General features: G+C 35.8%; 4 protein-coding genes across 5 annotated transcripts; 3 read left to right on the forward strand and 1 right to left on the reverse strand.

Moving 5' to 3' along the window:
* The first annotated feature begins 15,433 nt into the window (after nt 1–15,433).
* On the forward strand, nt 15,434–19,607 carry LOC139840011 (CDP-diacylglycerol--serine O-phosphatidyltransferase 1-like). 2 transcript variants are annotated; one of them, XM_071830232.1, is made up of 13 exons: nt 15,434–15,615; nt 16,296–16,489; nt 16,718–16,783; nt 16,879–16,938; nt 17,126–17,216; nt 17,308–17,362; nt 17,663–17,742; nt 17,932–18,048; nt 18,177–18,261; nt 18,412–18,503; nt 18,599–18,852; nt 19,118–19,206; nt 19,329–19,607. In XM_071830232.1, exons 2-13 carry the CDS (start codon nt 16,326–16,328, stop codon nt 19,454–19,456), a joined length of 1,281 nt encoding a protein of 426 aa, XP_071686333.1. In that variant the 5' UTR covers nt 15,434–15,615; nt 16,296–16,325; the 3' UTR covers nt 19,457–19,607. The 2 variants fall into 2 exon arrangements, with proteins under 2 accessions (XP_071686333.1, XP_071686332.1); XM_071830231.1 differs by having other exon boundaries at nt 15,434–15,610.
* Nucleotides 19,608–34,003: 14,396 nt separating this feature from the next.
* Nucleotides 34,004–34,447, forward strand: LOC139840877 (uncharacterized). The gene has a single exon (XM_071831120.1). It carries the CDS (start codon nt 34,004–34,006, stop codon nt 34,445–34,447), a length of 444 nt encoding a protein of 147 aa, XP_071687221.1.
* A 1,088-nt stretch (nt 34,448–35,535) lies between these two features.
* On the forward strand, nt 35,536–36,328 carry LOC139840265 (calcium-binding allergen Ole e 8-like). Its single transcript, XM_071830521.1, has one exon. The coding sequence runs from the start codon at nt 35,676–35,678 to the stop codon at nt 36,150–36,152; it is 477 nt and encodes a 158-aa protein (XP_071686622.1). The 5' UTR covers nt 35,536–35,675; the 3' UTR covers nt 36,153–36,328.
* A 416-nt stretch (nt 36,329–36,744) lies between these two features.
* Nucleotides 36,745–44,680, reverse strand: LOC139844739 (nuclear-pore anchor). The gene is made up of 4 exons (XM_071834962.1): nt 44,292–44,680; nt 37,787–43,316; nt 37,442–37,504; nt 36,745–37,278 (listed from the first exon to the last, which is right to left on the reverse strand). Exons 1-3 carry the CDS (start codon nt 44,595–44,597, stop codon nt 37,497–37,499), a joined length of 5,844 nt encoding a protein of 1,947 aa, XP_071691063.1. The 5' UTR covers nt 44,598–44,680; the 3' UTR covers nt 36,745–37,278; nt 37,442–37,496.
* Nucleotides 44,681–72,089: the final 27,409 nt, after the last annotated feature.

A 72,089-nucleotide genomic window follows, 5' to 3' on the forward strand; every position in this document is an offset into this window, starting at 1 on the left:
CTCACGGCTTTAGATGCTGGAAAGAATTGTTTAAGAAATTTTTCAACTAAAACATCCCATGTACCAATCACCCCTTCAGGTAACGATTCTAACCAATCTTTGGCTTCTCCCTTTAAAGTCCAGGGAAATAACATGAGATAGATCTGTTCATCCTCCACTTCTCGGATTTTAAATAGAGTACAAATCCTATTAAAGGTACGAAGATGTTAGTTTGGATCTTCCTTCGGCGCACCACTAAATTGGCATTGATTAGTTACCATGTGTAAGATTTGTCCTTTGATTTCATAATCTGGCGCATTAATATCTGGTTGAGTAATTGTGTGACCTTGGCCAGTGCGTTTAGCCCTCATTCGGTATTCCATACTTAGAGGTTCCAGATTTTCCATGATTGAGTTTGTTGAATCTGAATCACTAGAGGATTCTGACTTAATGGTTTCTTCCTCGACAATCTCTGGATGAGTGATTTGTGATTCAGGAGAAATGATTAGTGGTTCAGGATCTCTGAATTGTCCCTGAATATTCTCCGGATTCTAAATTGTGAGTTCGGGTTCAAAAAATGGATTATCGAAAATTTGAATTGGAGTACTTGGTCGACTAGATGATGATTCTAAAGAAAAATCAACGGCGACAATGTTGGCTAGATGTCTTGATCGAGTTACAAGTGGTGAACGTATGAAAGGTGGTGAACGTTTTGCTCGGTGCATTCACTGAATATCCTATTAGTTATAAAAGATAAAAATTATATAAGTTATCAAAATAATAGACTTTCCTGATTTTGCCCACGTTTCGAATAGTCAATAGATGCAGCAGGTAGCCAGGACCCTTTAAATCGGAAGCCCACAACTCGCCACTAACAAATCCAACTATTACTACGAACCATAAAATTTTGGATGTCTATCAATTTAACCGCTTAAAATAATTTTTCGTTTTGAAATTTTAGAGAAGAAATAGAAAATTCTATTTCCTAAAAACTAGAGCGTCGAGAAATAAGAATGCAAAAGAGCGCGTCGAAAAAGGTCAAAAAATGAGCGTCGAAAAATAAAAATAAGAAAATAAGCGTCGAAACTTAGAATTCTAAAAACTAAAAATTAAAACTTACGTCTAAAGGTATTAAAGCTTAAAAGGAATTCTATATCCAAAACGGCAATTACTTAAAAAAAAAAAGGCACTAAAGTTTATTGAACTAAAGCGATAAGCGACGTCGTAAATTCTAAAGCGTCTAAGTCTTAGTCTAAAGAAAAAGCACTAAAGGGATTCTACGACAAAGCTTTAGAAATCTAGAAATAAAAATAAACTACGGCAAAAACTAATCTTAAAACTAATTACGAACGATAAATATACAAATATTATGAATAAACGATAAAAATATACAAAATATAAAAATAAGCTTAAAGTTATAAAAATACAAAAAAATATTATAAAAATATTATTTTTATATTATTTATTTTATAAAAGTATTAATTTTAAAACTAATTAAAACTTAAAATACAAATAAATTAAAACTAAAACTAATTAATATTAAATTAAAACCCTAATTAATTAATTAATTAATTAATTAATTAATAATAATTATTATTAAACAAAAACCCTAATCGACAGTCAAAGGTTTCAGACCTGTCACCTCACTCAATGCGATCGCATGGAGTGCAGGTTATATTATCATGCGATCGCATGACTCCGGCTACCAGGCCTGATTAGTTGGGCTGCTACAGTGTTGGGCCCGAATACATAATTATTATATTTTTTTTCTGTTTTTAACTTATAAAATATTTATATAAAATAAATAAAAACTTATACTTTAAAAACTAAAATAAAAAATAGAAATACTTTATAATTTTATATATTTTAAACAAACTCTTAAAAATATATATATTTTGTTTTTCTTTTTATATTTTTGTATTTTTAACAAAATATTTTTACAAAATGAGAAATATTATATTTTTGCAAAAATATCTTAAAAACTAATATATTTTTTTATATATAGCGTTCGCTTCGGCGTTGTTGATTGTCCCCGGCAGCGATGCCAAAAATACTTGATGTGTGCGAGGTATAGTACGTAATACTATTAATTTTACTACGAAATATTATTAAATACGATATAATTTTACACAAGTTATTTATTTATTTATAAAATGGAAATACCTAAACCTTGCTACAATACTATAGGCAGTGTACCTAATCGTAAAGTAGTGTAGCTTTTAGTAAGTCCGGTTCATTCCACAGGGAGCTAGCCAAGTTTAACGCTATATTTTTAAAACTAAATTATATATATATATATATATATATATATATATATATATATATATATATATATATATATAAGTAATATTATTATAAAAAGGGGGTTTTACCGTTTAATGATCGGTTTGTCAATTTTATGTCTTAAGTCTCAATTAAAACCTAATGTAAAATAATAAATATATAAATGACTTAATTTAAAGCATAAAGTAAATAACAATAATAAAAGTGCGATAATTTAAAGTGCGATAAATAAAATGACGATAAATAAAATTGCGATAATTAAAAAGTACGATAATTAAAAATGCAATAAGATATAAAATAAAGGAATTATGCTTATTTAAACTTCCGTAATCATGATGTTCGACGTGTTGATTTTAGTTTATTACCATGGGTTAATTGTCCTTTGTCCTGGATTATTCGATATGTCCATACGGTTTTGTCCATAATAGTCCATCAGTCATAAATATAAAGTGCGAGAATCTTCGTCAAATTATCCTTATACTCGAAGTCAAATATTCTAACTAATTGGGGATTCGAACTGTAACAAGGTCTTAATACTTTGTTTAATGAATACACCAGGTTATCGACTGCGTGTAATCCAAGGTTTTACTACTTTGTTAACAATTACACCAGTTACCCTTGAATGTAATCCACCCCTGTTTTAATGAGTCCATTAACCATTAATCCATTCCCGTGTCCGGTAAAATGAACAATAATTCTAATTTATAGATATCCCGCCCACCGTACCCGATTAAGCGTATGTGGTTATATATAGATACGTCAAATTGTAACCTTTATATTAAATTAACGAGGTATCATTTAGTTAATATAAAGCCCATTAATAACTCATAGTCCAATTTCCACAAGTGTCGTTCTTTTGCCCAAACCCCAATTATGGTACAAAGCCCAATTACCCCGTCTTTAATATTTAGCCCAACATCACGATTATTTCGGCTTAAATAAGCATGATAATAACTTAGCTACGAGACATTAATTTAAAAAAGTTGAACATAACTTACAATGATTAATAATAGCATAGCGTTACACGGACAGAATTTCGACTTACACACTTACAACATTCGCTAACATAACCTTATTATTATTAATCTTAAATTAAAATTAAAATTATAATATATATATATATATATATATATATATATATATATATATATATATATATATATATATATATATATATATATATATCGTAGAGAGTGAGAGAGATTGAATATTTTGTGTATCATTCGTCCGAAAAACGCTACAATTTATAGATGTGGCCAACATTCTCCTACCATGCGATCGCATGGATTTAACACTGCCTGGCCATGCGATCGCATGGCCCCCTGGGACAGCTCACATTCGCTTGTTTGCTAGTTTACCGACGGTTTTTAATATATAATATAATATATATATATATATATATATATATATATATATATATATATATATATATATATATATATATATATATATATATATATAATTTTAAGAATTATTTATATATTATATTATATTTACGTGCATAGTTGACTTGTAATTTTAGCTCCGTTGCATTGTGCGTTGATAGTTGGTTCATGTCCCGGTTCTGGATTTTCGAACGTCCTTGCGTACAATTTAATATCTTGTATTTTGCGTTTTGCGGCTCGTACTCTTGTAATTTTGAGACGTTTCTTATCAATAAATTGAACCACTTGGCTTGTACTTTGTACTTTTTAGCATTTTGGTCGTTTGCATCTTCAATTCATCGAATCTGTCTTTTGTCTTTACCTTTTATTATTTAAACGAATATCACTTGTAAATAGAACAATTGCAACTAAAAGCTTGTCTTTCTTGAGGGATAATGCTATGAAATATATGTTTGTTTTTAGCATTATCAACAATCTCACCGATGGTAGCTAATACGATCTTTATAGAAATCGAACCATTGAATCCAAATAATTCTATCATAGAATGTAGTTCATGTACTTGTGTCTGTTTTGTCAAACATTTATAAAAGCGCATGTATTCTTAGTCCCAAAAATATATATTGCAAAAGCATTTAAAAAGGGAGTAATGAAACTCACAATACTGTATTTCGTAGTAAAAATACATATGACGTCATAGAACAAGTGTAGGGTTGGCCTCGGATTCACGAACCTATATTAAGTATATATATATATATATATATATATATATATATATATATATTTATATAATGGTCAATATTTGTCTAACAATTAAGGTCGAGTCATAGTGTACCACAATCCTAATGCTCGAGACCGATATGCAAAAGTTAACAAAAATCAGTTTGACCCAAAATGACTTCCAAAATCTATACATGTTTATTATATACACAAATATAGTCATTTTATATAATTAAATATATTTATTAGATTTTATTAGAGTAAATAATACAAGTCATATATTAATAAATAAAAATTTATATTAAAATTTATATATGATAAAAAATATACTTTTATATATCTCGAGTAATGAAATTTATATGGTTCACTCAAAATTAAAAAAAATTTAGTGGTATGTATTATTAATGTAATTATATTACGTGTGGTAAAAAATATCTTTGTATCACCTATTTATTTGATAAAATAATATATTGATAATAATAATAATAAGTAAAAGTTATATTATTTTGTAATAATAATAATGATAATAATCATAACGATAATGTTATTAAAAGTACTTTAATATAAATAATAATGGTAATAATAATGATGATATTAATAATACTAATAAAATTGATAGTAACGATAATTTTAAATAAAACGATAGTTTTAAATTCTATACTTTTTAATGATATTATATTCTAATAAAAATGATAATTTTTAATAATAATAATAATTTTTAATAGAATGATAGTTTTAATAACAATGATAAATGATAATTGATAGTATCGATACTTTAATATAATTTATCTTAATAATAATATTTACTATATATAATAATTATCATAATAAGAATAGTAATAATAATATTCCTATCAAAAATGATAATTTTTAATAATATTAATCCTAATATGATAATAATGATAATATTTTGTAGCAAAAATGATATTTCCATTAAAAATGATAATTTTAATAAAAGTGCTAATTTTAATATTAATGATACTTTTAATAGTAACAATAATGATAAAAATAATAAAATGATAGTTTTTATACAATGTTAATTTTTAATAATAACGATAATTTCAGTCATAAAAACAATGTTAATAATTAATATTAATAATAATCTTTAGTGATAATAACGATAGTATTAACAATAACAATTTTAATGATAATACTTATATTGATAATGATAATGATAATAACAATAATAACTATTAGATAATAATAATAACGACGATAATAATAACGACGATAATAATAATAATAATAATAATAATAATAATAATAATAATAATAATAATAATAATAATAATAATAATAATAATATTAGAATTAATAATAATTCAGTTGGTTATATCTTTTAATCCGTCCATCGAAATCACACGACTTCTAAATGAAAAGTTATTAATTTTTCGACAGCTTTCCAACGACATGCATATCATATACCTTATATTAGTAATATATGTAATAAACTCGTGATTCAACATACACTATATAACGACAAAATTAAATATACAACCATGCATAATCATATATACTCGAGCACTAGTCAGGGATACACTATTAATATATAAAAGATAAGATATGAGTGCTCACGTATCAATATTGAAATTCAATATTGCAGGAAAGTACGTAGACGCAACGGAGATGATAAATACTAGATTTGACTCACGAGCATATCCCCGAATCATACCCATAACCTCCATAGCTATAACCCATAATTTTCTTAGCTCTGCCCCGCTCGTAAAACCCGTTTTGAAATAACTCGCTCATAACCTCGTCGTAGTATTTTATGTATACTAATACTAATATTAATATGATTAATAATAATATTAATCTTAATAATAATAATAATAATAATAATAATAATAATAATAATAATAATAATAATAATAATAATAATAATAATAATAATAATATTATTAATATTAATATGAATATAAAGAGTGTGAGAGAGATAGAATGAATCGGAAATGAGAAAACGTTCGAGCTTTAAAGACTTGGCTTGGTTTCCCCTGCCATGCGATCGCATGGGTCAGAGGTGCAATGGCCATGCGATCGCATGGCCTAGCTGGACTGCACTCATACGTTTTTGACTTCTTGTGCCGACAGTATTATTATATATATATTTATATATTTAATTTAATTTATATATATATATATATATATATATATATATATTTACAAGCATAGATAACTTGTAACTTTAGTTTTGAAAACTTGTACCTTATCGCTCGACTTGTGTCTCGGTTCCGGTTTCTCGAACGTTACATCGTACGCTTTAAAATCTTGTCAAAATATAGCCTTAAATCATTAATAAACTATATCATATGAAGTGTAACTTATACATTTGAGTGTTTTGGTCATTTGATTTTGTAATTCAACTTCTCATTGTTTATTAAAATATATTTAATAATATATTTAAAATATTACTTAAATCAAAACGTTTTATAACTATATTAATATTACATTGTAAATGTGTATATATATATATATATATATATATATATATATATATATATATATATATATATATCTTCATTTTGGAATATAATTTATATATATAATTGAAATATTTATTTAATATAATATTTAGTTTTGCAAAACTAATTATATTTCAAAGTCCATTTTATATAACTTAAACTCGTTTAAATAATAGAAGTTATTATATCAAATAAAGTTTCTAATAATATGAAAATTAAATAATTAATTTACCAAGGGACACGAGGCAATCACCGTAAAATATGCTTTTGAAAATTAAACGGGAATCTCCATTAACTTTTGACTAACTTTCGTTAATGACACTTTTGTTCTTACTTGTAAACCACTTTACCAAATATTCCGAATATCGTTAAAAAGAATAGATTTCTCAAATCGCAGTGGACCTCACAACAGAGACCTTAATCATATCATAATGTATCTGTTAATTCAATCATTTGATATTGTCTTTTAATTCCATCGATAAACATATTGTAACAAATACGTTCATGTAAAGTATTATACATTTAATACTCTGTTAACATCTTCAAGTTATAATATGTACACATATATATACATATATAATCATATTAATTTATATAATGGTTCGTGAATCGTCTGAAATTGGTCGAAAAATGAATGTATGAACACATTTTAAAAATTTTGAGATTCAAATTAACAAACTTTGCTTATCGTGTCGGAATAATATAAAGATAAAGTTTAAATTTGGTAGGAAATTTCCGGGTTATCACTCCAATTTGGGTGACAAACAACACCCTTCTTCATTAATTTGAGCTTTCTCCCTCTAAGCTCTTTCTCACTCTAGAATTGGGGTTTTTATGAAGATGGAAATGAAGAAAAATGTGCTACCATAGCAGTTTTGAGGGTTAAAACCCGACACATGTAAAACTGCATTCAAATCCCAAAGTTCACAATATTTGCAAAACAGTCCCTGCACCTTTCCAGGCACAGGTGTGGCGCACCCATAAGTTGGTGCGATGCACCACACTGCTTAAAATATGGGTCGGTACAATTCGAAAGGGGAAAAAGGTTTTGAAGAAGCAGAGAAAAAGAAATGGGGAAACTGATAATGATGAAATGGTGATAGAGATTGATAAAGAAAGAATAGATGATTTAGCTCTAATTTTGAATGTGATTTCGTTAATGTTTAGATCTAATTTTGAATATGAAATTCTACGGTTCTTAATTTTAGATGATTTATATTTGAGAAAGTAGATGATGTTTAGAATTGGGGAAGGAATAAAATAAAATGATGAAAACTAACAGTCGTTATGTCAAGGAACAAACTGCGTCAAAAAATTAACGTTAGTAACCCGATACCTGTTGTATAAGTCATGGTTTGCATACAATAGTACATGTTTAAAAGTTGAATGCGTACAATGGAAGATCTACAAGTTGAATACATACAGTAGAATTTTGGTGAAAGTTCAGTGCGTTTTGAAACAATTTTCCCAAATCATTATTCACCAGAAGGCCTTTGGCTTAGCGGTATTGAGGTGGCCCATTGATCGTAAAGTCATGGGTCGAGTCCTAGTGAAGACATTATATTCATATTGGATGTGTGACTTTTATGTTTCAAAAAACATCATTATTCAAGTCCTTATTTCATCTCGCAGCGAAAATTAAGGCTAGTTAAAAGGCTAAAATGGTTTGTCCTCGCTTTACTAAGTGAAGTTTCTAACACAAAGTTAAATAATGAAAAATAAAATTAGATACATATACGGACCCTCGTCAATGACTCCTAAACGTCGTTAAAAAAAACAATACAAAAAAGGTTATTATCGTATAAATAAAACCTAGTGTACCAAAGTGACTGTGAAATGAAGGCAACTAGTTTTTATCCTCAAAAATACATTGTAAACTACATAAACGGATAGATGAATAAAGTTTTCTCTGTTTAAATTATCCGGGGAAATAAATTATTTTACATAAATATATGTGGTCTTAGTTGTTTATTTCGTGATCATTTCTTATATTTTTCCATTTTTCTGAACGGCCAAAATTTTATAAATCAATGACCCTCTAGCAAGCTACTAGATGGCAATAAATCACGTTTTTTTTTTTTTTACCAGCAAAAAATAAATCACGGTTAACCCAGCTTTACAACCTACTCGTTTCAACTTACATCAACTTTTTCACTACTATTAAACCATAAAAATTACAAATTACAAATTACAAATGGAATCAAACAAATGATCCATTTTCATCTTTTCACCGGGACCTTGCTTGTTCAACATACCAAACAGGATGTTTGGTCTGAACCAAAGATTAATACTTGGTTTTTGAATGCTTTCTGTTGAAAATTCTTACGGGTTTAGTTAAATAGACTCATTGTTCTAAGTTTGGTTATACTACATGTATGGTAAATTATATTTAGAAAGATGTAATTAATTTGGCTTTACATGACAGCTTGCTCAGCTAAGTTAACGTAGAGTCGTGATATTGGTACATTAACGAACTGAACCCTCCTAGTGTATTCAGTATGGGTAGGTGGTACCGTCGGATTAAGTACCGTAGTATAATCATATGTAACATTAATGGCACTTAAGTGACTAGTTAAGTAACTTTGAGAGTAGTAGGTGTGGTCGCCCTCTATTCGCGTACAACACTTAAATTCAGTCGAATATATATACTTAATTTATAATCTGATTACATATAAAATCTCCGACCGGACCATCATCATTCCTTGTATTATTATTATCTTTAATCAATTCAATCGATATTGCTCCTGCGATAACAAAACTCCCAATTATTATTATAAAATATAAAAAAGAATATAAAGGAATAAAACTCACTGACTCTTTAACTACCTCTCTTGGGATGATCATGTACTTTCAGTATTCCACTGCATCGATCGAGACTCTGCTCGTTAGTGCTAAGGTCGTATTAGTACAGGTTTATAAGTTTAAATTAGTTGATTCTGCACAAGATTGCACGCACATCAATAGTTTAGTTGTTTCTTGTCTTAATATTTTGGTATTTGTTTGTAGGCTTATGTTGACCTAGTGTTCGATGGATTATGTTGTTTGGCCACTGTTATATGTGTTTTCAGTTCTTTCATCGATTGTCGAAAGAATCCTAGTTATATATATTTCTATGATTTTCGCAAAAAGGGGAAAATTTTGAATAGATAGAAGTAGATTAATTGAAAATTTAGGTCGCTGAAAAAAAAAAGATGAAATATTTTATCAAATTCACTAGTTTAGCTCTTTTCATGATCTTTTTTATTGTAAAATCCTCTACTTATCCTTGATAAAATTAAATTTTAGTGGTTCGGGTTTGAGGCGAGAATTGTTTTCCGTGACTCCTTAAACTAAAATCTCTTAAACCTACCCTTGATATATGAAGGTTCCAAATTGTGTGTCTTGGCCATCATTCACACCCTAATTGTGTTTGTGAATTACTAATTAGACTTCCCCTTTGTGGCCAAGTTTTATGATTCACAAACATGATTAGGGTGTGAATCTTATAATTTCCAAATTACAGTTGGTTATTGCGATTTTTATAAAACATTTGGTTTTCAGTCATCTGATACCCATATCGCAGTATATGGCGATTTTAGTTTGACCTTAAGCTTTGTGGATTTTACCCTATCCCTTTTGGTCGGTTTTCAATATACATATGAAATCTAGAGTGAATAGGGTTTGTGGTGATAGACGTCAACCTGTTACCTTTAGTGATATCATTGTTGGTAGCCGTACTGTATGATTGCCATCGTCCGCTGTTGCCACCTCTCTACCGTCCCAAGTACTCCAAGGTATGTTTCTATTGTGTGCTTCAAATTCTCATTGTATGTATACTTTGATTTTGAAGTATTTACCTCAATTGGTGGTTGTGGGTTGCGGTGGTTTATATGTTGCGTTTTAAGGTAAGTTTAAGTTATTCTACTGACTGAGTTTGGTTGGGTTTTGAAGCTATTGACTGAACTACATCACTTGACATGGAAACTCGGTTTGGTAAACGATTGAAGCTTGAAAACGCTTGCTTTGAACTTAGATCAGCAAACACAAACTCTGATACCATTTTATAAATTTAAAATTATATTATTTCAAAAAAAATAATTTAAAAAATTCTCTCTTTGTAAGTTTCATTTTATCCAACCTAAACAACAGAAACCTTAGTAATTTCACATTGCAGCTGCCACCACCGGAGTTCGGCTACTCACTGGAGGTTCAGATACCTGGTCTCCTTTCTATTTGTTTTTTCTATACCCTTATCTCATGTCACCTTCTTTTGCTTCGTTTTTTAGGTATCTTGCTTCATCATGAGCATTCTAATGGTTTCGATTGGTATGAATCTCCATTCCATTCCTCCCCTCACTTCCCATCTCTTCATCTTCGTCGTCGGAGTTCCTTTTTCCGGTATTTTTTTCCTTCACCTGTGACAGACCTTGATGATTGTAACATCCTCAGATCCGGCCTAGACGTAAGATGACATTTTTTCCCTTAGGCATAATTGTGTGGTTAATTATGCTTTTATTTTAATAAAATATTTATTGTTATTTTATTATTTGGTTAAGACCAGTTTGTGACAAGGATCACAGAACAGGTTCGTTTATTTAATTTGGACTCTGTTAGGGCAGTCAAATTAAGTACGAAAGTTTTCAGATAACTAGTAAATACTCGTGTGTGATGGGGTATTGTGTTTAACACAAATATATAAGCAACACATCAGCTCATTTTATGAAGTTTCTGGAAATCTCAATTCACACACACACTTACCTAATTCATCTTCTAAGAACCCTAATCTCTTAAATCTCATTTTTGTATTGAATCCTTGTGTGTAATCAGTTGCTTGTGATTTCAGTGTTTTAATCAAGGTAAATCTCAACTGATTTCGTGTTCAAATCAGTGAATTTTTTGGTTTTAAGTTAGGTTTTTGTCAAAAGTAGATTTTGAGTCAAATCTAGTTAAATTAGTGTTGTTAATGCTTAAAACTAGAGGGTTTAAGTCCCTAAATGTTTTCCTAACATGTTGTGTATGGATTTTGGGTCAAAAACATGCCTGGAAACGAGATTGAGCGATTTTGTTCGAAACCCGTCGGTTTCTGCTGCCGCTGCACGAAGAACACAACTGTACGGTTGCAGCCTGCAACCGCACGGGTACATTGTGCAACCGTACGGGTGCATATACAACCGTACGGATGCAGTGGTGTTGGTGCAACCGGGCAGTGAGTGTGCAACCGTACGGATACATGATGTAACCGTACGGATGGACTTGCAACCGTACGAATGCATGTGCAACCGTACGGATGTAGATCAGTATTGCATTGTTGTTTAATTTGGCTGTTTTCTAGTCGTTATGCTGTCCGCGTGACTTATGATAATCAGAGTGTAAATTCTGAAAATGCATAAGTGTCAGGTGGACTTTTAGTGGCACTTTTGATACTGATTTGTTGTATTGTGTTGTCTTGTGCTAACGGACAGAAACTAACTTGATTTGTCTTATATTCTAGTGATAAGGATAAGGAAGCAGCTCAGTGATAGATTATCTGAGCTAGTTGCTGGTATTCGATGAGTGAGTCTATCTCCGCATATCTGTGACCCTTGCATGTTCAGTTGCTTATGCTTGGTCTGTTAGATAGTATCCATTCACTTAGCAGTTGTGCTAATTCCCCCACATTTTCACCCATTACAGGTTTAGGTACTGTTGGTTACAAGGGTGTTGCGGATGGGTTGAAGACATGTTTGATTACTAGCTTACTCTGATGTTTTCTATGTTAATGATGTTTTCACGTAACACTGTTGTTGTATAAAGTTAGTTTGTGAACAATGTTATGTAAACATTAACTAAGGTAATTAAGTATTTACTTCCGTTGTGTTTAAAAAAAATCAGGGTGTTACAATGATCGTCATTCTTGTATCTTACTTTGTAGTTGGCAGGCCGACGTGAATGTGTAAGTTTTTCCACCTTACTCTATCAACGATGTGTAGGGTGTGACTGTGGGTGACTTCTTTGTCTCTCCTTGGATGTATGGTTGTTGAGTTTATTTCCCGTCGTGGGTATGGTTACCGGAGCTTCGTGTCTGGATCCCTATTCTGACAAGATTAATTTGGCGAGTTTTTTGTTTCGAATGTCATCGGAGAACATACAACTCAAGGTTGGGGTGGTTCAAAAGTTGATGGTTGGTTTGTTTCAAAGGATATTAGTTGGTGTTTACTTTTATTTGGTATCAAAAAAGGTTTGAGTTGGTTGGTGTTTTTGTAGGCTCCTCCTAGACCTATCGCTTTTAACTTAAACCTCAGTGTTTCTCGTCTTTTTTGTTGAATTTCCTTCTCCGGAGGTCTACTTATGGTGGTAGTTTCGTTGTGTCGTTGCCCGACCTCTTTGGCTCTACCCTTGTCCTGGTCGTTTTCATGCTTTCTTACTTCTTTTGATGCCGCCTTTACTGTGGTTCAAGGATGGTGTTCATCGGGTGTGTTGTGGGTTTTTCATTTTTCAGTGTCAGTTACCTTCATTCCGGTCAGAATCTCACAGTTGTCTCAGCCGACAGATGTTGACAGGCATGTGTGGGTGGTTTGGTGTTATTTCGGTGTAGATTGTGTGATTTTTCGTCAGAGTTTTTTTTTTTTTTTTTTTTTTTTGGAAAGTTGGGTCTGGAATAACTGGCGGAGATAGAAACCACTCACCCGATCATTTTTCACGCGCACACACGTTTTTAGGTGGAAACTCGAACCGCATACAAGGAACCTGATCCATCAATCAATACGAGCATGTTGATCTGGTCGAACTCCTGCGTACGAGACAATAAAAGCTCTCATGGACTTTTTTTCGGAGCCAGGGATCGAACTCTTGACCTCCAACTGTGCCTTCCTCTTCAGAGTTTTGATTGTGCTTTGTGGAGGCTTCTTGTGGTGCCCAACCATCTTTCGGTGTTTTCAAGTATACCACAATCAGATCTTATGATTTTTTCAATTTTAATTTTTGTTTTTATATATCTTTTACAAAAAACATAAACTTGCTTATTCTTTGTGCCCTTCATTATAAAGTCAAAATTCACAACGGGTCTTCCATCATTTTTTCCTGATCCAATCTTTTTTTCTTTCTTTGGCTCTAAAGTGAAGTCAGAAATATTTATAAAAGCTTAGCACAAAGAAAGAAATACAAGATAAAAAGAGGGCAAAGGAATAAAGCAAAGTAAGAATAGCATCATCATTACTATCCGAATATACCATGGAAACATCAAACATGAATATTGTAACTTAACACTTTGCTCGCGGTTATATACTCCGTACCACATACGAGTATAAAATACGGAGTATTTCATGTGTTTGACAGTTACGCCACCTTGCTATTCGTCACAAACAAAAATTGAACCATTTTATACTTAGGATCATTGTTGAAAAAAACTCGATTACTCTTCGATTAATCTCCGATTACTCATTTTTAAAAGCAATCCATTTCGATTTTTCAAAATCTGTTTAATTAATCGGTCAACGTCAATTGATGAGTTAAAATCGAATTTGATAATCAAAGTCAAAATTGATCTACATTTTAACATGAATTTAAACTAGACTTTTAGAGTTTTTTTTTAACAAAATAAATAATTTTATACAATAATATAAAGTTTATGTTTATCTCTATGATTTTCTTCTATATTTACACATATTATTTTAGAAAATTAATCTTTAAAAGTATACAGTACAATCCGATTAATCCCCAATTAAATTCTAATTAATTCCTGACTACTCATTCTAAATTCTTGTCCAATTAATCACCAGATAGCGAATTTTGCAACCTTCCTTCGGAGCAAGTAAAAGGGTGAGTTATATATTAGGTCTTTAATAACTAAAGGATAAGGATATATTAGGTCTTTTATAACTAAGGGTGCGTTTGTTTACCTCTTAATAGAATGATTCAGCACTGAATGTTGAATTATTAATCATTCAGTGCGTTTGTTTCTGACATCTGAATGACATATGGTACTGAATGACCGATGAAACACTCTCTTAACCATTAAGAGGCTAAATTTAATGCAATTTTCTTAAATCATATCCAGAACACTTATCAAATAAGTATATTGAAGTTTTTTGGCAATGTTAAACGATAACAAGTTGATTAAACTCATTCATATTGATTATTCAAAATGATTATCAAATAGTTTATTGTCATTCAGAACTAAGTTCATTCAGAACCTCTGAATTATTCAGATTATGAATCATTCAGTGTTTAATTATTCAAATTTATCAAACGCACCCTAACCAACCAACCACCCTCAAACCAAAAACTCACCAAAACTAAAAAAAGATTTTGAGAAATCAAGACCATATGAACCGATTCCAAACCATCTAACAAATAATTTCGAACAAAACACGACTAAAACACGACTAACAAACAATTTCGAACGCTAACACAACAAACTAACCACTCTACAAATTCGGATACGGTGGATTTATAAAAACTTTGTTACTCCGTATGATTTAATTATCATTATCACTCCATGTCCAATATATGTTTACGGCGCTTTTAATTCGTCTTGCTTTCACTTGTCTCTCTGGACCATTGTACTTTTTTCTTCTCAAAATCACTGTTTTTCTCTCTCTCTCTCCTACCAATATATAAATACGCAACTTGTATCTATATCCATCTATATGAAAACTTAATTAATCAAGAAACCATTTTTACAAGTCGAAATTGATTGGGAGAAAAAACCCAAATAGGTTTTAGAAATTCAAACCCCGATTAATCAGCTTTTCACAATTTCAATTCAAATATTCAGGTTTTTATAATCAAGAGATCGAACCAAGGCTTTGTTTCTTCAAATTTGCGGTTAGGTCTTAATCTTTATCTTTATGTAATAAAGTACTCACTTTTCTCTCTCTTTATAATTTAATTCTGAAGTGTACATATATGTTTGTTTGTATGTATCTATATGCTTTTAATAAGTATGTGTACCTTATTTTCCATTTTCATGCACTCTGTTTTTTTATTATCTATTCATTAATTTGTGATATGGGTTTTCAATGTTTGATTGAATTTGTTAGTGGGGTTTGTCTATTATGCATCACATTTTGCCTTTTTAGTGATTGATTTGAGATGCATTGGGTATATGATTGGTGGGTATTTGAAAAATTCTCAATAACTGATGAAAGAAAAGAAAAAGGTATTTGGTTTGTTCAAAATCGTTGCATAGTTAATTGAATTCAATTGTTAGATATACAAAGATTGTATCTTTTTTCATAATTTCAACCAAAATTTTACCCTGTGATGAAGTACCTTTTGGTTGTATATGAATTGTTATTAATAAAATTGATAACTTCTTTTAAGATTTCTTTGAAACACATGAATCATTAATAGTTTGAAATATGTATGATTAAATATAGTTAAAAGACAACTGATTGAAATATGTATGATTAAATATAGTTAACTCTCACTGCTAGCTGATTTATATAGTGATGATGTATGATTTTGGAATATTTTTTTCTTGTGCTTATGTTCATGTTATGATTTGTAGAGATCAAGATTCGTTAAAGAAAAAAGGTTTATGGAGGCGAATGGTTATATGAGAGGAAGGAGAAGAGGTCATGTTGCTCAATATAGTGATGAAGTGAGCACATCAACTAATGATGATGAATTCGACCCATGGACCGCTTGGGCTTATAAGCCTCGAACCATTTCATTGTTATTCATTGGTGCATGTTTTCTTATGTAAGTTTCTTGTAATTTTTCAAAACAAGGTAGTTTTGATTATTAAATTAATTGTTATCCTTTGATGTTTCAAACGGGACGCCGTAGATTTGGTTGATCATTACAATTTCAAGTCAACGAAATGATGAACTTATTTCATATCTTACAAAGGAACTTAGTTTTTTCTTACATGATTAATTTATTTAATAGTTATTTATTTATAAATTTGGTCTTGGTATGTGTTTTAAGTTGGGCGAGTGGAGCTCTGGATCCTGAAAGTAGTTCATCGACTGATCTTATTACATCAGTCAAAAGGTGAAGTTTCGATCTTTATATATCGACCTCTTATTTTCTTGAATTTAATCATCCATGAAATTGGCATTATGACATTTATTTATTTCTTATTCAAGGGGCATATGGGCAATGATTGCAGTTTTCCTGACTTATTGCTTGTTGCAAGCTCCTTCTACGTAAGTTTCCATTATGTTATACTCTCAATCACTTTATTTATCTCACTTTCAATAATTAATGAGAGCTTCTTTTTTTTTTTAAACTTATTCTAGCCGAATGTCGTTTATTCAATCTTATAAACTTGCAGTTGTATTTTGACATTTTGAATTTCATAAATGTCGTTTATTCAATCTTATAAACTTGCAGATTACTAATTAGGCCACATCCAGCAATTTGGCGCCTTGTTCATGGGTTAGCTGTTGTTTACCTCGTTGCGCTAACTTTTTTGCTTTTCCAGGTTGGTTTTTTCATATGTTTATAATGTTTTTTTTTCATGTTTATCACCCTATACGTTCTTATGAAACTTGCTTTGTTAACTTTTCTTGCAGACACGTGACAATGCTCGGCAGTTTATGAAGTATTTACACCCCGATCTTGGTGTTGGTAACATGGTTTTCGTTATTTACAAATTACATCTGCTTTCTTAATATTAATCCATTTACAAATCGAATGTATACAAAATTCGGTATTTACATGTGACAATTTTATTATTTTTATATTCTGTAACGGACAAAAGGTGTTTCCGATCAACACAATTAGGCTCGACCATACAAAATGATTATCCTTTTTGACCCGTTACCGAATATACTTGACTAGCCCGTTTTGTCACAATTAGGTTTTTTCATATGAAGTTGTTTATTTGATGGCTTGACATTTTCTTGATTTTATTTATATAATTTTCAGAACTTCCCGAAAAATCATATGGTGCCGATTGTCGAATTTATGTACCTGATCATCCAACTAACAGGTTTATAAATGTTTATGTATGATTTCTTCTTTCTTAATCTCTGCATTTCTTTCTTGTTTTTTGTTCTTAAAAAAGATTTAATTTTTATGTACCTAGCAATTCCCTTTATCAACTACGATTATAAAAACAATTTCCTCCAGTCAAAAGTGTCGTTTTTTTAGTACAGAACTGTTTAAAGAGCACTAAATTGTGTCGGGTTTTGCAGGAGACACTTTTTGATGAATTTGTTCCTGCTCATATTTTTGGATGGTGGGGCAAAGCAATAATGATTCGTAATCAACCCCTTTTATGGGTATTATCAATCGGGTTTGAGTTCATGGAGGTTAGAGAATTACAATTTAAACTTTATCCATACGTTTTAAAGAAATTTTGTTGTTGTTGAACTATTATTATATACTAAAATCTTTAAACTAGTCTGATATGATTTGATTCATCGGTTTCATTTTTCAGCTAACTTTTCGCCACATTTTACCAAATTTCAATGAGTGTTGGTGGGACAGCATCGTTCTTGACATATTAATCTGCAATTGGTTTGGTGAGTAACCACAAAACCTAATTTGTTATGTGTTTGAGAAACATGTGAATGTGATAAAAAAAAATCCTAGCTTTTGCTCAAATTAACTCTTAATCTCTGTGTTCTTGTGTTTGACCTTGGTCAACATTTGTAACTTTGTTTACATTGTAGGTATTTGGGCAGGAATGCAAACTGTTCGCTATTTTGATGGTAAGACGTACGAGTGGGTTGGAATAAGCCGTCAACCGAATATATTAGGCAAAGTATGTTTTGTTTTCCTTGCATCTGATTATAATAAACTAAAGTCAAAAGTCAACCGTTGTATCATATTTTGATTTGTGATCCATGTTGATAACAGGTGAAACGGACATTGGGCCAATTTACGCCTGCACATTGGGACAAAGATGAATGGCACCCACTTCTTGGTCCATGGCGGTTCATTCAAGTTCTTAGCCTTTGCATTGTGTTCTTAACGGTTGAAATGAACACGTTTTTCCTTAAGTTTTGCCTTTGGATTCCTCCTCGAAACCCGCTCGTTGTTTATAGATTGGTCCTTTGGTGGCTCGTTGCAATCCCAACAATTCGAGAATATAATTCTTACCTACAAGACCGGTAATCCTCTATATTTCTAAACACTAGGTGTTTAGGCATGTAATTATAGGACACCGTATGTTTTTAGGATTTATGATTTTATAGCATGCATTATTTATTAAGATATTTAAAATTAGCCCATTAAAGGACCCTTTTGAGTTTTGATCATATGCATCTAAAATGGTCTTTGAGGTTTCTGGATTAGTTTTTTTCTGATTAATGTCTCCAGAGTGGTTGTATTATACATTTGTGTAACTTGTAAGTTTTATTGGTAACATTATTTCAGGAAGCCGGTTAAAAAGGTAGGAGCTTTTTGTTGGATTTCGCTTGCCATATGCATCATTGAACTCCTCATCTGTATCAAATTTGGACATGGTAAGTTTTGTTTCCATTACTGATCTTTAAAAGTTACTCATTTTACTTGTATTATTGTTACAGCTTTGTTAATATAAGCAATGTGTGATACCGAAAGTTTGAATGATGGTTCTGTTTTTCAGGTTTATATCCAACTCCAATGCCGAAATGGCTGGTAATTTTGTGGACAAGTGCTGGTGTGGGCCTTTCGGTATTCTTATTGTTGTGGACACGGCAATCTCGTAGGATTTTAAAACGAAAGCAAATATGAAATTTTAATTGGTTTGTGAGTTTTTTAGCTATTCTTTAATTCCTTGGTAGTAGAAAGAAGTTTGTAAATGCTAATTGCTTGAATTTGTAAATGTTTATCATTTGAGGATGAGTTATCCTAGTGGTGTTTTATCTATTCAGTTTATTCAATTTTCAAGAGCAAAATTACAAATAGTACTGAAAATTGAATTAGAATTCGGTTTGGATTTGGTTTTGGTTTTGGTTATAACCGAAATCAAAACAAAATTAATAAAAAGTGCAACTTTGAAATTAAATATAATATTGGGGTTTTGGGGGGGGGGGGGGGGGGGGGGGGGGGGGGGGGGGGGGGGGGTTTTGAGAGAGAAAGTGAGGAGAGAGAAAGTAAGGTATGCAAGCTTCAAGGCGGGTTTCGATTTCAAGCAAGATCGATACAATGAGAGATTCAACGACAACGGTTTTCCTAGACTAATCAACAACCAATGGACCTCGTTCATGTTTTTCAACTACCCCGATAGTTGGAACATGGAGAATCTTTGGCGTGTTTTCAAGAATCATGGCAATTTGAAAGACATCTATATGGTAAGCAAGCGACTCAAAAGTGGACAAAGGTTTGCTTTTGCTAAATTCGGTGATGTAACCAACGTAAATAAGTTGCTTGCTTCCCTGGAAACCATCAAGTTTGATGGGTTTTCGATTAGGGTTTTTAGGGCTCATGATAGATCTGGTCCTAATGTCATTCGTAATCAGTTATGGGGAGTTTCAAGTAGGGTACGTAATGGTCATTCTGGCGATGAAAGAAGAAGCGAACATTGGTCTAATGCCTTCACTGATGGTAGAGGTTTTAATGAAGTGGCTGCTACACCAAAAAGTGACTTAAGGTACAAACTCAATTTCAAAAAAGAGGATATGAGGTTAAAGTTGGATAGTAGGAAACCAAAAGATGTAAGACAGAAGGTTGTAGAAGAATGTAAGACCCAAATATTTCATAGTACATATGTGTGAATAAGTGATTCAAGTTGTGGGGTTTACGTTGTATATAATTAAAAGGCAAAAGAAGCTGAACTGGGCATTTGGCGCGTCGCGCGGCCTTATGGCGCGCCGCGCCATTACGGGCTGACAGATTCCTTTTTCTTTTTAAATTAGATATTTTAAGGGCATTTTGGTAAAATTACTTAAGGTCCGACTTTAAGGCTTGGATCAGTTGTTTGGAGTGTCATTTACTCCATATTCACCCACCTTATCATCTTCCGATCAATTCTAGAGTGAGAGTTAGATTCTAGAGTGAGAGAGCTCAAATTAAGGAAGAAGAAACTCGAATCGGGTCAAAGTGCAAGCACTAAAGTTGTTCATCTCCTCATTTACTACGTTTTGATAGTTGTGGTAAGCCCTAAACCTAATTTCCTTGTTTTAATTGTTTAAGAGTTAGGGTTTGTGTAGGTAATGAACACTAAGACCCATTTGTTAGTGAATTTGGGTATTTTGGGTGAAATTGGGTTATGTTGACTCAAAGATGACTAACTAGGGTTTTTCAAGCATTAATTGTTGTTAATAAACCTTAATTAGTTAGTAAATTGCTAGAACACCAATATTTATGTAAATGGATGTTAAGTGGGTTAGTGGATGACCCGAAATGGGTTTGTTGACCCTAAACGGGCCAAACGGGTCAAAATGGACCTAAGTTGGTTAATGTTTGCGTTTAGTGCATAAACCTTGTTCTAAAATGTGTTTTGAACCTATCTTGGCAAATGATTAGGGTTTTGGTGCGAGATGACCCAATATTAGGGTTAGGTGTCCAAATGGGTCAATGACCTAGAAATGGTGAGTGTTGCGAGTTTGACCAACTTGAACAAATGATTGATTATATATACTTTGTAATAGGTGCGTTACCTTGAAGTTTCAAGCTTGGTTTATTGATTCACCGAAGGCGAAAGGTGAGTGGAATAATTATATGCGTAGATATATAATGTATTTATTTGTAGTAGCGTGAGATGTGAAGTGTCGAAGTGTTAAGACACCACGTTTCACGTGACGAGTGAAGCACCGAGGTGTTAAGGTGCCACTCTAGGTAATTGACCGGTGAAGCATCGAGGTGTTAAGATGCCACTCGGGGTGAAGCATCGAGGTGTTAAGATGCCACCTAGGAGTGTAGTGTCGAGGTGTTAAGACACCACTCCATAACTTAATGAGTGAAGCATCGAGGTGTTAAGATGCCACTCGGGGTGAAGTACCGAGGTGTTAAGGTGCCACCCTAGGGGTTAGTGATACGAGGTGTTAAGTACCCTAGCGGATGTTATGAACACCGATGGCGTTTTCGCGAGCGCCATTCCCTTGTACGATTGGTTAACCATGGTTATTTGCGTTGTAAGTGTAAGCATAATATATTATTCGAATTATATTATATGCGTTGCTATGCTAGCTTGTGGTATTGGAGATTTCTAGCTTGTATTCGAGATTATAAGCTAATTGTGTTGCTAGCATGTATGCGGTGTTTGAGTAAGTGATTTGCAAGTAGGTATATTATATATGTATGTGTATAATTATTGCATTCACTAAGCGTTAGCTTACCCTCTCGTTGTTTACCATTTTATAGGTTCCGGCGTGGATAAGGGTAAGGGCATACGGTTGGATTAGAGATCCCGCTTGTTGGGGGACGCCTTTTGGATGTGTTAGCTTTTGGAGTTTGACCATGACTTTGGTAGTTTAATCCCAAACACCATGCTCATTGCGTCGTTTGGTACTTAAACTTTTTGATGGTCGAAACTCATATTTTGTATTAAACTCGTAAAACGGCCGATGTGGGCCCCGCTTCGTAAAACTCATTTTATTAATGGAATGTGTTAGTTTTACATATTTGAATATGTTGTTAAAAGCGTTTTGTCTAATTATGTCGGGAAGTGGCCGATCTTTTTCGCGTTTCATGACTTTTGGGACAGACCAGTTTGGCGCGCCGCGCGGCCATATGGCGCGCCGCGCCATATGCTGTTCCAGCACACACAAAAATTATTTGTTATTTTTACGCGGGTTGTTCGTGGTTTGGTTTGGGTTGTTACAAGTGGTATCAGAGCATGGTCTAAGGGATTTAGGTGACTTGAGATAGGTGCCTAGACTTAGACTTTTTGTGTGCGCGTTATGCGGGACTTGTAGGACTTTGGGTCGAATCGGGATTGGTTAATGCATAGGTTTATGTGAACTAATCATGCGCTATTTGTTTTGTGTAGTATTTGAAATCATCAAGCGAGATAGACGTTGTACTAGTGAGTTAATGCGATGTGCTCGCGTAACAATGATTAGCTACCATTGTTACGGGTTCAAATCGTGTCAAACAAGCGATGTACGACGATTGTTGAGCAAGATGGGGTAGTGTGGTGTATATGTATATACATATGGGTTAAGTCCTTTCGTTTTGTTGCTTAATTTACTTCGTTTTATAGAATGAAGATGAGAAATGGACACGACACCAATGACGGAGGTACGAGTGAGGACATTGAACTCACGGCCAAGGTTGAGGCCATCTTCAAAAGGCTAAAGAGGGATTTTCTTGACGACGTTCGAAAGGTCTTCCAAGAGTCGGTCGATGGACAAGTGACCGAAATGATCAATGATCGAATGAAAGCCGCAATAGAGGAGGCTTTAGAGGCTAGAAACATTTATCCTCGAGGCGAAGGGGGTGAAGGTAACGGTGGGGGTGAAAGGCGGGACTTCCACTACAAGAATTTCAAGGATACTCAACCTCCGATGTTTAATGGGGTGCGAGATCCGTTGAAAAGCACGTGTTGGATTTCTGATATCGAGGGGGCTTTCCGTACCGCGGAGTGTCCTCCCGAAAGGAAGGCGAGGTATGGTTCTAGTATGTTGAGGGAAAAAGCCAAGTTGTGGTGGGACGACAAAATCAACTTATATGGTGAAGAGCAATGCATGAACTTGACATGAGAGGAGTTCAAGAAGGAATTCTTCAAAGAATACCGAACTTCTTCCGATCTTGATAGAATCCGGGACGAGTTGCACCATTTGCAACAAGGTTCAATGGACTTGGTCACACTCAAGTCTACCTTTTTGGCAAAAACTCGTTTTTGTCCGGAATATGTGGGTGACGATCACAAGCTAATGAAAGATTTCTACCGTACTTTGAATGATGAGTTCAAGGGCAAGATTAGTCGGGGTATGGCTAAGTCTTTTGATGAGTTATTTGAATTGGCCCGGGGTTTTGAGCCGGATGTTCCAAGAAAAAGCGATTTCACGTTTTTCAAAAGAAAGTTTGAAGGTTCTAGTCATTCTAACTTTTAAAACAAGAAGAACAAGAACAAGAAGGGTTCCGAGAGTGTTAATAGCGTGAAGAAGGGCGCTTCCGGGGATTTTTCTTATGCGTGCTACAATTGTGGGCAACCGGGTCATATGGCTCGTGAATGTCCTAAACCATCTTTCGGAAACAAGGTCACTTGTTTTAATTGCGGTAAAGAAGGGCATAAGAAGCCGGGGTGTCCCGATTTGCGAAACGATAATGTGAAGCGATTAGAGAAGGCGGCGGGTACAGCTAGGGGTCGCAACTATTTGATGACCAATGATGAAGCCAAACAATCGAACGAAGTTGTCTCAGGTACTTTCATGGTTAATTCTAATCCGGCAAGGATTCTTTTCGATAGTGGTGCAAATTTGTCGTTTGTGTCTCCTAAATTTGTGCCTAAACTTAATAGACCGTTAGCTAAGTTAAGTCGTCCGGTAGAAGTCGAAATAGCGGACGGCAAGACGGTGCTAGTGGTCGATGTGTGTAAAAATTGTGATGTTGTGTTTGGTGTCGAAAACCTTAAGATAGATCTCATTCCGATGACCTTGGGCGACTTTGATATTGTTGTGGGTATGGATTGGCTCGATCGTAATAGAGCCGATATTGCATGCCATGAAAAATTTATTCGTGTGAAGACCCCAAGTGGGGGAGAGTTAATTATTCACGGTGATAAACGAAGAAGACTTGTGCCGATATGTTCTTTTGCACGGGCACGTCGTTTTCTTGTTAGTGGTGGCATGGCTTTTCTTGCCCATGTTGTTGATACTCATGATGAGCCACCACCCATTCGTGAAATTCCGGTGGTTAGTGAATTCGAAGACGTTTTTTCGGACGAGTTACCGGGTGTTCCGGCGGAAAGACAAGTTGAATTTCGCGTTGAGTTGGTTCCGGGAGCTACTCCCATTGCTAAAACTCCTTATCGTTTAGCACCAACGGAAATGCAAGAGTTGTTGAATCAAACACAAGAGTTACTTGAAAAGGGTTTTATTCGACCGAGTGCTTCGCCATGGGGCGCTCCGGTTTTATTCGTGAAAAAGAAGGATGGTAGTATGCGGATGTGCATCGATTACCGGGAGTTGAATAAAGTGACGATCAAGAATCGTTATCCATTGCCTCGGATTGACGATTTGTTTGACCAACTTCAAGGTGCGACGTATTTCTCTAAGATCGACCTACGGTCCGGCTATCACCAAATGCGGGTCCGTGAGGAAGAAATCGAGAAAACGGCTTTTCGAACGCGTTATGGGCATTTTGAGTTTTTAGTTATGCCTTTTGGTCTTACGAATGCACCGGCGACATTCATGGATCTTATGAACCGGGTGTGTCAACCCATGTTGGACAAGTCGGTGATTGTGTTCATTGACGACATACTAGTCTACTCGAAAAGTATGAACGAGCATGAACGTCATTTGCGTGAAGTATTGAAGACATTACGAAAGGAGAAGTTGTATGCTAAGTTCTCCAAATGTGAATTTTGGCTAAGGGAGGTTCAATTCCTTGGTCACATTGTGAACAAAGACGGCATTCAAGTAGATCCGGGGAAGATAGAGACGGTGAAGAGTTGGAGACAACCGACTACGCCTACGGAAATCCGGAGTTTTCTCGGATTGGCCGGTTATTATCGTCGATTTATCCAAGAATTTTCTAAGATCGCTTCTTCATTGACGAAATTGACGAGGAAGAACGCGAGGTTTGTTTGGGAGAACGAGCAAGAAATTGCTTTTCAATTGTTAAAGGAGAAGTTATGTCAAGCTCCGGTGTTAGTTTTGCCAGAAGGGGTGGAAGACATGACGGTTTATTGTGATGCCTCGTTAATTGTACTCGGGTGTGTTCTAATGCAAAGAGGTAAAGTCATCGCTTATGCCTCTCGACAATTAAAGGAACACGAGACGAGATATCCGACTCATGATCTTGAGTTGGCGGCGGTTGTGCATGCGTTGAAAATTTGGCGCCATTACTTGTATGGTGTCAAGAGTACGATTTATTCGGATCATAAGAGTTTGAAACATCTCTTTAATCAACGAGACTTGAATTATCGTCAACGTATGTGGATGGATGTGGTGAAAGATTATGATTGTGAAATACTCTATCATCCGGGCAAGGCAAATGTGGTCGCGGATGCGTTAAGTCGAAAGAGTCATCACCCGGCGTTACGATTGGGATTGTTACGTATGATTATTACTAACGATTTTCTTGAAAAACTTGGTGTGATTCAAATAGAGGCATACGTTCACAACAAGCATGCGGAACGAATTGTGGGGCAATCGAAATTCATTACTATGGGTTCGCGTGATTTGTTGTCTTTTCAAGGAAGAGTGTGGGTGCCTAAGATGGGTGATTATCGACAAGTGCTACTTGATGAAGCACATAAGTCAAATTATTCCATTCATCTGGGCGCAACGAAGATGTATCTTAATTTAAGGAAAGATTATTGGTGGTCGGGCATGAAACGTGATGTTGTAAAGTATGTTGAGCAATGCGTCACGTGTTTGCAAGTTAAAGCCGAACACCAAAAGCCGTATGGTAAGTTGAAACCGTTAGAAATCCCGAAATGGAAATGGGAGCACATTACCATGGATTTCATCACAAAGTTACCTAAAACGGCGAGAACCCAATTTGATTCGATTTGGGTGATAGTTGACAGATTGACGAAAAGTGCTTTGTTTCTTCCCATTAAGGAAGCGATATCGTCGGAGACTTTGGCCAAGTTGTTTATCAAGGAAGTCATCTCACGACACGGGGTTCCTATATCTATTGTTTCGGATAGAGATACTCGTTTCACATCTCGGTTTTGGGAAAAGTTTCACGAAGATATGGGTACACAATTAAAATTAAGCACGGCGTATCATCCTCAAACGGACGGTCAAACCGAACCTACAAATCAAACTTTGGAAGATATGTTACGGGCGTGCATTATTGATTTCGGTGGTAGTTGGGATGAGCACTTACCTTTGGTGGAATTCTCGTACAATAATATTTATCATACTAGTATTGGGATGCCACCTTACGAGATGCTTTATGGGCGTAGGTGTCGAACCCCGATTTGTTGGGGTGAAGTGGGACAAAAGGAAATCGGGAGTACCGATTTAGTCTTAGAGATGAATAGCAAGATTGATATTATTCGGGATCATTTGAAGAAGGCTCAAGATAGATAAAAGTCGTATGCCGATAAACGTAGACGAACGATCGAATTTCAAGAAGGCGACATGGTAATGCTTAAGGTTTCGCCATGGAAGGGTATTATTCGATTTCGAAAACGGGGAAAGTTAGCTCCTCGGTTTATTGGGCCATTCAAGGTTTTAGCTCGTGTTGGTGAAGTTGCATATCGATTGAAATTACCCGAAGAGCTTGCGGGGATCCATAACACGTTTCATGTTTCCCATCTCCGTAAGTGTCTTGCGGATGATTCATCTTGGGTACCATTAGACGAAATTGAGCTAAACGACAAGTTAGAATATATTGAGGAGCCGATTGCCATACTCGATGAGAAGGTCAAGAGGTTTAGAAATAAAGAAGTGAGGACTTTTAAGGTTCAATGGCGTCGGAGTAAAGGTTCCGAGTTTACTTGGGAACCCGAAGAATTCGTGTTGGTTTATCTTCCCTCTTGTCATGCGGCGTGGATCGCGAGGACGCGCTCCGAATTAAGTAGGGGAGAGTTGTAAGACCCAAATATTTCATAGTACATATGTGTGAATAAGTGATTCAAGTTGTGGGGTTTACGTTGTATATAATTAAAAGGCAAAAGAAGCTGAACTGGGCATTTGGCGCGCCGCGCGGCCTTATGGTGCGCCACGTCATTACGGGCTGACAGATTCCTTTTTCTTTTTAAATTAGATATTTTAAGGGCATTTTGGTAAAACCACTTAAGGTCCGACTTTAAGGCTTGGATCAGTTTTTTGGAGTGTCATTTACTCCATATTCACCCACCTTATCATCTTCCAATCAATTCTAGAGAGAGAGTTAGATTCTAGAGTGAGAGAGCTCAAATTAAGGAAGAAGAAACTCGAATCGGGTCAAAGTGCAAGCACTAAAGTTGTTCATCTCCTCATTTACTATGTTTTGATAGTTGTGGTAAGCCCTAAACTTAATTTCCTTGTTTTAATTGTTTAAGAGTTAGGGTTTGTGTAGGTAATGAACACTAAGACCCATTTGTTAGTGAATTTGGGTGTTTTGGGTGAAATTGGGTTATGTTGACTCAAAGATGACTAACTAGGGTTTTTCAAGCATTAATTGTTGTTAATAAACCTTAATTAGTTAGTAAATTGCTAGAACACCAATATTTATGTAAATGGATGTTAAGTGGGTTAGTGGATGACCCGAAATGGGTTTGTTGACCCTAAACGGGCCAAACGGGTCAAAATGGACCTAAGTTGGTTAATGTTTGCGTTTAGTGCATAAACCTTGTTCTAAAATGTGTTTTGAACCTATCTTGGCAAATGATTAGGGTTTTGGTGCGAGATGACCCAATATTAGGGTTAGGTGTCCAAATGGGTCAAAATGACCTAGAAATGGTGAGTGTTGCGAGTTTGACCAACTTGAACAAATGATTGATTATATATACTTTGTAATAGGTGCGTTACCTTGAAGTTTCAAGCTTGGTTTATTGATTCACCGAAGGCGAAAGGTGAGTGGAATAATTATATGCGTAGATATATAATGTATTTATTTGTAGTAGCGTGAGATGTGAAGTGTCGAAGTGTTAAGACACCACGTTTCACGTGACGAGTGAAGCACCGAGGTGTTAAGGTGCCACTCTAGGTAATTGACGGGTGAAGCATCGAGGTGTTAAGATGCCACTCGGGGTGAAGCATCGAGGTGTTAAGATGCCACCTAGGAGTGTAGTGTCGAGGTGTTAAGACACCACTCCGTAACTTAATGAGTGAAGCATCGAGGTGTTAAGATGCCACTCGGGGTGAAGTACCGAGGTGTTAAGGTGCCACCCTAGGGGTTAGTGATACGAGGTGTTAAGTACCCTAACGGATGTTATGAACACCGATGGCGTTTTCGCGAGCGCCATTCCCTTGTACGATTGGTTAACCATGGTTATTTGCGTTGTAAGTGTAAGCATAATATATTATTCGAATTATATTATATGCGTTGCTATGCTAGCTTGTGGTATTGGAGATTTCTAGCTTGTATTCGAGATTATAAGCTAATTGTGTTGCTAGCATGTATGCGGTGTTTGAGTAAGTGATTTGCAAGTAGGTATATTATATATGTATGTGTATAATTATTGCATTCACTAAGCGTTAGCTTACCCTCTCGTTGTTTACCATTTTATAGGTTCCGGCGTGAATAAGGGTAAGGGCATACGGTTGGATTAGAGATCCCGCTTGTTGGGGGACGCCTTTTGGATGTGTTAGCTTTTGGAGTTTGACCATGACTTAGGTAGTTTAATCCCAAACACCATGCTCATTGCGTCGTTTGGTACTTAAACTTTTTGATGGTCGAAACTCATATTTTGTATTAAACTCGTAAAACGGCCGATTTGGGCCCCGCTTCGTAAAACTCATTTTATTAATGGAATGTGTTAGTTTTACATATTTGAATATGTTGTTAAAAGCGTTTTGTCTAATTATGTCGGGAAGTGGCCGATCTTTTTCGCGTTTCATGACTTTTGAGACAGACCAGTTTGGCGCGCCGCGCGGCCATATGGCGCGCCGCGCCATATGCTGTTCCAGCAATTTTTTTTTTTATTTGTTATTTTTACGCGGGTTGTTCGTGGTTTGGTTTGGGTTGTTACAAAGAAGAGAAAGATATTAAGTTGGTTTCCATTAACAAAGATAAATGTATCAGTCAGGTTTATATGGATTGCTGCATCGTGGCCCATCTAAACAACATTGATCTTGTTAATCAATTTGAAACACTATGTAGAGCTGAAGGTTTGTATGATTTTGCTATCAAGTATTTAGGTGGGTTGGACATCCTAATTCAATGTAGTTCGAAAGAGATGGCGAATAACATCATAGGATTGGAAGGTCATGCTATCAACATATGGTGTAGTAGCATCGAAAAACTCAAGATCAATTATTGGACAACCGGAGGAAGATATGTATGGGTTGATATCAAGGGAGTTCCGGTCACGTGTTGGAATGAGATTGTGTTCAGAGAAATTGCAGGAAAGTGGGGTAGGGTTGTGCAACTTGAAAATTGTTCTATCACTTCAAAAAATCAAAACCTGTTATCTGGGCATGCTCTAATTCATGTTATGGAGTTAGGTCATATCCATGGTACGGCTAAGATTATTGTCGATGATCTTTTACTGATGAATGTCTCGGTTATTGAAAATCATGATCGTCCTATACAACTAGACATTGATCCTCCTTCTTTTGACCGGAATGAGGATGTTCAGGATACAGAGAAAGAGGACCAGGATGATGACGAGGTTAAGACTAATGATGGTGATAACTTTTCGGATGAAGATTGCGTAGATGATACTTTTGATTCGTCTGATGATGAGTCCCCAATTATTCGTGATGATCGGATTCATAAAGACAGGGATGGATTGAAGCAGATTCCGGTAAAAGTATACCGGAATTTTGATGGTATCTTGGATGATGATCTGTCCGATTGTAATAATGACGGTCCAAAGTCCCATGGCAATAATGATGATGAAAGAGGTAAAGTAGAAGGTGAAGAGAACAGAGATAACCTTTTTGTTTCCCCAAGGGGTGAAAATAGCTGTGATAACAGCTGTGATAACAGCTGTGATAATTATTGTTCATCCACTTCCAAGACATGTGCTTTTCTTGGATCAAATTACAGTGAAGAATTCGTTGAGGAAACTTGCTTTGCTCATAAAACAACTGGGCCGGCCCAAGATCATTCTAATAATCTCAGTCCAATTCGGTCTGGTGGGCTAAATCTGGATAATCCAATGACTCCTTATTCTAGTCCACTTAAAAATAAAGATACCATTTTTGAGCCTGCTTCTGCTTCTGTGAAAGCCGATTATCCTAAACCCATTAGTCCTACCAATCATGACAACTCAAATGGGCCTACATATTCTACTTTTTTACGTGAAAAGAAGTCTAATATTAGCCCTTGTGATGGAGTTACAAAACAACAGATGTTGAAACAATATAAAAGAAGACAGAATGATGAGGTCCCAAAAAACAAACGTGGGGGAAAGGCTAAAATCACAAATAGAGATAGTGTTGTTCGTGGCACTTCAAAAGTTTCAAAACAACAAAAATCAAGCAAGAAAGATTGCTGCTTTTCAAAGCTTCGTAGATGGAATACCTCTTCCAGGACACTGAAATTGAAGAGCGTTGCTAGGAAAGAAAACTCAATCAATGGATCAATTAGATCGATGTGTACCAACTGTGCAAATCACCCTAATCCTTCAACTTCCAATAAGTCTTCCTCAAACATAAGGTGGAAGGATCTTCACCCGCGTTAGTGATGATGGAACCAAGTTTAGCAAACTTGATCGTTTCTTAGTAAATGATTGTTTCTATAATTTGTGGAATTGTCTTTCGGTGGTTGCTCTTGATCGTGGTAAGTCGGATCATTGTCCCATTATTCTAAAAGATGATAATAAAAATTTTGGTCCAAAACCGATCAAAGTTTTTGACGAATGGTTAGATATGGATGATGTTGATAAGGTCATAAAAGATGCATGGATTGAAGATGGTGGTGGTGGTACCCGAAAAGATTGTTGTCTTAGAAATAAAATGAAAAAAAACTAAGCTAGCTTTAAAGACAAAAAGTTCACAAAAATTTGGTATCTTGAGGGTGAAATTGAAGTGTTAAAATCTGTGGCTACTTCACTAGAATTAAAAGCCGAAAAGGATCTAATTAATGGGGAGGAAAGGAAACAATGGTTAGACGCAAGAAAAGAATGGTTCTAAAAGGAGAGAACTAAAGTCAACATGTTGAAATAAAAAGCTCGTGTACGGTGGATCCTCGAGGGAGATGAAAATACTAGATACTTTCATTCGGTTATCAAAAGAGGATACAACAAAAACAACATTAGGGGTCTCTCAATTACTGGGGTATGGTGTGAAAATCCAAATGACATTAAAGAGGCGGTTTTTCAATATTTCAAGAGTCGATTTGAAGAACAACCGGGTTCTAGACCTAGTCTTATTGACCTTTCATATCCTACGTTATCATCCGATGAGGCTAGTAGTCTTGAAGATCCCATTAGTGAAACGGAAGTTCTCGAGGCAATACACGATTGTGGGAGCTCAAAAGCTCCCGGCCCCGATGGTTTTAATCTAAGATTTTTTAAGAAGTTTTGAGATATTATCAAAGTTGATGTTCTTAATGCTATCACATGGTTTTGGAAAAAAGGTGAATTTTCAAAGGGATGTAACGCCTCCTTTATTACCTTAATTCCAAAAAAGGGTGACCCGATTCATCTTAGTGATTATCGACCTATTAGTCTCATTGGTAGTTTTTATAAAATCGTTGCAAAGATTCTCTCCAATAGATTGAGAAAAGTTATTCCAAGGCTAATGGGCTCGGAACAAAGTGCTTTTCTAAAAGAAAGATATATCCTTGATGGTGTTCTTATAGCTAATGAATCCATTGATTTTTTGAGAAGTAAAAAAGAAAAGAAGTATTGTTTTCAAGGTTGATTTTGAGAAAGCTTTCGATAGTTTAAATTGGGACTTTCTTGTGGAAGTCATGACTTGCATGGGCTTTGGTAGTAAATGGCGTAAGTGGATTCTTGCTTGTTTAAAATCGGCTAGCATTTCGGTTCTCATTAACGGATCTCCTACACAAGAATTTTCTATCGGTAGAGGGGTTAGACAAGGCGATCTGTTATCCCCTTTTCTCTTCATTCTTGCTGCGGAAGGGCTCAATATCCTCACCAAAGCCGCGGTTGATAAGGGCGTATTTAAGGGTGTCGAAATTGGAAATGACAAAGTTGTAATCTCGCACCTTCAATATGCGGATGATACTATGTTTTTTGGTGAATGGTCCTCTTCGAATGCATGTAATCTTATTAACATTCTAAAGTGTTTCGAGCTTGCTTCGGGCCTAAAGGTCAATTTTCATAAAAGTGGTTTATATGGGGTTGGTGTTAACCCGGATGAGGTTGCGAGATTGGCTACTCGTATGGGATGTCAAGCTGGTAAATTCCCTTTTATATACCTGGGTCTTCCAATAGGAGCAAAGATGAATAAAATTAGTGATTGGTCTCCGGTTATCAAAAAATTCAAAAAACGATTATCGGAGTGGAAAATGAGGACGTTGTCCTTTGGGGGTAGATTAGTTCTTCTTAAATCGGTGCTCAATAGTCTCCCGTTGTATTACTTCGCGCTTTTTCGTGCCCCGCCTTGTGTGCTTAAACTTCTTGAGGGTGTGAGACGTACTTTTTTTTGGGGCGGGGATTTTTCGGGTTCTAAAATTTCTTGGGTTAAATGGGCATCCACTTGTTTGCCTTATGGGGCGGGAGGGCTTAATATTGGGTCCTTAAAGGGCAAGAACCTTGCTCTTTTGGGCAAATGGTGGTGGAGGTTCAAAACCGAAACCAATTGTATTTGGATTAATATCATCCGAAGTATTTATGGAATTGACGGTGGCTTGAGGTCGGAAGATGGGCTTGCTCGTCAATCGACCTCGGGTATTTGGAACAACATTATTTTTGCAGGAAATGTTATTGAAGAAAGCGGTGTTTCTTTCAAAAGTTCGTTCCAGAAGTCTATTGGTGATGGCAAATCCACTTCGTTTTGTAAAGATAATTGGTGCGGGTCAGAATGTTTCAAGGAGATGTTTCCAAGGCTTTTCATGCTCGAGTCAAATAAAGAGGCAACGGTTAGTGAACGTGTATCTTTGGTTGCTGATTCACGGACATCAGCGTTATCAGCTTCAGTGTCTGTTACTGCAGCGAATGCTGTGGTGCCAGACTCGGCTTCTGTTATTCAGGTCCCGGATGTTGCAGCCCCTGATCAAATCGATGCAGTTTCAGCTGGTACAGTAACAGATGGTGCTCCAGGTCGCGGTATTCCCCACATCAACAGGTAGGATGGTGTAACAGTTGGTCCAAATCAGTCCAGGTGTGTTTCTTCATGGTTGTGGCTTCGATATCCCACAGGTAGAATGTTAAGCGAATTGATTGAGATCGAGAACTTAATAAAATCTTTTCATTTTGATTTCAACAATCGGGTATCTTGGAAATGGAGCCTTGCGATTAATGGTATTTTCACGGTCAAAAAATTATCATCTATCCTAGACAATCATATTCTTTGTAATCCTAACGACAATAGAAAAACTTTGAGAAACAACCTAGTTCCCAAAAAACTTGAAATCTTCGTTTGGCGATCTTTGAGGATGAGAATTCCGGTTCGGGTTGAGCTTGATAAAAGGGGTATCGATTTACATAGTGTCCGATGCCCCGTTTGTGATGACGATCTTGAATCGGTTGATCACTCACTTATCAATTGCAAGTTTGCTCGTGATGTTTGGTCTCGTGTTCATAAGTGGTGGAATTTTAGTTCATCTTCCGTCTTAAATGTGGAGGTTATCGAAGGAAAGTGTGGTCACTCCTCATCCGCTATTGGTCAAAAAATATGGCAAGCCGTGGTTTGGGTGTGCGCCTACTATTTGTGGAAAAATCATAATTTGAAGGTCTTTCGTAATGAATCTTGGAGTGCTTCGGTTCTAGTGAGTGAGATCCAAGTTAAAGCGTTCGAGTGGATCTCGAGTCGAATTAAAGGAAAATCTATCGATTGGTCGAATTGGCTTGTAAATCCTCAAGTTTTTTTAAATTTATAGTCATGTTCTTGTTCTAGTTTTCTTCGTGATTCACAGGTTGTAATCTCATGCTCTTGTTTTAGGGTCCGTCATTCTTGTTTTGACCGGGGCCTCGTAATGTTTTTTCGTTGTTTTTTAATCTATCTTGCTTTTCAAAAAAAAAAAAAAAAAAAAAAAAAAAAGTGCAACTTTGATAGCATCTAAACAAATGATACTTCGCTTCCATGTTGACCTAAATATAAAATGACAACACTTTTTAACAAAAGAATAAAAGGACACGTGTAGCACTTCTAATGGTTGCTGTTTCCACACGGAAACGTGGTGCCACCTGATGGCTAATGGCTGTTGTGGTCCCAACCATTGGTGTCATACCATGGGTCGATCGAGGGTGTGGTCTTAAAAAATGGTGTCACGTATAGAATGTGATGTGGTGTGATAGGGGCGAAGCCAGCTTTCAAGATCGGTGGTGGCACAATACAGGGGCGATCTTAAGTGGGGACAATGGGTCTATTTTGAAATTTTAGTGGAAAATTTTTGGATTTTTCGACTTTGTCGCGGGTGGATTTTTCGATAACAAATAATTAATATTAAGCAAACAAAAATCTTAGACGACTTCCACTATTTTTTTCGATAAATTTTTTCATGAAACTGAGTTGTATATTTTGAGGTTTTCTTATACCAATATCAATCTCTATTAAAAACATACTCCGTAATTTATTAACCGTAATACATGTGCTATTATCTTATACAAGTTAGTATGAACCCATATTTGGTGCCCCCACAACTTTCACTTTGCTCGACACCTGCGGGATAATTCAATGGTGGCACCAGTAAAATTTCAGAAAAAATTACAGTACTACGACCAAGTGACTGATGGCCTGTGCCACCACTACTTATTGAGTGGCTCCGCCACTGTGGTGTGACCAACTGACCATTGATAGATATTTTACACACAGAAAACCAAACATAGATAAATTGATAAGTTACCCCGATTAATAACCCTCCTCCTCCCAAACACACCAATATCTGTAAACCAAACACACCCAAATTGAAAAACAACCAAAAGAATGACGCCCCTTATTTGACTTTACTAAAGTGGTCTTAGTTTGACCAATTGATGTGGACATTAACAACTAAATAGGGCAAGAATCCATAACTTCACACGCGTCCCTTTTATTCCCTCCCAATTACAAACAATTTATCCCCAATTTTCATTTTAACAAATTTTAGTTTACCTTCGATTCAAGCAATGGCAGCTGAAAACAGTAGTAACACGAAGCCATCACTATACCTAACAAAATCAGATCAAGTCAAACAAGTCTTCAACCGTTTCGACGTCAACGGCGACGGCAAGATCTCCGCCGTCGAGCTCGTCGACGTCATGAAAGCGCTCGGATCTGACACGTCGATCGACGAAATTAAACGAATAATGGAAGATATCGATACTGATCGTGACGGATTTATTAACCTTGAAGAATTCGCCGGATTTTGCAACGGAAATACCGGTGAAGATGACGGCGGTATGAAGGAGCTACAGGATGCGTTTGAGCTGTATGATTTGAATAAAAACGGATTGATTTCAGCCACGGAGTTGCATCAGATATTGAGTAGGTTAGGGGAAGGATGTACGGTTGATGATTGTGTGAATATGATTAAATCGGTTGATGCTGATGGTGATGGTTTTGTTAATTTTGATGAGTTTAAGAAGATGATGTCTAACAAGTGATTTGAATTGAATATTGTTTTTTTCATTTTGAATAATAATCGTGATTCTATGATATTTGTAATATCAGAAATATCAGTTACACGATGGATATGAAACCTTTTGTAATCTCATTGTTCAATTTCTAACTTGATCTCAAAGGATTAAGGTTATCAATGAATTTTGTTTCTTGAAATTCATTAGTTTCACATTAAAAGAATTAATATCTTTTAACAGTTTATTTGTATGAGTATATTACATATTACATTATTAGGCCAGTGATCAACTTTAAATCCTTTACTGATTTGTTAAACTTAGATTTTTCACATACAATTAAACATATACGTAAGAGATCTAAGAAAATACGGAGTGATCGTTTGAGATCTTATAAGTTGTGTTCTATTTGATTCATTCGACCAATTGATTCCTATAAGTTCTTACCAACTAATCCCCAATTAGCGATAAGATTGGTGGCATCATAAATTGTAAATGACATGATTATGACTCTAAAGCATTCTTAGAATAGTATTTTGGGAACCAAGTTATTTAGTATCTTATGTAAGAGTCGTTCATATGCTAAACGAAAAGATCATTACATTTGATAAGCCAACAAACAATGAAACTCCAAAAACTTGTTTCAATAATCATCGAAATGAGAAGATGTTGCAAGTTTCAAAAGACAATCAAGTAGGGGATGTGCAAAATATAAAACTGGTCTATTGATGTTTCTGAACAAAATGATTAAAGCATACATAACTAAGTCCGTATGCTTAATGCTTATGCTCCGAACATCTTCTGTCAGACACTCCATGCAGAGATTGGTACCAAAAATTGCCACCCGAGGGTCCAAAACTATATATGCATGCAGAATGATTTGATTTTAAAGCAAACGTGTTTAGAATCATACAAAATGTAAGGCATAAGTTTTTCCATAATTGACCATCATTAACAATGCTTTCTACATTCATCGATAATACTTTCCCTGCAATAACATAACACAAATGATTACCACCATATACTGTAATTGATAGCATGCATCAAAAATGCCTACAAAGAAAAAAGATTTGTAACAAACCTTGATAATCAGCTCTACAAGACTTTGATCACTAAACCAACTCCACTAGTATTAATATTTATTGTCCAACTTTTGCTGCAGTAAAAAGCAATCGAAATATGAAATAATAAAAAACCCGGTGACAAATGAGTATGTACAACACGCCCATCTTCGACTCACAATTACATGCATACTACTCAACTTTTCAAATATTCTACTGCAAAAAATGAGACAGAACATATGTACTTAAAACACATACCTGATAATAAAAAGATACATCAGGTCAACATCAGATGCATGTGTCGTAATTTGCTTCACATTCCTGCAAATTGCATCAAATGATATATCATACATGTTTTTGATCAAACTTACAAGTATGCATCAAGTTGACTTCTTAATTAAATAAAAGCACTGTCAACACTTTTACAGTGACCTAGTAACAGAGATGGAAAGTTCAACCCATCTTCATTATGGGTTGGTTCTTGTAATATTTTATCATCAAGCGGTACAATATTATGTAAAATAGGTTCTAAAGAAAAGGGTTACTGTTTAACCATTAACCTGGTTATATTTAACAGCTATAGATATGGACATAAACACATACCTTGAGAGCCAGGGGACTGTCCACCACCGCGGCCAGTGCGTCCACCACGAGCTGGTCCCCTTAGAATCCTTCCGCGGCCCCTCGTAATAGGGGGCGAAGGTTGTGTTCCAGTTCCAGCCAATCTTTGTTTAGCTCTTTGCCTTGCTCTCTCATTCAAATTGATAGTCCTTGAAGCCGCCCCATCACCAACTGCCTCATCTTGTTTTACTTCTGATGGTCCTGATGATTCTTGATTTGTAACAACAATTGATTCAGTAGCCACAGCAGAAACGCCTGATGGCGGCTTCTCAGCTACCGGAGTTGGTACGACAGCAGTGGTTGGAACATTGTCATTAGAAATCTGTTCAGCTGTGGACCCCGCTTCATCATTCCCTTCGTTATTTGTCTTTTCTGTTGAACTCTCGGGACTGGTTTCTTCTACTTCTATTTCACCTTCTTCATTCTTGTCTTCATTATCCTCCATCGTTAACAATGGAGAACTGATCTCCATTTCCCCCAGGGTGTCTTCTGTCATTTCATCTTCAACTGGCATTGGCGAAGGTGACCTCATTTGATGCTCAACTAAATTAGCTTCCCCCGTTTCCTGGTCATCTCCTTCTTTCATTTCTCCCTCTTCAGAATCACTTACAGCTTCACCTGTAGCCTCGGTAATCTTAATTAGATCCTCAGAAACCTCGGTTTCAGTTGGCTTGTTCATATTCTCTTCACCAACTTCATTCTGCAAATCTGCTTGATCCTCAACTGCCAGCTCATCACCAGCCTCGACATCTTCGTCCTCCTTCATAGTTTGATTTTCATCTCCAAAATTCTCTTCAGTGAGAGGAGTAACACTAACCTCAGCACCCTCTTGAGGCTGTTCTGAACCTCTGGATTTTTTAATGACAGGTGGCGCCACATCAGACTCATTGATGTCACTCACGTTCAAGCCTTCAGGTGCTTCTGAAGCAGATGAAGATGATGAACGCTTGCGTGCAGATGATGACTGTGTCTTAAGCATATCAACATCACCCTTTGGTTGATCTTCTACAATATGAGGCCGGATTAATCTCCGGCCCACTTTACGTGGTTCAATCTTCAGCTTTGATGAAACTGGTGGCTTAACGTTCTGAGCTGCAGAGGCTACTGATGCAACGGTAGTAGTAGCCGCCACCTCACCAGTGGCGGTAACTGGCGGTGTGTCGGTGGTAGCAGCAACATCATCAGAGGGATCACCGGAATGGGGAGGAACCGCCTCAGATTCAGCAGCATACTTCATCTTCTCAACTTCGTCTGAAACAGATTTTTGTGCCTGCTTTTGTTTCTCTGATTCATTATTATTTTGATTTTGAATCTTAGCTTTTTCAATCCTGATTTCATCTCTTAACCTCTCGACGGTTTTCTCAAGCATTTGTATCTTTGTATCTTTCTCTTCTAACTGCCTTGACTCACTTCTTAGTTTCTCAACAGTTCTTTCAAGCATTTGCATTCTTGCATCTTTCTCCAACTGTTCACTTGCACTATCCACATTACTTTTTTTACCCGTGTTAGAATCAGTCAACTCTTTAGAAAGTTCTAGATTCTTCTTTGAAAGTTCATCTTTTTCTTTGGCCAAAGTATCATTCCTTCGTTTGTACAGTTGAGCAAACCTTTTAATCTTTTCAACCTCTGTTTTCAGTGTTGCCTCTGTTTGCACATAACCCGTTATCTTCGACTCTCGTTCATCAATTTCACCTTTGCTTTTAGAAAGATCCTGCTCCAATCGTTGAATCACAGTTAGTTTTTCAGAAACAAGTTTCCTGTACTCCTCCAACTGTACATCTTTATCTGACAATTTCACATTTATCTGCTGCATTTCACCTCGCATACGACCATATTCTTCAGGATCTATATCTTTAAATTTACCAAGTAACTCACCAACTTTCATTTCCAGATCTTTCATTTCTTTCTTTTGCATCTCTATTTCTCTCTTGCAAGCTTCAACCTCATTTTGCTTTTCACCAAGTAAACTTTCCAAATTTTCAACTTGAGTCCTTGCAGTAAGTGTAAACTGCCTTAACTTTTGACAATCTTCAAAATTGTGTTTGTTTTCTTCTCTAAGCTGTACATTGCTTTCTCGAAGCAAATTCATCTCTCTAACTTGAACCTGCAACGCTTTAAACTCATCTTCGGTAAAATGCATCGATCTGTTATTTTCACGCTCAGCACGAAGTAATCTTTCAGCTTCAGATTCAGCCTTCAACGCACCTTCAAGCTGTGACTGCAAACGTAGTCTTTCTTGTTTGAGTAACGAAATCTCAGTTTCTGCAATCTCTTTTGACCGCCTTAAATACTTCACAACATTCTGTAATCCGCCATCATCAGACGACTGTGGATCGGACCCACGACCCGTTTCAGCTAATTTTATATGCAGTGCCTCAAGCTGATCATGCAATAACTTGTTTTGTTCATTAATTTCATCAAACTTTTTCTCTGCACTATTTTTTGCCTCTTCTAACACCAACTTTTCAGTCTCCCACTTGCTTTTTAGCTCGTTGTTTTCAATTTTAAGAATAGCAGATACCCTTTCAAGCTCAGATGCTTTTTCTTGTACTTTTGCCAATTCCTGTGATGTTTTTGTCAACTCTTGAATTGTCTCTGATTGCAGTATGACCTGTCTTTCATAATTGTCTTGAGCAGTACGCCATTTTTTATGCTCGTTTTCAAGATTATCTTTCATTGCTGACATCATCGACTCTAACCCCTCAATCTGCAACACTTTTGAATTACATTCTTCCCTCAACTTAGAAATATCATCCAACGAGGAAGAAAGAGCTTCTTCTTGTGATTCAGCAGCAGAAACTGCTTCTTTGGCCTTCAAAGTATACTCATCTTTAAGCTTATTCACTTGTTCTTTGAGTGATTCAACATCATCTTCTAATAACTTTTTAACCTTTTCAGCCTCAACCTTATATATTTCATGTGATTCTTCCATTTGTTTCAAAGCAGTTTCATTCACATTCGCTAAGCTTCTATATTGCAACATATGATCTTTGTTAGATTGTGCTTCTACCCTCAGTTTCTCAATCTCATCCTTCAACCGATCCACTTCATTTTTACTTGAACTAGGGGCAATTATGTCATTTACCTCAGAACTCTTCAGTTTTTCAAACTGAGACAACCGTTCTTCAGCAGCTAAAGCTCTAGAATTAGCATCAGAAACAGCACGTAAAGCATTAGCCAATTCTTTACCCATCTCTTCAATTCTTTGCATGGACCCACGCATAGCTGATTCATGCTCAATCGTAAGCTTTCTAACATTGTCCCGTTCTATTTGAAGCTCCTTTTTAGCCTCGGCCCATTCTCGTTCAGTACGTTTAACATAATCCTCTTGATTCATACGTTGTGCACTTCTAGTTTCTTCTCGTACTTCTTCAGCACTCTGAATTGTGTTCAATGTAGTCTGCAACTGATGAACTCTTTCTGACATACTACGAACCTCCTCAAATGCCCTTTTTTCAGAATTAACCAATATTTCTTTTTCACGCTTTAAAACCGAAACCTCCATGTTTAACTTGCGTGACAAGTCCTCAGCAACGTGTAAATCTTCAGAAGCTTCACGTATCTTTTTTTGGTAATCAACTATTAACTGCGAGAACTCAACGTTTCTTGATATGATCCCGTTTGTTTCTTCACGTTGACGGTCAAAATCTTTCATAAACCGCTCAAGTTTCTCATTTGCAAAAGTTGCTTCTAAATTCAACTTGTTGTTTTGTGACCTTAATGTAACAATCTCACTTCTTAATCCCGTTATCTCTTCATCCAAAACCTTTATCCTCTCATAAGCTTTTTCTTGGGCCCCGTTTATACCATCATGAGAGCCTTCAAGTAGAAGCGGAACACTGTTTCTTACTTCCACCATTGTTGTATCTGAAGATTGTGAACAAGAAATATAACGTTTATGTTCTTCTTCATACAATTTCTTGTACATGCCAACAGATGTATGAAGTGACTCAATCATTTGTGCCTGTTCTTCAGCTCTTGACAAAACAGCATCAACTTTAGATTTGGTTTCATTAGAATGCTTTTGCAACTCTTTCTCATAATTTTCCTTTAATTCAACTTCTTTAGTCTCCACCTGCTCGGTTAACACGTGGACTAATCTTCGAAGCTGCACGTTTTGCTCAACTAACCCATTTATATCCTTAAAAGTCAACAACCTGTCTGAAAAAACACTGTCGGGATCCGAAACATCATTCAAATTGTCATCAACAGAGCCGCAACGAAGCTGAATGTCACGACATTCTTTCAACAAAACTGTCACTTGTTTTTGTAAATCACTGTTCTCTTTTTGTGCTACAAGATAGTCCCTTTCATGCCTTTTCAAATCAGCCTTCAGATCCTGAATGGTTTTCTCAAGAACATTTTGCTCAGAAACAGAAAGCTGTAATTTTTCATTCAGTGTATCGTATGCTTCGACCATTCTTTCATGTTCTGCTCGTTCATCCATTATGGCATCCGCTTTCTCTTCAATTTCGTGCAAAACTCTTTCTAAAATGGATTGAGACTGTTTTCTACCCAATTGTTCATGTCTCAAAGCATCAACAGCTTCTTGATATTTTTCATACATTTTAACAAGACTCCAACCGTCACGTAAAAGAGAAGCAGCTAATGCAGTCCCTGAAATACCAGATGGAATACTTGGAACAAGCATCAAGTTATTATCACCATTACCATCAACATCCATGTTTGAGTTCCCGTATCCTTTCGTGTTAAAACTGCCCATTTGCAGAAGATTAATCTGGTCTGAATTTCTACTTCTTTCTAACTCAGCTTCACATTTCTCAAGTTTTTCTTTCAGATTTGAAACTTCCTTTTCATATTCTGTTCTAATGGATGTTTCTCTATCAAGGCGTTCTTTATAATCTTTTTCAACTTGACTTGAATGTGTCTCCAAGGCCTTGATAACACCCTCAAGCTCTCCCGCCTTTTTAGACCATTCTTCTGAACTCTCTTTGTAAAGTTCAACTAGTTTGTTTACAGTGGAAAGCTCTGCAGACAATCGTTCCTCAGTTTGAGCAGCTACATCTTTTGATGAACATAACTCATTCTGCAAATCTTCTATCTTTGACTCAAGTTCTTTCACTTTATCATCCTTCCACTTCAACGAGCTAGAGGCATCATTGTATCTTCTTTCAAGATCTGCAAGCTTAGACGACATGTCTGCCTCGAGTTCATTATGAACCTTTCTCAGCTCCAAAAGACTGTTGACTTTTGTGGTCAACTCATCATTAAGCCAAAGATTATGTCTTTCTACCAACTCTTTCTCCTGAGACAAACGAGCTATAGAAGTTTGAACACGTGCAATTTCAGCCTCCAGTTCACTGATTCGTGATTCTTTAGCAGATGCATTGTCGGTTAAAGCAACAATCTTGTCAAGATAACTCTTGATACTAGAATTCTTTTCGTTAATCTCCAAATCCTTATGTTCAATCAGTTGCAGCAATTGACTTTTAGATTTTTGGAGCTCTGTCGCTTCAAGTGACAAACGTTCGATATCCCCATCTTTGCCAATCTAAAAAGATAGTACAATTCAATCAGAACATAACATATACATATAACAATAACATAATTCAGTAACATTAGATGTTAGAGAAAGAAGAAACATGAACTAGACAATAAGCAAATATTAACTGATAGTATAAGACTTTCTGATTTATAGAATGAATATACAAAAACATGACACGACTCTGCCTAAAAAGCTAATCAATTCACTGAGCCTATTTCCTTTCCACTAATGTCAAATCTTAACCATCTATCAATAAATTTGCAGTTAAAACAATATGAATATCTAATGTAGAAATTTTAGAGTAAAAGCAGATTCTGCAGATCTCAATTAACATCCCGGAGATAAACTTTTTAACAAATAGAATCATCTCCCTCAAAAAAATTACAAATCTCAGAAAACTTGAGAAAAAAACTATAATCCTAATGAAATTGCTGCAATCATAACTATGCAAATAAAAGCACTTCCAAAATAATAATATACGATAAGAGGAAATTAAGTGAGCAGGATCTGCGACATTAGACCGTGAGTAGCTTCAAAGGATATTCGATTATTCCCAAAACACGTCACAGGTAATCAAGCAGAGTTCGTTATAAAACACGAGAACTCATAAAACAAGCCACCTGTACATATATGACAAGTATGTGTAACTCGGTATAAACAAAACGAAGATGGTATATACATTGCCATTTGACTAAAAGTACCATCAATTAAAACTCAAAAATGATTTAAAAAAAAACTTCCCAGTCCAAAGCATTTTTTTCGATTTTCAGATGTTTTATGAAGATATTGCAAAATTACAGGTTCCAATGAAGTGGTCATAATCATACTACAGTAACACCAATCAAATAGAGCTACTCACATAACTATTACATCTGTAAGCATTCAAACAGACATGTGCAATTAATTAATTGTATGAATCAGAACCCTAGCAGAACAAAAACCCTAAATAAATTATAAAAGGCAATCAGATAGATATATTACAGATTGAAGATATATATGATGCTTTTCCGCTTGAATCTGAGAGACTTCAGATGCGCGCTCTTCATAATCAGAACTAAGCTTCGAGTGTTGCGATTGCAGGATATCAAATTCAGTTTTAAGAGACACATACTTTTGTTCGAGAATCGAGCACGTTTGTTCAGCAGTAATTGATGAAGCATCGTACTGAGCTTTTTCAGTTTCTAATTGATTGTATAGTTCTCTGATATACGCATCGGCTTTTTGCGTAATCAAAGATGGATCGTGCGAGCAGCGAGTGTATTCTTCGTCCGATAAGAACAACGGCATGGTTTCCGGTGGAGATTGGAGGTCGGTGGATGGATCGAATGGATGGAGATCATGCAAAAAAGGGTTGATGAAACCCTAACCCTAAAATGTGAGGGGATTTTGGAGGGAGAGAAAGTACTTTTGGAAGATTAAAAAGCCCTAGAAAATTTGGGAGTCGGTTGTTTCAATAGATTGGATTTGTACATTGTGTAATATTATACGTAATTTTCCTTCTTATTTTTTTTATAGAAATAACCAAAAAAATTTAAAAACTAAAAACGTTTAAAGTCTTTGAAATAAACCAATGAAACTCTTACCCGAAAAAGGGCAAACTAACCAACGATTTATACCAAGCCTCATCTTGAACATACTGAAGCAAAATTTGAAACAACTTGGATAACTACAAATCAAACTGAAAAAATCAACGCTACAAACAAACTAACAAAGACACCGAACTCTAAAACGACAATCACGCAAGAACCCACCAAACCGAGGACAACGAGCTCAAATATCTTTGATATGAAACCCTGAATTCTTCCATCTCGACATCTATGATCAATTTTAAATGTTATACGTATTTATCTAGACTAATACGGAATATGTTTATTAAAACAAAGGCTATCTTAAAAAAATAAAAAATGATAATGATTTACTCCCTTCATCCCTAATTTATTGTCCAATATTTCATTTTTAATGTCCCAAATTAATTGTCCACTTCTATAAATAGAAAAAAAAAGAAAAAAAAAAGAAACTTAAAAGCACATGGTATCGTTCGGTGTCTATTTCCAGTGTCCTTTGGAGACGCTCAAAGTGACTGAGCAAAGTGAAACAAGAGGTGTGGTTCAGTTTCCATTTCTGTAACGACCCTGGATTTTCCGACTTATATTATTAATATTTATTATTAATACTTGCGTTGTACTAAATGTATTCTTATATATTTTACTTGTCACCGTAATTGACTTTCCATGTCCCGACTCGTCTTTTCGACACGTGCTTTTTATGAATAATATTTCGAATATTATTTACGTTCATAATTAATTATTATTAATTATTTCTAATTAACTAATTTAAGTAGTTAATTACTTGGGCTTGTTACTAATTGGTTACATACTTATACATGGGCTTTGGTTATGGACTTGGACTTGGAAGCCCACCCTACGTTACTTAATGGACTAACTAGTAAGCCCACTATAATGCTAATGATTCTTTAAGGTTAAACATGGATTAATTAGTTAAGTGATGAGACAAAATGTTCAAGCATGCAAGCACCAACTTTCCATGCATTTAACTTATTACTCTTTCTAGCATTCACCATCCTCCCACACTTGAAAGTTGAACTTGACCTTCCCCTTTTGACTCCAAAACCGACGGTTTGACAAGGGAGGGAGTGAGTTCCATTTTTCATTTTTTTTGCTACTTATTTACTAGTTTAAACTTCATTTCACACACTTCATTCTTACACTACTTTCACTCTTTCTTTTTCTCTCTAAATTGTAAGTAACCGCTTTATTTTTCTTTCTTCTTTTTCCTTTAAAAATCACCAAGTATCATCATCAATTTCACTTTCTAGTTTGTATCTTCATGGATCTTGCTTCATCCATCCTTTTTTTTTTATAAAGAACCAAGAACAGGGATCTAAGCTTGTTAACTTATGGTTCTACACTTGAGATATTATAAAGATCTAAAGATTATAAGCTTTAAGATCTTACTTGTGTTCATGTTTTGTAAACTTAAGGTTTATTTTCTTAAGATCCAAGCTTTAGCTTGAATCTTCTTAAGTATGAAACAAACATGAACTTGTTACTTGTAACCTTAGTTTATTTCTTTAATTTTTGCATTTAAATTCGTGACTTATAATTTTGGTCAAGTATTACTAGTTAAACTTGATCTCATTTTTCTTGAAACTAAAGTTAAACTTTGTAAGTTCAAGAACATGGAAGTTAAACTTTCTAGTTATAACTTCATACACTTATGTTGGATCTAAGTTTCTATAGCTTATGGTCTTCCAATCTTGTTTTAAACAAAAGCCTATAAGCTTAAATACATTCTACAAGATAAAAATCTAAGTTTCATAACTTATGGTTTTATTAAAGTAAAGATCGAAGTTTCATAACTTAGGGTTTAACTTAAGAACACTAGATCTAGACTTTCTAGTCTAGGATCTTCAAGATCTAACTAAGATCTAAGTTCTACAACTTAAGATCTTGTTTATTTAGTTTACATTCAAGTTTGTAGCTTAATATTACTATTAGAACTCATGTATGTGTAGGATCTAAGATCTTGATGTAACTTTGGTTCATCAAACTTCTTACAACCCTTAAATGAGTTGTGCTATTTATCTTAGACATACACTAGTGTTATGATGGTCAAAACTTGGTAAATATGATGCAAACACATCAACGAGTTGTACACTTGAAGCTATAAGCATCAAGGATGAGAACCGTGATGAGCATCAAGCACCAAGAATCCACCGGAGCACTTTTCTTACTATTTTCTGGATCTGATCAGGCTACTAGGCTACTGGAAAAGCTGATTTCCAGATTTTTCGGTTCGAGTAGATGACTTTTGGTTTAAGACTCGTCTTAATCCGACTTACGGTTTAGGATTTATAGCCTTCCGAAAGTCACTACGCCCTTATAACGTTGTGCTAAAATTTCTGACCTACTCGCACTTAAACCATCACCACGGTCAAACGAAGACGATTTTGGTTCTGAAAATTGGTCAGTGGTTAAAGGACTCACATACAGAGCCATGGCCACTGACTACGCATCTTTTCGATTTATATAGAGGTCGTAGCAGCTGAACGAACTCAGCCTTTGTTTCGATCTCTATTCTTGATTTAAAACTTACTTTACTTTTTACTTATGTTGTTGATGATGATGATACTTAAGACCTAATTTACATACTTTTAAACCTTTGGGAATGATTTACTGACTTAGTAACTTTTGACTTAGGTTGAGGACCTTTCGGACCAACTACTTGCTTAATTATCTCGTACCGACTTTACTACTTTTCACTGTGAGTTATAGCATCCCTGTTTACTTTAACTATTTTGGGAACTGAGAATACATGCGCGTTTTACGTTTTACATACTAGGCACGAGTACTTAAACTTTATATATGTGTGGGTTATACAACGGCATAAACTTTCCCCTTAGCTCGGTAACGTTTAGTCATTGGTCTTTGAACCGGTGAACGCGGATCTTAGATATGGATCCATAGGGTTTGACATCCCCACTCGGGCTAGTAGCGCTAGCATTTAACGGGTGTTTAATACTTCGTAAACTTACGCACTCGCCAAGTGTACTTTTAGGGGGTGATATTATGTTAAGTTAGTTACCAAGTGCCCACGGTTGAACATATACTTTTCATACTGTTTTGAAACACTGAAATCTCGTGGCCTACCTTACATTACTGTTATACTTAAACTATAGCTCACCAACATTCGTGTTTACATTTTTAAGCATGTTTTCTCAGGTGCGTAGAGGTTTGATGCTTCCGCTGTAGTAGTCCTGCTGTGTAGACTCCCGCTGCTTTTGTTAAAGATGTCTCTGCATGAAACGTTTTCCTTGCATTCACAAACTATGTTACTTTTGAAACAATGAATTTGTAATAACCTTCGGGTCTCGTACTTATGTTAATTGCTTCTATTCGTAGAAGCCTACTATCGTTGTAAAACTTTTGATGTTGGTTATGACGTCACCATTTTTATGAATGCAAACTTATTTTAAAACAGCATATAGTGTTTGACCTTGTAATGATCTTATTGTTGATGATCCGTACACGTTAATTTTGTACGGGGCGTCACATTTGGTATCAGAGCATTGGTTGTAAGGAATTAGGTTGCATTAGTGAGTTTAGACCGGACAGAGTAGGATTCACTAATAGGACTAATCTACAAATTGCTAGTTTACCTGTTTCTGTGGAACTTGCTGCATGCTGCTGCTTACTTTTACTGCTGTATGCCGTATACTGCTACTTGTTTTCACTACTGTATGCTACTATCTGCTTTTGATTGCATGATACTTGTTATTATTTCCATGCTATTTACTGCTATAGATGATCTAGACTGTCATAGTTACTTTGCCTAATACGTGCTTGCTATATGACTTACTGACATGGAAAAAGTTATTTTTCCTTGTTCAGATGTCGAATATCCTGCCTATCATCATTGACTTGAACAGCGACTCAGATTCATCTGCCACCTCGCTTGCTATTGCCGCTGACTCATAGATCCCGTCGTCGCTACCCTCCAGTGACTCTGGCGATTCATCCTCTGGGGACAGTAGCCACGCACCTGACCTGATGATCATCTCCGACGGAGACGGGGACCCAGAGGAGATTCTAGCTTCACCTAGCCTAGGACCCCCGGAGCCACAACACCATTCCGGTGGTGCTGTGATTCCTGGGGGAAATGAGGACGGTTCTTTCCGTAATGAGCGAGGACATTGGGTCAGACGCCTTGCTGATGGACGTGTCGTGCCGATCCCGCCTAGCAGATATCGACTGATGACCACCGGTTGAGCAGATCCACCCTCAGATGATTCAGACGACTCATCATCCGATGACTTCAGCGAGGAGGATTCCGACGAGGATTCCGACGAGGACCCTGAGGAGGCGCCCGTGCAGCCGCCCTCTACCCAGCCGAAGAAGCGGTATCGTTTCGATGGTACTGTTATTCCGGGGGTTAACGGAGGTAGACCGTTCGTAGACGCACGCGGACAGTTGGTTAGGGTTACCGCCCGTAAGCGGGTTGTGCCTTACCCGGCCGATCCATTCGTGCATAAGGCTTCCTGTTACGCACCGTCTACTTCTGGTGCTGGACCGTCTGCACCACCAGCATCATCTGCACCACCAGCTCCACCAGCGTTATCTGCACCACCAGCTCCACCTGTACCATCTGCGCCGCCTGCCCCACCAGCATCCCCCGTCGTTGAGGAACTGACAAGGGAAGTGCATATCCTCCGTGCTCGGGTGACTGAGCTCGAGGACCAGGTGTCCCACATGATGGACATCCTTTACCCACCATCACTATAGGGCTATTGTATTAGATTTCATTATGTAATCCCGTTTGTAGTTTCATGTTTTACCCATGTATTGTACAAACCGTATGCGGATGTATGCAACTTTCTTATTTAATGAATGGAACTTGGTGTTGTTTAATTTCTGTACGGTGTTCTATTTACGTTACTATATGATGATTTTGTAGTATTTGTATCTAGTTGCATTACTTAATTAGCATGTGTTGTGTTGATTCCATGTTGGTTACCATATACCGTATTATTATTTATTGAATGCTAGATTTTGACTTAAGTCAAAATTTCTGTTTTGAAGATCAATGGCAAACGGAAGATCAACGCCCACAGCAGCACAAATTGAGGAAATGATAACTGAACGAGTAGCCGCAGCTATAGCAGAGATCAATCCCCAAGCTCCACCGGTTAACCAGCACAATCATAAGGTGTGTACTTATAAGGAATTTCAAAGCTGCAAGCCCCACAATTTCAGTGGTACTGAGGGGCCGGTTGGACTGATGAGGTGGTTTGAGAATTTGGAAGCTGTGTTCCGTGTGAGCAACTGCTCAGAAATGAACAAAACTAAGTATGCCTCCTGTACACTGTCGGACGTCGCTTTAACCTGGTGGAACACACTTGCTCAGGCTAAGGGTATTGACGAGGCTTATGCTACACCGTGGGAGGAATTTAAGGGGGCTATGATCGAAGAATACTGCCTCAGAACAGAGATTCAGAAAATGGAAGCTGAGTTTTAGGAGTTGAAGGTTTTGGGAACTGATCTTGACGGTTATAACCTAAGGTACTTAGAACTAGCTTTGATGTGCCTCACGATGGTTACCTCGGAATTTAAGCGAATGGAACGGTATTTGTGGGGACTTCCCAAGTCCATCCAGGGAAATGTCACCTCTTCAAAACCAGTTGATGTCCCCGAAGCTATGCGCATGGTGCACACCCTGATGAACCAAATTACCAACAAAGAACCAGAAAAGGGGAAATCCGAGTCGGGAGCTAGTAATGAGAAACGTAAGTGGGACAGCAACAAGGGAAGGGTCTTTAATCAAAATCCAGCTAAGAGGCATGAAAGTTTCAAGGGAAACAACGACAGGAGGAACCCCAACCCAAACCCTAGCTCAAACCCTAACTACAAGGGTAGTCTCCCGCAGTGCAAGAGATGCTACAAGCATCATACTGGGTACTGCAACGTGGTCTGTGAAAAGTGTAAAAGGACTGGGCATATTGGCAAAGACTGCAAGATCACCACCTCAACTGTGAAGACAAACCCTACTGGACCAAGGAAGTGCTATGAGTGTGGAGAACAGGGCCACTTCAGGAATGAATGTCCCAACAAGAGAAAGGACGGCGGGTCAGCGCATGGAAGAGCTTTCAACGTAAACGCAAAGGATGCCCGTGAAAACCCCGACTTGGTTACAGGTATATTCACTATCAACAATCTATTAGCTTCTGTCCTATTTGATACTGGTGCCGATAGGAGTTATGTATGTAGACACTTTTGCTATAAGATAAATTGGTCGTTAGTTCCTTTAAAGGAGAGTATGCTTGTTGAGGTAGCCAATGGAAAACTTGAGAAAGTTGACCAAATTAGCCGAGGAGGTATTATCAACATAGCTGGTGTGGATTTCGAGATTGACTTGATACCCATCAAATTGGGGAGTTTTGACGTGATTGTCGGTATGGACTGGTTGACCAAGGTAAGAGCCGACATTATCTGTGGAGATAAAGCTATTCGTATACCACACGGAAATGGTGAGCCACTTATTATTTACGAAGAGAGATGTAACTCGAAGCTGAACCTCATTAGTTGCATGAAAGCACAAAAGATCATGAAGAAAGGACGTCTTGCTGTTTTAGCACATGTGAAAACATTAGAAACCGATGTGAAGAACGTGAATGATGTACGAATTGTGAACGAATTTCCCGATGTCTTTCCAGAAGAATTGCCTGGATTACCGCCAATGAGGGAAGTGGAGTTTCAGATCGATTTAGTGCCAGGAGCTGCGCCGGTAGCTCGCGCACCTTATCGACTCGCACCTTCCGAAATGCAAGAGTTTCAGAGCCAACTACAAGAACTGCTAGACCGTGAATTTATCCAACCAAGTTCTTCGCCTTGGGGCGCACCTGTTTTATTTGTGAAGAAGAAGGACATATCTTTCCGCATGTGTATCGATTATCGTGAGCTGAATAAATTGACGATCAAGAATCGGTATCCTCTTCCCCGAATTGACGATCTTTTTGACCAGCTGCAAGGATCAAGCGTTTACTCTATGATAAATTTGCGATCCAGTTATCACCAGTTGAGGGTAAAGGAGAGTGATGTGATGAAAACTGCGTTCAGAACCCGTTATGGTCATTATGAGTTTCTCGTGATGCCATTCAGTTTAACCAACGCACCTGCTGTGTTTATGGATCTCATGAATCGTGTATGCAAGCCATACCTGGATAAGTTCGTTATCGTCTTCATAGATGATATCCTCATCTACTCCAAAATCGAAGAAGAACATGAGCAACATCTTCGACTAATGCTTGAACTCTTGAGACAAGAGCAACTTTATGCCAAATTCTCCAAGTGTGAGTTTTGGTTGAAGGAAGTCCAATTCCTGGGTCATATTGTGAGCGATCAAGGTATCAAAGTTGATCCCACAAAGATCGAAGCTATCAGCAAGTGGGAAACCCCCACTACTTCGACTCATATCTGCCAATTTTTAGGTCTCGCCAGTTACTACCGAAGATTTATTGAAGGTTTCTCTCTGATTGCGCGTCCTTTGACCGCGCTGACTCACAAAGGGAAGAAGTTCGTTTGGGAAACCGAACAATAATCAGCATTTCAAACCTTGAAGCAGAAGTTAACTACTGCGCCTATCTTATCACTTCCTGAAGGCAGTGACGACTTCGTTGTGTATTGCGTTGCCTCGAAAAATGGTTTTGGTTGCATATTGATGCAAAGAACGAAGGTCATTGCTTATGCTTCTCGTCAACTGAAGATTCACGAGCGAAACTACACTACTCACGATCTCGAACTTGGAGCCGTTGTTTTTGCGCTCAAATTATGGAGACACTATCTTTATGGAACTAAAAGTACTATCTTCACCGACCACAAAAGCCTCCAACACATATTTGATCAGAAACAACTGAACATGAGACAACGACGATGGATCGAGACACTGAACGACCATGATTGTGAACTTCGTTACCATCCTGGCAAGGCAAATTCTGTAGCCGACGCTGTAAGCTGAAAGGAGAGGATGGCACCTCTTCGTGTCCGAGCCCGGAACATCACCATTCACTCGAATCTCAATAGCCAAATCCGAGTAGCCCAAGATGAGGCTCTCAAGGAGGAGAATATTTCTCATGAACACTTGAACATTCTCATCTCTCGATTCGAGGTTAAGGAGACTGGACTCCGATACTTCTCTGGAAGAATTTGAGTGCCTAGTTATGCGGATTTGTGAAGCCTCATTCTAGATGAAGCCCACAAGTCAAGATATTCGATTCATCCAGGAGCCGGTAAAATGTACCACGATCTCAAGGAACAGTATTGGTGGCCTAATCTTAAGAAGGATGTTGCAACTTATGTTAGGAAGTGTTTGACTTGTTTAAAGGTTAAGGCCGAACATCAAAGGCCATCTGGGTTACTCCAACAACCAGAAATCCCGCAATAGAAGTGGGAAAGGATAACGATAGACTTCATCACGAAACTACCAAAGACGGTGGGCGGATACGATACCATCTGGGTTATCGTTGACCGTCTTACCAAATCTGCACACTTCTTAGCCATGAAGGAAACGGATACGATGGAGAAACTCGCTCAACTATACATAAAGGAAATTGTATCTCGTCATGGTGTACCCTTATCGATTATTTCAGACCGAGATGCCCGTTCTGCTTCTAGATTTTGGCATTCTTTGCAAGAAGCCTTGGGGACTCGTCTCGACATGAGTACTGCGTATCACCCACAAACCAACGGACAAAGTGAGCGAACGATTCAAATTTTGGAGGACATGTTGCGTGCTTGTGTTATTGACTTCGGAAAGGCTTGGGAAAGGCATTTGCCGCTAGCCGAATTCTCTTACAACAACAGTTATCATTCGAGTATTAATGTCGCACCTTTCGAAGCGTTGTATGGCCGCAAATGCCATTCTCCTATTTGTTGGGACGAAGTAGGCGAAAAGCAAATCACCGGACCCGAGTTAGTCCATGAAACAACTGAGAAGATTGTCCAAATTCAAGCGAGACTCAAGACGACCCGTGATCTCCAAAAGAGTTATGCCGACCTTAAATGTAAAGACTTCGAATTTAACGTGGGTGACCGTGTAATGTTGAAGGTCGCACCTTGGTAAGGTATGATCCGTTTTGGAAAACGTGGGAAGCTTAACCGCGATACATTGGTCCTTTAGAAATCTTGGAGCGTGTTGGACCCGTTGCTTACCGTCTGGATCTCCCGACTCAATTGAGCTCAGTTCATCCTACCTTCCACGTATCGAATTTGAAGAAGTGTCTTGCTGAACCGGAACTGTCATACCACTGCAGGAACTTACAATTGATGACAAACTCCACTTCGTGGAAGAACCTGTCGAAATTATGGACCGTGAGGTCAAAACTTTGAAACGCAACAAGATTCCGATCATCCGAGTCCGATGGAATGCCAAACGAGGACCTGAGTTTACCTGGGAACGAGAGGATCAAATGATGCAGAAGTATCCTCACCTTTTCCCAACTCCTCCATCTACCTCAGCTTAAAATTTCGGGACAAAATTTTCTTTAACATGTAGGTAATGTAACGACCCTGGATTTTCCGACTTATATTATTAATATTTATTATTAATACTTGCATTGTACTAAATGTATTCTTATACATTTTACTTGTCACCGTAGTTGACTTTCCATGTCTCGACTCGTCTTTTCGACACGTGCTTTTTATGAATAATATTTCGAATATTATTTACGTTCATAATTAATTATTATTAATTATTTCTAATTAACTAAGGTAAGTAGTTAATTACTTGGGCTTGTTACTAATTGGTTATAAAGGAGTGTAATCCTTGATCTGTTTTATTAATATTCCTCTGCTTATATACCTGCAGGAGGTTTACAAGATAACATCTGATTTACAGGGATTCTCCTAACTACATATGCTATTTTACAGGAGAGTTACATTGACTGACTCTTGCTACGTATTGCTATATATCGACTGTTACATGTACAATGACTAATACTAGGATAATTACAACACTACAAATAATGATTATTATTTAAGTACTGTCTTATATTCCCCCTCAGTCGAAGAGTCCGGATCTCGAAGGCAAAGACTGTATCTGAATTCTTCGAATAGAATGCGTGGTAGTCCCTTGGTAAAAATATCGGCTATTTGAAAACGTGTAGGAACATGTAATACTCTAACCTGTCCACGTGCTACCTTTTCGCGTACAAAGTGAATGTCGAGTTCAATATGTTTTGTGGGTTGGTGTTGAACCGGGTTGCCCGACAAGTAAATAGCACTAACATTATCACAAAAAATAAGTGTAGCTTTGGCTAGAGGTGTATGAAGTTCGAGTAAAAGATTACGTAACCAACAAGTTTCGGCGACAACATTTGCCACACCCCGGTATTTGGCTTCGGCGCTTGATCGAGAGACAATTGCTTGTCTTTTTGAGGACCATGAAATTAAGTTGTCACCTAAGAAGATACAATATTCGGAAGTGGAACGGCGAGTGTCGGGACATCCCGCCCAATCGGCGTCAGTGTAAGATATGAGGGATCATATTGGACTCTTCGAAATTTGTAGTCCAAACAAAATGGTGCCTTTGATGTACCTGATGTAACAGACTGAAACTCGAGCTAGTTGTAAGTGGACTATTTTTGCCCTTAGGGTTTGTGCTCAGTCTGAAGTGCTTTTTATTTTAATTATTTTATTAGTGTTTTATTACAATTGTGTTGTGACCAGTTGGTGACAAGGGTCCCAGAACAGGTTTGTTTATTTCAATTGGACCTCATTTGGGTTACCTAATCTTATGCGAAAGATATCAGATAACTGGTAAATACCCGTGTGTTGTACAGTGTGGGAATTAAACCCAATTAAGTGACTAGTGCACTTCTTTTTCTTCCCATTTCTAGAAAATTCACTAAAATACCGTACCTTCATCCCTCCCACCTAACCAAACCCTAATCCTTAAACATTGATCTTGAGCTCAAATTGGTGTTAGAATCGTGTTTGTTATCGTTTACTGAGTCTATCAAGGTAAGTAACATGTGTTTTTATGTTCAATTCATTGTTAAATTCATGGTTTTGTGTGAGTTTTGTAAAAAGCTTGAATTTGTGTCAAAACAAGTGATTTAAGTGTTGTTATGATCAAATTGTTGTGGGTTTTGAGTCTATAACAAGTAGTGAACAAGTTGTGGTCGATTTTGGTGTTTAAAACGAGCTCTAGATCGAGATTTGAGGATTTCATCGTGAAGTCCGTAGCCTTTGTTCAGTTTCTGAGGAAGATGAACACAGTCGGCTGACTGTCGGTCGACAGTCGACCGACTGATGGTGAACCGACCGATTGTTGAGTGTACCGACCGACTGAGATTTACCTTCGGCCGATTGATGTAATACCAAGTGAATCGACCGACGGGTAAGATCAGTCGACCGGTTGTGTCGACAGTCGACCGACTGTATGTCCAGGGCAGAATGTTTTACCAAAGTGCCTTTTTTCTAGCCGTTATACTGCCCGTTTATATTTTGGTGTTCTGGATGTAAATTTTGAAAGTGCATAAGTGTTAAGCATGAAAATTTTAGCGGACGCATTTTTTTACTAATTTGCTATAATTCGCTGTCAGTGTGTCTAATCTTGATGGGAACACTATTCTAACTTGGTTTTGGCTGTTCTCAGGAGATAAGGACAAGGAGGAAGCTCAGAAATAATAACTGAGCAGTTGCTGGTAATTGGTGAGTGGGTCTATCTACGGATAGAGTTTAAGTAGCATATCATGCTACTGTGGTCGACTCTTTTACCATGCATAGTGTAGGAATTGCCTTGATAGAATAATATCGTTTGCCTGATGTTGTATATGAATTATGTGTACACTATGTGAATGACACCAGTCGGGCCTAGGGAGACTGGGGACCCGAAACCGTGCCTAGGAGAGGTTAGAGTCCGTATGAGGTCAACCGTGCCTAGGGGAGGTTGGGTCCATAGGCTACTGATTGTGGAGTATAGTGTGAACGATGTATCCCCTGCATCTGGATAACTATACTGTGAATTGAGTAGCAGGGACTATCGGTAGACTCAGGCCCGATCAGCTGAGAGTCGTGTGCTCGTACAAGCCGCCGATCCTCGTATTGTCTTATTGTATGCTAGTTGGTAGTTAGCAAGTGTTGTTGTTAGTATATATAGCTTGTGTGTGGCTTAAGCTATATCTGTTAGATAGATTCCATTCACTTAGCAGTGCGCTAATCCCCCACATGTTTCCCCCTTTGCAGGTTTAGGTACTGCTAGTCATGATGGGTATGGATGCAGAAGACATGTTTGACAACCCTACTATGATGTGGACTTTTGTTTAAATAATGTTTTGTAATAACGTAACACTGTTGTGTAAGTTTAAACTTAATTATACGGTTTAAAGTAATGTCGTGACTTATATTGTGTTTATTATTAAAGTCTTCCGCTGTGTTTAAAAATAAAAAAAAATGGCCGGTGTTTCACCTGATGATGCGCTTTAAGGCATGCATGTGACTATCATGTGGGGAGTGCATATGTAGACACACTTGTTGAACCGCATAAGAAATGTCGGGGCAAGTAAATGTTAAGTATTGTAACGCCCCGGCTAAACTTCGATAAAGAGTTGGTTTTGAGTAAGGTGTGTCGGTGATGGCACTCTGTTTACCGAGTGTGTCAACTAGGGTGCTGACCGGGTTGCAATGTACTAAATCAGCCCGTGCAATGATGTCATTGGCGTATGCACTTTGATCAAAGGACCTAAGTCTTTCATGGCGAGTTCATGTGCTAATAGGCGAATAATCCGATCATGTAACTTGGAGGAGGATGTAGTTAATATAATGTCATCCACATAAAGTAAGAGATAGGTAATGTCCTTCCCGTTGTGGTATATAAAAAGTGAGTGATCGCATTTGCTATGTATAAAACCAATAGTTGCGACAAAATCTGCAAAGCGTTGGTACCATGCCCGAGGGGCTTGTTTTAATCCATAAAGTGAACGTTTGAGAAGACAAACATAGTCGGGATGTTTAGTATCACGAAATCCCATGGGTTGATGCATGTATTCCATTTCATTTAGTGAATCATGTAAGAACGCGTTTTTCACATCAAGTTGGTGTATGGGCCATGATTTTGAGACACCTATACTTAGAACCATACGTATCGTTGCGGGTTTGACAACCGGACTAAACGTGTCATAACAATCTATACCAACTTGCTGGGCTTGACCGTCGCCTACTAAACGTGCCTTGTACCGTTCGAATGTGCCATCAGATTTCGTTTTATGGCAAAAAATCCACATGGATCGAATGACATTCATGTCTGGTGTTCGTGGTATAAGTGTCCATGTGTTGTTATCAACAAGGGCTTGGTATTCGTCGGTCATATCATGGTGCCAATTAGGGTCATTCAGGGATTGCTTGGGATTAGAGGGTAGAGGTGAAATGGAGGTTGATACAGATAGATTGAAGGGGACACGAGGCTTAAAGATACCATCCATACTTCGTGTAACGACCCGGATTTTTCCGATCATTTTATACCTATGAGATTAATATTTACATAAATTAAACCTTACCAACATGATAAGTAATCTAAATTGTTGAGATTTATGTTTTTAAAAAGAGTTTTACACAACGTTTGACCGTCCAATTTGACCGATGATATCATGAACTATATAACAAACGATAATTATACGTTTGTGTATATATATATGTATTTATATATATTTAACATGATCTAAGAATGGTTTAACATCTCATTGTGTACTAATAACAATAAGTTATAAGTATACTTTGAGACTACTAACTTAAGTTTTCAAAATGATAACTATACGTAACGTTATTTGACATATATACCTTTAACCTATAATACTTATACAAGTATCGTATAAATATGTATTTAATCACTTTTAAAGGGCTTATATACATAAAACAATATAAGTATATTTACAAAATATAGTTATATTTGAATTCTCGTTCAGTTTCCTCAAAATTTCTACACATATACCTAGAGTATATGTACTCGTATCATACCCAGCTCCTATACGTATTTACTATTAGTATATACACATCACAATCACTTTATTAGCAGCCATGAGTCAGCCAATTTTGGATCTTAGCATGCATGATTAATCAATTTGGCATATTACAAGACTTTTGCACAATATTACAAATTTATACATCTTTTCACCACCATTTATACTCCATTCCAATTTCATTTTTACTACACATTTTCTCTAACCAAAAACACACTCTTAGGAACCTTAAGTGTTCTTCACAATCTCAGCAAATAACCATGAAGATCTAGCTTCAAAAACAAGCCTTAATCATCATAATAAATTCCTTACAAGAAAACTTCAATAATCCTTCTAAAAATACAAGTTTACTTCCAACCTTTTGATCCAACTCCACCACTCTTTTGGTTCTAGGATTTTTCTCATCTTTTATAGTAACTTTGTCCAAGTAACTTGAGGTAGTAACCTTGTTCATAACCTTATTCGATTCATATTTATATAGCTATCTTATTTTGTGTTGTAAAATTTTAACAACAAGAACATAGTTTGAATGATTTCAAACTTGTTTGCAAACTAAATAGATCCTTCTAACTTAACTTTTAAAACACTTCAAGACCTGTAATATATCATAATGATATGCTAACTTAACAAGATATAACTTGGTTTTACAAAGAACATCTTAAAAACTGAATCTACGTCGTCGGAGTGCAACCGGGGGCTGTTTTGGGTTGGATAATTAAAAACCATCTTAAGCTTTGAATTGGAAGTTCATGTTCTGGAAAAATGATATTTCTTATGAGTATGTTAACACATAAAAATTTCATGATTTAACTCAAAGTGTAAGTATTTTTAGAAAAATGATCATTAAATGTTGTTTTTATGATGAAAAATGATCACCTTCATAAGTTTCACCAAAGTTTGACCTATAACCTGTGATTTCGAATATAACCTAAGGTATTTTCAGTTCATATTCTTAAAAGTTGACTCGATCCAAGGAAGTGGCAAGTTGAACCAACAAAAACGGAGTTGTAATGAAGAAACTACGACTAAAACAAGATCGGGTATCCGAAGCTAGTTTAGCTACGAAAATATTTGGAGAAAAATTAAATTAATCATATATTTCTAATTAATATGATATTTCATATATATTTACTTATGATTTGATTTTATATATTTCAGGACCACCCGTAAACAACACGAGAAGATTAATCATAAGACCTCATGATTGTACGCAACACGTCATTTGACAACACGGTACTTTATGTACGCAACACGTCACTTGACAACATGGTACCATGGGTCGAGATTAATTCTGATCAATACGAATACGATGGGGTCTTTATTTATTTTATTTAAGCAACTAATTGTGGACCACTAACATCGGACTGCTAACTACGGACTAAGAAAATATTAAAAGTATATATATATATATATATATATATATATATATATAACGATTACTTAAAAAGAAAATATGTTGATATATTATATATATGGTTAGGTTCGTGATATCTATTGGAGACCAAGTCGTGATAAATACCTTCAAGACAAAAGTGAGTATATAGTCCCACTTTTAAACTCTAAATATTTCGGGATGAGAATACATGCATTTTATGATTTACGTTATGGACACAAGTGATTAAAAATATATATTCTACGTTGAGTTGTACCACTGGCATACTTCCCTGTAACTTGGTAACTACTATTTACATGAGTATTGTAAACGCGAATCCTGTTGATAGATCTATCGGGCCTGACAACCCCAACCGGACTGGACGACCAGTATTCAACGGTTGCACAATACTTTGTTTCGGTGACTACAATTGGTACGGTGTAGTAAGATTTCATAATAAAGGGAATATGCGACGTTGATTAAATGTTAAGTATGGTTATCAAGTGCTCAACAACTTAGAATATTTTTATTAAAACGTTTATATATGAAATCTTGTGGTCTATATTTATAATGCTGCCGGCATTAAACCTATATCTGTAAAGACCTCGACCTTATCCTCCCGGACGAAATCTTCAACAGTCAGTTCCATTACGATGATCGACTCCAAATAATGTCTTTAAGAAGAGTTAATGCACAGCGGAAGACTTAATTCGTACCTGAGAATAAACATGCTTTAAAACGTCAACATAAAGTTGGTGAGATATAGGTTTAATGCCGGCAGCGATATAAATACAGACCACAAGATTTCATATGTAAACATTTTAATAAAAATATTCTAAGTGGTTGAGCACTTGGTAACCATACTTAACATTTAATCACGTCGCATATTCCCTTTATTATGAGTTCTTACTACACCGTACCAAGTGTAGTCATAAAACGAAGTACTGTGCAACCGTTGAATACTGGTCGTCCAGTCCGGTTGGGGTTGTCAGGCCCGATAGATCTATCAACAGGATTCGCGTTTACAATACCGCTGTAAATAATAGTTACCAAGTTACAGGGAAGTATGCCAGTGGTACAACTCAACGTAGAATATATTTTTCAGTTACTTGTGTCCATAACGTAAAACATTTATAAAACAGCGCATGTATTCTCAGCCCAAAAATATGTAGAGTTTAAAAGGGAACCATATACTCACCATACTGTATTTTGTAGTAAAAATACATATAACATCACTGAACACGTATAAGGTTGGCCTCAGATTCACGAACCTATATCATTCGTATATATATTAACATTTATACTTGTAATCGAACAATTTATTTTATTTTTATATTAATAACTTTTATGTTTTGATAAATTCATTTTATATATTTTAAACATATTAATTTTTGTTATGTTATATTTATAAATAATATTTGTTACAATGATAATAATACAGCTAGTAATAATATTAATAATTCAAATAATGATAGTAATAATAATAAATAAAAATAATAATTTTAAGGGTAAAATAATAATGACAAAATGATAATTTTATTAATAATGATTCTTTTAATTAATAATATAATTATTATAATAATAATGATACTAGTAGTAAATAATAGTTTTAATAATCATATAGTTGTAAAAATAATACATGTTAATAATAATAATAATAATAATAATAATAATTATAATACTTTATGTTAATAATAATAATAATAATTTTTATTGGTGATGATAATATTAATTAATCTTAATGATAATGATAATAATAATAAAGTTAATAATAAGAAGGTATACCCTTAAAATCTTTTCTAAAAAGAGTCTCCCATGCCAGGACTCGAACCCGCGACCTCACGCTCACCCGCTTAACACCTTAACCATCTGATCCATTCGAGTTTTCTATTATAATCTCGTCCCATAAACATATCACCCGTGTTATTATTTTCTCTCGTTTTTCACTCATTAATTTACACAGGTCCAAATTACCTTACAAGCCCAATAGATTATTTAACCCTCGGCCCAAGTATTCAATCTCGGTCCATCAACAATTTAATTCGTGGCCCAAGTAAATAAAATAGATCCGTGGCCCAAAGCAACGGATATAAAAGAGGTTTGAGGTCTGGAAAATCCCTCGATCTTTAGCAGGAGTAAAAAAAATATAATAAATAATTATATCTCATTATCTGATTGCAGTTTGTCGGCCACTAACGAAAAAAGAAATCACGCAGCAACCTTGGATCCTACCCCTTTTGTAGACTACTCGTCCGATATATAAAGTGATGTGTGATAGGGTTTTCGATTTAATAGAAAAAAAAATAAAACTGAAATCTATCAGAAGTTTTGATCAACATCATCAAGGATCATCAGCTGTACATGTGATTACTCATTCATCTTCATTTATCATTCTTTGAAAAGCAACGATGATAAGAGTGACGGCTTCTATAGAGTGGGTGGCTGTAGCAGTCTTGAGATGTTTCGTGTGTTCGAGGTTTAAATAGGAACAGAAGGAACGAAAAGGAGAGAAAAAAAAATATATATATGCAGCGAAAGTATCGATGTTTTGCAGGTGGCGGTAACAGTAGGGTTAATAACGAATAGAATGGGTTTGTTGAAGATGGCGGTCATAAGTGGTGATTGATGGTGGCGTGAAGAATGAACCGGTGGTGATCATGGAGTGTGGTCGTGATGAAAGATGTTGGAGAGGTGACGGTTGAGGAAGGTGGAAGGTGAAATTTGGGTGGTGGCCGGTGGGTTTTGTGAAGAAAACAGAAACAGATAGAAAAGGAGAAGGAATATCGAGTAATAGCCTGTGGTTTACATAGGATCACATAGTTGTGGAGAAAACAAAATAATATAGACAAAAGTGACGGTTTGTGATGGGTTATGATTGGTTTGGTGGTGAAGAACGGTGGGTGTAATGATAGATGGTGGTGGTGATCGTTGTAAGTAATCCAACGGTGGTTTAGTTCGGTTGAAACAAAACATACTCGACGATTGTGGGGGTGGTTAAATGGTAGGTTATGTTGTTGTTGTGAGTTGATGTAGTGGTGACGGTTATGGTGTTCATCAAGGTGGTTAGTGTTAGTCGATGAGGATGAGTCTTGGATGATAACCGGTTGTCTTGGGTGTCGGTTTATGTTTTTTTTTTTTTATAACCCATCAAATAACAGGAAATTAATAATTGTAATTGAATAAGTAATAAAGAACGGAATGAGTTTTCCCAACAAATACAGAGTGAAAGCTTGTTTTAAATCTAGTCATCATCGATTCAGTTATTCCCTAATCAGACAGGAACAAGAGAATAAATACAAAAATTGATAAAGATGTTCAACGGATTTTGGATTCTTATACTATTTTGGATCGTGATTGGTACTAGCAAGATATAAGGGATCAATTAATTACAGTAAGAAGCCATATGAAACTGATTTGCATTCCCATTCAAGTAAAAAAAAAATTTAAATAAGTTATTCTATTAATTAATAATTATAATTATATTAATATTAATAATAATAATAATTCTGATATTAATAATTAATAATAATACATTTAACAGAAGAAAGAAAAAAAATATTAGTATTAGTAATATCATAATTAATAATAATAATATCATAAATAATAATACCATTAAAATCAAAATATTACTAAATTCATATAATGTTATTTGTGTACATATTTCATACACATATATATCTATTTACCATTAATTGTTCGTGAATCGTCAGGCTTGGTCAAAAGGTTAACTGATTATCCGAATATAAATTTCAAATTTTCCAGACTCAATATTAAGGTTTTTGCTTATCGTGTCGGAAACATATAGAGTTTAAGGTTTAAATTTGGTCAGAAATTTCCGGGTCGTTACAGTACCCACCCGTTAAAGAAATTTCGTCCCTGAAATTTGGTAGAGGTTGTCATAAATAACAATAGGAATGTTTTCATGACAATTATGAGGTAATAATATAGTTTTATCATTATTGGAAGATATGGATAAAACGATTCGATCATGTGAAACGCACGAGTGAAGCTATCACAAAAGAATGAAATGAATGAATATGGAATTGTTTTAACCGATGATGTGATTAGGATTGATTTCCATAATTTAAGGGATTTAAAGAAAATCTTATGTAATAAGATTTGGTTCTTCGATGATTTAGGAAATAGGATCTCCTTTGATTTAATGCGGTAATCTGTTTCGATTTCTTTGTCGGATAATTCACTATAATTCCACCTCCTTCGTTTCCTTACTTCCATATTCTACACCTTCTACTCTTCCTCCTTAATTCCTACTTTAAAACATTCGCTAATATGCTCCATCCCGTTCTGATTCTTGTTATACTTCTAACTTACATATCTTTCATTCTACTCTTTCATCTATCGCCAGAAGAATCTATTCTCTTTTATCCTTTCCTAGGAATTATAATGTTTTTAATACTCCCGTGTCTTTACGTTGCAATACGTATTGATATACACGGTTTATAGATCCTGGGTGGTTGTTGAGTTTGATATCTTCCCTTATACTTTGATGCTCCTGCTTCTGTTATCCATAATCATTGTCATCCATTGTTAATACTCTCTCCTATTTGCAGTGATCTATACCCCAATTCTTATTTTGAGGACTTTGTCCCTTCGTTTCTTCTTCCCGTCCTTGATTCAAGCGATTAATAGTTCGAAATTCGTAGGTATGAAATTCAGAATGAACATAGCTAATGCTCTAAGAAAGAAATGGTATTGGTACGATCTTGATTCGTTAAATTACCAAAATACCTGGAAAAATAGAACTATCAATACGATATGTTTCTAATACGTTTAGGAATTGGATAGAATGTAAGAGCCGTGTAACATGGCACATGATGACGGTACTGTGAATCATCACATTCCATTAGAAACTTAACATGAGTTACTGTAATATAATGAAGTTGATCAAGTTTCATTATGTTATACTAATTCATGCATCAGTTCCCAACACCACTTCAGAACATTCTTATTTTAAACTCAAAGGTTCCAGAATTTAGAAACTAGTACAGTTTCTTTTATATTGTAACGCAGATGTTACGAGATGATGAATGATTTCAAATGGGAATAATATCTCCAAAAATTTGAAGAATATGCATAACGGAAGATATGAAAATATCTTATAATCTCTAAGATAAAATGTTGATGAAGAATATCATCCGAAAAGATTTAGAATAAGGAGTAGGGTTCTTACTAACGATTTCAACAGACACTGAATCATTTGAACCCTTGAAGTCGAGTTTAGTTTTCATGATTTGTTCACGGTTTCCTTCATACTTTGCTCAATCCGTTTTCCAATTTCAACCCTTCTCTTTTTCTGAGCTTTTCCAACATACTTTACTTCATCGTAAACTTTTGACTGTTAAGGTCGTTTACGATTTTTGCTGCTTCATCAGAATTTCAAGAATTACTTCATAGTCCAGGGTGTTTTTCAGAAATTTCACATTCGAAATATGTAATTCTTAGGGATAAACGTTTTCGGTATAACTGGGAGAATTTCTACGAGATTTTCAAAATACTAATTGCAGATTTTGCCAAAGAGATAACGAGTTGTTGGTACATCTGCTGATGATGTTGTGAAATATAAAAGGTTCTCCGGTAACGATGGCGAAAGGACAAGATATAAATATCGAAGTTATAATAGGAGTAGTCTCACTAAGAAGTCGAAGTGGAGCTGTGACAAAATTAGCTTCCTGAAAAGAAATTGTAGGGTTGTTTTTGCTAATAAATGGCAAAAGATTCAACACGGTATGTTTTAAACTATGAATTTAGGTTCGGGAGTTCTTCAGGTACATAAATCTTTTCTTCCGTAGATGAATTGCAATTGGTTCGTCTTTCCGATCGAGGTGTTTTCAAGAATCATGAAAAATTGTGAATGCGAATTGTAATCGTCAAGATAAGAATGAGGTTTAAAATAGAATCAAGTGGCAAACTTGAAGAATTGTTTAGTTTTATATATTATAATCAGCATTTTAACCCATTTTAATTGTCCAAAGTTAGCAATCCAATAGTCTGATTGTCCAATGGTTCAATAGATTCATATATAAATTAGATATATATAATATTCGAATTACTTAATACGTATCGTGACCCGTGTACCGGTCTCAGTGTCGATCACAACTCAAACCATATATATATTTTAGAATCAACTCCGACCCTGTATAGCCAACTCCCACCTTCACATATAGAGTGTCTGCGGTTGTTCCGAAATATATATATAGATGGGTCGATATGATAAGTCGAAACCTTGCATACGTGTCCCGTTATTTAAAATGCGTAAAATAAATAAATATATATCATGACCCATTATACAACGTGTTGTCTCAGAATGAATCCGACGTATTGTTGTACATGTGTCCCGACAGTATGTACAGTGCAGAAATTAAAATTGCGAAAATGTAAATTGCGATAAATTAAATGTTAGCCGGGAACAGTTAGCTAGGAACAGTTAGCGTGGATTCCTAACAATATTTCAATTTAGTTAATTCGTCTGTTTCTAACAAATTTTTTTTTTTTGTCCAATGTTTTCTTCTTTATGCCACTTGTTGGATTCCGATAGGTCAAAATCCGAATATGAAATTTGAATGAAAATGGTTATTCCGGGGTGAGCGGATATGAATATCGGTGGTTGTAAGTAGGATAGTAAATGATCGTTCAATCAGATTCGAAGAATGTACAGTGTAACTTATTAATGTAAATTCTAAATATTCCTCGGGTACTACCCACCCGTTAAAATATTCTCATCATTAACAGTTTGTACGAAAGAAGTTTTAATTACAATCTTTATGAAAATATACTTGCATATATATTTTCTTCGGATGTAATTATGAATTTAATGAGTCAATAGAATATTATACTCATTTGATTTATTGTTGGCACTTGATTACATGATCTCTAAAACATTAGAGATTACATAATCGCCATGTCGAACGAAGGTAAATGAGGTAGAACAATACGTAGAACGAAATTAATCGATGTAGAACGATATGTAGAACGAAGATCATACTCTAAATACAGATGGTAATATTGAGGCGTGTGATGTTGATATTCGAGGTACAGATTGTGATGTTGAGAGTTACGGCTCGGTTATGGGTTAGGGATGATAAGGGTACTGTCGTCGTCGATGATGTTGGTACTGATTATGCTGCTGGTGCTGCTACTGGTGTTCGTAACCTTCGCACCAGTTTCTCCAAAGTCGTCACACGAGCGCGTAGTTTGTTAACTCCTTCTAGTACTACAGGATGATTGACAGTTGAAGCGAGCGAATGAATAAGATTCGAGATATGGGATAGTATGTAATCGTGATGAGATACTTGGAAAAGGGGGAGAGAAAATGGTTTCTCGAACAGGTTCGCCGGTAAACGCTTCAGGTTGAAAAGAGCAATTTGGTGGATGGAAAAGATCTTCGATGTGAAATGATTTTTCGGATGTCGGATGATATTCTAGCTATATAGAATATCTATGTATAATACCAAAGATTTCGTAAACTACAGAGGAATTTACGGCATATGTCAGGCAAGTCTACAGATGTTCTAGGATATGAATTTTGTCTATACACTATCGATGCACTAAATGCAGTAAGACGTGTCTAGACTTATGAATGATAAGCAGGCAATTTCCTAAGGATGATAAGCAAAACTTTTGACAGACAGACACGGTCAAAGTCCAGACTCACTAATGTATCCTAACAACTACCTGTTAGACACACTAATGCAAGGTCTGGTTCGCTAAGACCAACGCTCTGATACCACCTGTAAAGACCTCGACCTTATCCTCCCGGACGAAATCTTCAACAGTCGGTTCCATTGCGATGATCGATTCCAAATAATGTCTTTAAGAAGAGTTAATGCACAGCGGAAGACTTAATTCGTACCTGAGAATAAACATGCTTTAAAACGTCAACATAAAGTTGGTGAGATATAGGTTTAATGCCGGCAGTGATATAAATACAGACCACAAGATTTCATATGTAAACATTTTAATAAAAATATTCTAAGTGGTTGAGCACTTGGTAACCATACTTAACATTTAATCACGTCGCATATTCCCTTTATTATGAATTCTTACTACACCGTACCAAGTGTAGTCACAAAACGAAGTACTGTGCAACCGTTGAATACTGGTCGTCCAGTCCGGTTGGGGTTGTCAGGCCCGATAGATCTATCAACAGGATTCGCGTTTACAATACCGCTGTAAATAATAGTTACCAAGTTACAGGGAAGTATGCCAGTGGTACAACTCAACGTAGAATATATTTTTCAGTTACTTGTGTCCATAACGTAAAACATTTATAAAACAGCGCATGTATTCTCAGCTCAAAAATATGTAGAGTTTAAAAGGGAACCATATACTCACCATACTGTATTTTGTAGTAAAAATACATATAACATCACTGAACACGTATAAGGTTGGCCTCGGATTCACGAACCTATATCATTCGTATATATATTAACATTTATACTTGTAATCGAACAATTTATTTTATTTTTATATTAATAACTTTTATGTTTTGATAAATTCATTTTATATATTTTAAACATATTAATTTTTGTTATGTTATATTTATAAATAATATTTGTTACAATGATAATAATACAGCTAGTAATAATATTAATAATTCAAATAATGATAGTAATAATAATAAATAAAAATAATAATTTTAAGGGTAAAATAATAATGACAAAATGATAATTTTATTAATAATGATTCTTTTAATTAATAATATAATTATTATAATAATAATGATACTAGTAGTAAATAATAGTTTTAATAATCATATAGTTGTAAAAATAATACATGTTAATAATAATAATAATAATAATAATAATTATAATACTTTATGTTAATAATAATAATAATAATTTTTATTGGTGATGATAATATTAATTAATCTTAATGATAATGATAATAATAATAAAGTTAATAATAAGAAGGTATACCCTTAAAATCTTTTCTAAAAAGAGTCTCCCATGCCAGGACTCGAACCCGCGACCTCACGCTCACCCGCTTAACACCTTAACCATCTGATCCATTCGAGTTTTCTATTATAATCTCGTCCCATAAACATATCACCCGTGTTATTATTTTCTCTCGTTTTTCACTCATTAATTTACACAGGTCCAAATTACCTTACAAGCCCAATAGATTATTTAACCCTCGGCCCAAGTATTCAATCTCGGTCCATCAGCAATTTAATTCGTGGCCCAAGTAAATAAAATAGATCCGTGGCCCAAAGCAACGGATATAAAAGAGGTTTGAGGTCTGGAAAATCCCTCGATCTTTAGCAGGAGTAAAAAAAATATAATAAATAATTATATCTCATTATCTGATTGCAGTTTGTCGGCCACTAACGAAAAAAGAAATCACGCAGCAACCTTGGATCCTACCCCTTTTGTAGACTACTCGTCCGATATATAAAGTGATGTGTGATAGGGTTTTCGATTTAATAGAAAAAAAATAAAACTGAAATCTATCAGAAGTTTTGATCAACATCATCAAGGATCATCAGCTGTACATGTGATTACTCATTCATCTTCATTTATCATTCTTTGAAAAGCAACGATGATAAGAGTGACGGCTTCTATAGAGTGGGTGGCTGTAGCAGTCTTGAGATGTTTCGTGTGTTCGAGGTTTAAATAGGAACAGAAGGAACGAAAAGGAGAGAAAAAAAAAATATATATGCAGCGAAAGTATCGATGTTTTGCAGGTGGCGGTAACAGTAGGGTTAATAACGAATAGAATGGGTTTGTTGAAGATGGCGGTCATAAGTGGTGATTGATGGTGGCGTGAAGAATGAACCGGTGGTGATCATGGAGTGTGGTCGTGATGAAAGATGTTGGAGAGGTGACGGTTGAGGAAGGTGGAAGGTGAAATTTGGGTGGTGGCCGGTGGGTTTTGTGAAGAAAACAGAAACAGATAGAAAAGGAGAAGGAATATCGAGTAATAGCCTGTGGTTTACATAGGATCACATAGTTGTGGAGAAGACAAAATAATATAGACAAAAGTGACGGTTTGTAATGGGTTATGATTGGTTTGGTGGTGAAGAACGGTGGGTGTAATGATAGATGGTGGTGGTGATCGTTGTAAGTAATCCAACGGTGGTTTAGTTCGGTTGAAACAAAACATACTCGACGATTGTGGGGGTGGTTAAATGGTAGGTTATGTTGTTGTTGTGAGTTGATGTAGTGGTGACGGTTATGGTGTTCATCAAGGTGGTTAGTGTTAGTCGATGAGGATGAGTCTTGGATGATAACCGGTTGTCTTGGGTGTCGGTTTATGTTTTTTTTTTATAACCCATCAAATAACAGGAAATTAATAATTGTAATTGAATAAGTAATAAAGAACGGAATGAGTTTTCCCAACAAATACAGAGTGAAAGCTTGTTTTAAATCTAGTCATCATCGATTCAGTTATTCCCTAATCAGACAGGAACAAGAGAATAAATACAAAAATTGATAAAGATGTTCAACGGATTTTGGATTCTTATACTATTTTGGATCGTGATTGGTACTAGCAAGATATAAGGGATCAATTAATTACAGTAAGAAGCCATATGAAACTGATTTGCATTCCCATTCAAGTAAAAAAAAAATTTAAATAAGTTATTCTATTAATTAATAATTATAATTATATTAATATTAATAATAATAATAATTCTGATATTAATAATTAATAATAATACATTTAACAGAAGAAAGAAAAAAAATATTAGTATTAGTAATATCATAATTAATAATAATAATATCATAAATAATAATACCATTAAAATCAAAATATTACTAAATTCATATAATGTTATTTGTGTACATATTTCATACACATATATATCTATTTACCATTAATTGTTCGTGAATCGTCAGGCTTGGTCAAAAGGTTAACTGATTATCCGAATATAAATTTCAAATTTTCCAGACTCAATATTAAGGTTTTTGCTTATCGTGTCGGAAACATATAGAGTTTAAGGTTTAAATTTGGTCGGAAATTTCCGGGTCGTTACAGTACCCACCCGTTAAAGAAATTTCGTCCCTGAAATTTGGTAGAGGTTGTCATAAATAACAATAGGAATGTTTTCATGACAATTATGAGGTAATAATATAGTTTTATCATTATTGGAAGATATGGATAAAACGATTCGATCATGTGAAACGCACGAGTGAAGCTATCACAAAAGAATGAAATGAATGAATATGGAATTGTTTTAACCGATGATGTGATTAGGATTGATTTCCATAATTTAAGGGATTTAAAGAAAATCTTATGTAATAAGATTTGGTTCTTCGATGATTTAGGAAATAGGATCTCCTTTGATTTAATGCGGTAATCTGTTTCGATTTCTTTGTCGGATAATTCACTATAATTCCACCTCCTTCGTTTCCTTACTTCCATATTCTACACCTTCTACTCTTCCTCCTTAATTCCTACTTTAAAACATTCGCTAATGTAAAATATGTTGGAAGTTGATGTTATGCGAGGTGTATATAAAATAGCTTAAATTTTAGCAGGAAATACTATTAAATACGATACAATTTTACACAAGATATTTATTTATTTATAGAATGAATATACTTAAACCTTGCTACAACACTTATAGGCAGTGTACCTAATCGTACAGTAGTGTAGTTTTTAGTAAGTCCGGTTCGTTCCACAGGGAAAATCTTTTAATCAAAGCTTAACGCTATATTAGTTTAATTTATAAAAATACGAATATATATATAAGTAATATTATTATTTTAAAGGGGGGTTTTTACCGTTTAATGACCGGTTTGTCGATTTTAAAACTTTAGTCGCAGTTAAAACAAAATGTAAAATATTAAATAAATAAAAGACTTAATTTAAAGCGTAAAGGAAATAACGATAATGAAATTGCGATAAATAAAAGTGC

This window comes from Rutidosis leptorrhynchoides, chromosome 4 (genome assembly GCF_046630445.1).
Source record: "Rutidosis leptorrhynchoides isolate AG116_Rl617_1_P2 chromosome 4, CSIRO_AGI_Rlap_v1, whole genome shotgun sequence".
In the NCBI taxonomy this organism is placed as follows: domain Eukaryota; kingdom Viridiplantae; phylum Streptophyta; class Magnoliopsida; order Asterales; family Asteraceae; genus Rutidosis; species Rutidosis leptorrhynchoides.

Coding starts and splice junctions, on each gene's coding strand:
- LOC139840011 (XM_071830232.1), top strand. CDS start 16,326: ATGGAGGCGAATGGTTATATGAGAGGAAGGAGAAGAGGTCATGTTGCT. Junction 18,049..18,176: donor TCGGGTTTGAGTTCATGGAG/GTTAGAGAATTA, acceptor TTCATTTTTCAG/CTAACTTTTCGCCACATTTT. Junction 18,853..19,117: donor AATTCTTACCTACAAGACCG/GTAATCCTCTAT, acceptor ACATTATTTCAG/GAAGCCGGTTAAAAAGGTAG.
- LOC139840877 (XM_071831120.1), top strand. CDS start 34,004: ATGAGAATTCCGGTTCGGGTTGAGCTTGATAAAAGGGGTATCGATTTA.
- LOC139840265 (XM_071830521.1), top strand. CDS start 35,676: ATGGCAGCTGAAAACAGTAGTAACACGAAGCCATCACTATACCTAACA.
- LOC139844739 (XM_071834962.1), bottom strand. CDS start 44,597: ATGCCGTTGTTCTTATCGGACGAAGAATACACTCGCTGCTCGCACGAT. Junction 43,317..44,291: donor ATCATATATATCTTCAATCT/GTAATATATCTA, acceptor CTATCTTTTTAG/ATTGGCAAAGATGGGGATAT.